The sequence below is a fragment of the Mercenaria mercenaria genome, chromosome 9 (genome assembly GCF_021730395.1).
Source record: "Mercenaria mercenaria strain notata chromosome 9, MADL_Memer_1, whole genome shotgun sequence".
Classification (NCBI taxonomy): domain Eukaryota; kingdom Metazoa; phylum Mollusca; class Bivalvia; order Venerida; family Veneridae; genus Mercenaria; species Mercenaria mercenaria.
Window position 1 is genome coordinate 1,188,442 of NC_069369.1, and position 72,089 is coordinate 1,260,530.

The 72,089-nt window shown below is 33.8% G+C and overlaps 1 protein-coding gene across 1 annotated transcript; it reads left to right on the plus strand.

Moving 5' to 3' along the window:
* The first annotated feature begins 9,167 nt into the window (after positions 1–9,167).
* On the plus strand, positions 9,168–37,533 carry LOC123539194 (uncharacterized). The gene is made up of 2 exons (XM_045323708.2): positions 9,168–9,463; positions 35,861–37,533. The coding sequence occupies exons 1-2, from the start codon at positions 9,269–9,271 to the stop codon at positions 36,623–36,625; spliced, it is 960 nt and encodes a 319-aa protein (XP_045179643.2). The 5' UTR covers positions 9,168–9,268; the 3' UTR covers positions 36,626–37,533.
* The last annotated feature ends 34,556 nt before the right edge of the window (positions 37,534–72,089 follow it).

Sequence of the window (72,089 nt, forward strand, 5' to 3'; positions counted from 1 at the left end):
CATATTACCATTAAATGTTAACTCTGCACAGCAAGAAACGTAACTCCATCCTTCTTTTTGCAAGAATTATGGTCCCTTTTGGACTTAGAAAATCAGATTTCTTGACAAAGTTTTGTGCTTAAATATCAGCTTTTCTCCTTTGAAACTTGCAACACTTTTGAATTTGTACGGCATGAAACATAACTCCATCCTGTTTTTGCAAGGATTATGGGCTCTTTTGGATTTCTTGGTAAAGTTTTGCTTGTTGGTCAACTTTTCTCCTTAACGGTCAAAACCATTGCTTTAGAACTTGGAGCAGTTATCGCCATTAAAAGCTAACTCTGCAAAGAAATTACCATAACTCTACATTGCTTTTGCAGAATTATGACGCCTTTTCGAGTAAAAAAATAATGGGACGGACAATATTTCTATTATACATATACAAAATATCAGATGAGCGTCTGCACCTGCAGGGCATTGCCCTTGTTAGATATGCTATCATTCAGAAATACGAGTACGATTGAGCGCCAATTGCAGCAGTGTTTGAATGAAGTTCAAACTTGAGCCATGAAAAATGGTTTTAAACTTTTTAAACCGACAACTCAGTGTGTCCATTTTTGTCCATTACAGAAACAACACTGTAAACCTGAGCTTTTCCTAAATGGTACAAAATACCCGCTGTTGACGAAGCAAAATGTCTTGATGTTATATTTGATAAAAAGCTTTTTTATACCACATATCAAATACCTGAAAGCAAAATATTTCAAGTAATTTAATATGTTAAAGATAATTTCAAATACTGATTGCAGAGCCAATTACAATGATTTATTAAGACGTTGCATAGCTTTGATTAGATCCAAGCTTGACTACGGTTGTGTTGCTTTTGCTTCAGCAAGAAAATCATATTTAAAATTGTTAGATACTATTCATAATCAAGGTCTTGTATTGCTCTTGACGCATTTAGAACTTCGCCTGTTGAAAGCTTGTATGTTGGAGCAAACGAACCCTCTCTTTACATCTGCCGGGAAAAGCTCTCAGGATAGCTGAATAAATCTAGTCATGCTCATAAAACCATTTTAAAACCCAAGAACTTTGAGTCATAAAAGAGAAAACCAAACCAAATCAAACAAATTGGATCTCGCAGAAACTCTTCTATGAAGGAAACTGACTTTGAATTCGATTATATAAAAGATAATTCAATTCCGGATACACCATCATGGACCAGTACAATCTTTATAATATGAAAACCCTCTTTAAAAAGTCCAAAGCAAACCCTGAAGTATTAAAGTCCAAATATAATGAAACGAAGTCGACTTACAAGAATCATTTCCCAATTTGCACAGACAGTTCGAACAGACCTTTATCAATCAAAATTACGTTTGCTACATAACATCAAAATATGTTCAGCTGAGGCAATAGCAATTGATCTGAACCTAAACATTTTAGGCAACAATTTTTTACGTGTCTAAAACAGATTATATAGCATTATCATAAAATCTGAATCTTATGTATGTTTTTTCTCTTTTTCAAATCTTTTTTAATGTTGTTATGTTAGTAACTGATATTCTAGATATTCAATAGTTGTGTATATGATTTCACTATATTGCTTTTAAATATGCTTTACAATTAACGATATAGATATATCAAACATTGCCTTTCCGTGTCGGTTCACCGTAAAAACCAACTCATTCTTTCACTCTACATCATGCAAAAGTAAGAAACGCTACCAGAAGAAAACAGGCAAGGATTTGAGACAAATTACTAATAGTGTGTCATCCGCGGATGTCACAATGCAATATTCAGTGAGTGAGGCATCCAGAAATGACTAACAAAGAATACTTGATAAGTAATATCTTCCCTATTGTACTGTTGCTAAATGTACAAGACTAATCTCCATTTTTATCATTTATTGACCATACAAAGAATACATACACAACATCAAATGAATATTTCAAATTCATAAATAACGTTTTCATACTTTAATAAAATATTCATAAAACTCTGTGTTTCAACAGCATTCTTCTCTCATATAATATTACGTAAAATAAATAATGCAATATTTTAGTTATCCCAAATATTAATTATACTAAATAGCTATACGATTAAGTCGAGGCCAAATTTTTTCGATTGCTGTTTAAATTTTATCTCATCCATGTTATAAATCATATTGCATTCTTCCACATTTATCGAAAAACCTTTATCCCATTTCGATGGAGGGAAGACGTATGCATTATCGTTATTAGATGGGGTTTTACAAAAAGAATTTATTTCATTTAAAAACGTGTTCGAAATAACGAACTTCTCCTTTGAAGTGTTTTCCTGTTTTTGTTATCTTCCTGTTAAGCTCATTGGAAAAATATTCATAAATTATATATTCAAACTTGTTTGTAAATCTAAGGTGACGTATCTGGCTTTCGTTGAGAAACACTTTATCGTGATAATTCCGTTTTTTCGGTGCGTAAAGTATATCAGCAAATGACCAGTTAAGAAGTCGTTTCAAAAGAATAAGAGATTCTTTGAACCTTTCAAGAACAAGTACTAGTAAAAATTCTGAGTTTAATGTCAATAATTTTTGTATATGACGTGAATTCATTGCCTCGCTCTTCATCCCAAAGTATCTGGATATTACATTGGGAAGCTGATACTTTGACGTATTGCTTACTATTTCATCGACGAATCTCTGTGCAGAAAGCCCGAATTCCTTTTTTTATTGCCGTGTACCTAGAAGCAAAGAACGCATTGATGATAATCCTCTGGCCAGGTTCTCGAATGCTTCCGATTATTGAAGGATTTCTGACGATATGAGTAAAAAATGTATAATTATACAGTGTGTGTGTAGCAAAAATATCAAACTGATTTCTTTGTTTTAATAAAAGTTTTTGTTTAGATTCACTAACAATACTTTTCTTTGAGAGAAACACTGAAAGATTATTACGAATTCCAAACCTGATAAAGATACATGCAAGTGTGGTTGAACCAGTCTTAGGCACTTTTAAGTAAGCAATTCTTTTCATTTTTTCTCCCTGATTAATCCCTTTATTTCCAAGTCCATTGTCGTTGAATGCAATATTTGCCGATATCAGTGTCGAAATTGTAGTTAAATATGTCAGTAAATAACATGTTGATAAAGCAAGTAGCAGACTAATTCCAATACATTCAATGTTCCTGGAAGTGAACGATACGTGATTACGTTTTCTGATAAGAACATGATAAATGACATAAATAACCTGATCATTAGAATCTAAGTTATTTGAAACAATTGTGATCGTTATGTATAAAACCCTTCTGAACAAAGCCAGTGAACTTGATCTTCGTGGAAAAATTGCTTTGATAACCTCTCAAAATTTATTGCAAAATTATATAAATAATCTGCTTCAAGTTTTAGGCAAAATCAACAAATGATCAATAGGTATACAAAATCTATCTTTTCATTTTTCATGACCTTTTTCACGATTTCCCATTTTATTTTGCTTTATTAACCCTGAATGTTATTTATTTTAAAATTTCCTGTTTAGTCAAAATATATACTAATAAAGGTACGTCTTAATACGTGCCCAACATGTATTTAGACATAGATGCCAAACATGTATTTAGACAGATTTATTTGTAAAATTGTCTTTACGCTGACCCATGCATTTAAATTAAATTTTCATTGGGTTTGTTTTACACAATTTCAAAGGTAGTCAATTACATTTATGTGACACTTTATAACTTGTTTTACTGTTTTCACATACTAGTATTCTGTTTATAGAACAAAGCCTCCAATCATACAGGGTAAGAATCCAGACAGAAATGTCTGTTTCTTTTGATATTTCTTAAGCACTCTCTTACTAACTCGTGCGTAACTACCCCTTCTATATAAAAGTATTTTCGGAGCTCCAGACGTTTAAGAAAAAAAAAACGCTGAAACAAATGCAAATCAAAGAACTTTGCACTTTATATAAATTAAAGACTTCATTTGCGGAAAACAAAGATTTTTGTTTCATAATTCCCGTCTTTACCCTAAATGCACCACCTACATTGTTTCAACGGACGGTTACAAAATGTTCACAAATTAGAGTCAACTATTTCCAACATACATATATTTTCTTCAGTTCTCTATTGTTCTCCATTTCGCTGCTGTAACTCTACTAATGTCTTTTTTACAGCAGAACGCAAAATGACATACTTCACAAGGTTTTTAAGAAGCGTTTAAATGCACAACAAAAGCATTGCCAAAAAAAACTTTATTTTCATGTTTGTGAAAATCTTTAATGATATAAAATTCTATGATAGAGTATATGATCGGAGGCAAACTATATATGAATGTAAATCTGACCTCGAGTCAGCAGAAGCAATTAATGGATGTTGAAGCATAAAAATATTGATTTTTATCAAAGACGAACTTGAAAATGAACTTTTTTATATACCTATATAAACTCTGTCAAAACTACGGCTTGTATTTTACAATAAATACGAATTGGCAGAAATACAATCCATATTGTAACTTTTGTATTACATTTTGCGGGTAACTTTCATTTAATATGCAAGACAATGTTTAATCAAAAGTGCACTTTGATCAACTGTTAAAACAATGAAATTTCATTTGATAACAACACGACAAACAAAATGGTGAATGTATATTATACAATGGTCATCATAACAGTAGCTAGAAATGGCTAGCGGTGGATTTTTCAAGGTCGGATAACACTCCCGTCTTGCAAAGTTTAATCCGAAATTTTGCATCAGACGCTTATATACTTTTTGTAAAAGCGTACAAAATTTTAATCGCTATCGATTCCTTAAAAGAATAACGGAGGTCATCGTTAAAGTTCGGTCTGTATACCATGGTGCTTCCCCTACCCCAGATAGAAAGGAATTACGTTTTTAGTCTTATTTCGTAAATCTTAATTAATTCAAAAATTTAGGATGTATGAAACAATATCAGAAAAATGATAAAATGAAAATGATATTTCATGATATTCTTTCAACTAATGAATGTTTTTACGTGTTCTCCTACAAGTGACAAGCAAATTCAAACAGGCCTTATTATAGACAATACTTTTACCAAAGTATTTGTGCAAAGTGTTAGAAATGGGTAAAGGTTTTGCGTTGTTTTCCGAAATACATAATATCAGTTTCTTATTGTTTGCTTATTTTTTCGTGTCAATATGCGATGTACTTGTAAATAAAATTTTATGGAGCACTAGATTAACTCGTGAATACTAAACTACATTACTTAAACAGAATTGGTAATGTGTTCGATCTCCAGAATTGTGAAGAATCCGCAGTTTACTGATTTCAAACTTAAATAGAGAGGAATGGATTTGTCACAAGATTTAGGTACTTAAAGTATCTGTATGAATAGTGCACGTATTTATCGAAATAACTGCATTTTTATTGAGAATATACCTTTACTACATTCGAAAAAAAAACAGAAAAGGTAGCGATACACTGACATGGGAATATCCAGCAACGGCATTAATAATTCCTGGTGAACATAAATGTAACAACACAAAAATTTAACTTGAATGCATTTTATTATTCACCTACTATTACTCACTAAACTTGATCCACTACTGTGGTTTATTTAGAGATCCTTCAAGCGTAGCCATGTCACCTGTGCATGTGGAACTCGCAAATATGAAAAGTCAGAAAATGTTGAGGACAAATTCTGCTTTATAAACAACCATTGTTTTCTCAAGATTTCCACACAGTTTATTTAATTAAACGTTGTTTATCAAATAATAATCGACTTGTCAAGAGCGTCTGTTTCTCAAAACCTTTTAATGAAACGCTTTAATAAAGTGACAAAATCAAACACAATCAAATGCAGGAATGGAAAAGTTAAGAAAAAAGCTTGCAGAGGTCTATGGTCCCACTTTTGATATCAAAACGTCCAACATAATTTATGTTAGTAATTTATCCATTCAAAATGTAACGTCTTGAATGGACATTCGAGATATTCTATTCCGACGAATGAATATCCGCATAACAAATAAAGGTAATCCAAATGTTATCAGTCAATCTTCGTATAGCTCAGGAAAAGACCCATCTTAACATTATATCCTTTAGCATTATCTTATAAATGTAGACATTGGGAACATTTTCTTAGATCATTCGTTTTAATATGTATAGCTGGAGTGTTTGAAAGGCAATATTGTTACATATATGTCATTTTTACCTGAGGCAAATTATTGTTCACCGACCTAGCTTAAAGACTTCATGTAAATTTTAATCCAGAATATTATATGATGTTGTGTAACAATACTGATAAACTGTGTATGACAGTTATCTTTAGAAAAAAATGTCCTTGATTTTCCAGAATTCTCTTTTTATTCTTTCAAATTGTATTAATCGAAAGCTTTGGAACCTTCTCTGATAATTTATATAAATAATTGTGTGATGTAAAATCGGAACTTAGATTGTAGATATTGATGAAACATTCTTGTTTTTCTTAATAACAAAATATTACCAGTTTGGTTATTTAAAATTTTGAAGGATTTACAAAAAATTGTGGATATAAACAGTTATCTTTGAAGAGAAGAATTATATTTTTTGGATATACTAAAGAAGTGAAACAGTGTGGAATTTATTCTGATTGGATTTAAATTTGACCTGGACAGGATTTGGACTACTTTTACAGATGAGATCGGATTTTACGGCTCTTCGACATTTTTGAAGGTAATTGTATTATTACTTAAATTCATTAATATTTTTTTGTTATTGCTAATAGTTGCTGGTTTGTCTTTCTGTTACTTTTCTTTACTGCAACAAGAAATTGTTACCCTCTGACGTAATAGAAATTGGAGGGCTCGTCCGGGATAACTGCTATGCTTATGAATTTGATATTTTTCTTAGACTTTTCAGCTTATTTTTAATGTTTGGTACAGTATGCATACCAGCAACTATCAAAATGTCGTTTGATTTTGATAAGTTTGTGGCTGAGCCATCCCAGAAGATGTTCCAGTTAGGTAACAAATACGATTTACTTCTGCTTACGAAGCATTATAATATTTCTGAAGTAAAGTCATCCATGCTCAAACAAGAAATAAATAATATTATTGTTCAGCATTTCATGAAGGAAGACATTTTTGATTCATCAGCTGGATCGCTCATTGTTGAAACTCAGTCTGATGTAAGATTTCAAGAAAAATGTAATTACAGCTGGAATACCTTGAAAGAACAGCAAGAATGCGGTGAACAGAGAAAAAGTAAGAGGTAGAGGGAGAAGAAAGAGAGGACTTACCCTTAATGTATGTTTACCTCCAAGAGTGACCTTGACTTATAAGCAAAGTATCTACAAATGACACAATATCTCATCATGGGAAACAACTGTGTCAGGTAATATTAAAATCCCTTGACTGAGGACAATGTTATGAACCGGAGATGAAAATGCAGTATTAGCCTTCCGCCTCTGCCTATGGACTTGACCTTTCGCTAAGGGCATGGAATTTACAAATATATATATATATATATTAGCCTATAATTAAGGAAATTTAGTGCTAAGTAATATTTAAATACCTACATGGATTTTGAAGTTACAGACTAGCAGGAAAACAAGCCCCATTGTCATTCGACCTCAAAGTGTGGCCGTAAGCTTTGGGCTAGGGGTCTGGGTTTTGACGTTGCAGGTTATCTTAATTTGGAGAACATTTGTGCCGAGAAATATTGAAATTCATTGATGAATGACCGAGTTATGGGACCGAACAAGAAATGTCGGACAGATCAAATGACAGAGTAATCTATGGACAGAAAAGCAAAATCAAATGGCCCCCGAAACTAGTTTTCAACCAGCAGGAAAACTAATGTAATGCCTATACTATATTTCCAGCGCACACGAAACCTTTGTTGTCAAACAGTAAATATAGCCTACTCTGACAGAAGAAATCATTTATAAAACCTTCTTGAAGCTTGCGGTTGCTTTAGCATTTACTGTTTTATACTGTGTAATGGAGATAATAAAAACTCCAATGTCATATCCTGTGTTTTGCAATGGAGCTTTGAATATTCATCAGGTGATCCTGTCGATTCACTTTAATATCCAAGTAACTAGACTATATGCCATCCATATACAATCCACTCTGATATCCCAGAAATAAGTGAAGGCGAAAACTGTTATTGTATATGGTTATATTAACCTTGATAAGTTATTAATCTATATATTTGATGTGAATTTAAATACTATCCAAACAATTACATATACAATATCTAAATCGTTTACTGTTTTTTTTTTGTTTTTTTTTTTTTTTTTTTTGTTGTTGTTGTTTTTTTGATTACTTGTATCCAAATCGTTATATACTTTATACCTGTGGTTAACATTAGATTGAATTTTGTAGCGAAATACTAAATGTTCAGATAAGAGACAAACAGCTTAATATGCAAAACCCTTCCTCATTTTTCTTATGGATAAAATCATTTAAAATTTCGTTTTTGTCTCTTGGTTGCCATGATCTGCACGTATTTATCATTGAATGTCTTAAACTGGAACGCTTTGACCATATTTATATTACATAGTTTGGAGCTAAGAAGAAGGAGACAAAACGGGATACATTGTTTCTTAATTTTTGAAATCAGTACATTTTACGCAATGTTCCCTATAAAGGCCATATTGGACAGATCCGAGCACACGGCTACAGTGTAGTTACCATTCAGTAGAATCAGTAACTTCTAAAATACAGCGTATTTTTTGTGTAAACGTAACGGCTTGACATTGTACAGTTTAATCCATTTATGATGCGTTCTCTTAGCTCAAGTCATTTGGCGTAATTTTATAGATTTGACCTTTATTCTCTGTCAAAACTTAAGAAAAATCAGTCCTTTCAGTAAGTGCGCAGTAAAGTGTTTCCTCTTTTTCTTTTTTTTTTTTTTTTTTTTTTTGCCTGATTTCATTTTTTAAAGAACTAGGAAATGGAGTTTTAAATATACCCAGTAGGCCGTACTGAACGGAAAGCTGGTGGTTTTGAAAAATACGCCACCCCCCCCCCCCCACACACACACACCCCCTCACCCCACTTACGATGACTGCCCGACCGTCCTATTAAACGCCGACAAATACAGGATACAGTGCATTTTTAAACCACCCTTTCCTTAACCTTTAATTTAATATCCTGACTTTACCATTCGTAGTATACCTGTTAACATTGACTTATCGGCTTTTTAATCATCGGTTTTAAGATACCGGATAATGAACAATGAAAATACTTAAAAGGAATAAAAACTGCATAATTCCTCATGTTTGTTATTTAGATGTTTAATCTATTTATATAACATGTGTTTAGACGATAATATTTGGATAGGTTGTTAAATCATGAAACTATTTTTTAAAGGACTTTTTTTGTTTATCTTTTCCCTGTTATTAAGTTTAAACATGTATATTGAATTGAAGAAAAATTCATACAGCAGGTGTCTCATTTTTGACGACTCCGATCAACTTGAGGCAGATAATAATATTACTATATTAATGGGTTCAAAGCGTGAGGATAATGGAGAAACTGTTCGCCAGGTAAATGCATGATTTTATCAAAGTAGATGATATTTTTGAGATGCCACAACTACATTGTTATTTTCGTTCGAAACGAACTGAGTGGAGGGCAGCCCAATAATCCCTACTTTAAATCAGCTCGAAATAAGTAATTCTATCTAATCCATATGGGTACTTTTGACGACTACAAACACTAAATAGAAAATATTTAATTGTCCGTTAACAATTGTGTCACTTATACAAAGTAAAGTCTGTAATAATAACAGAACTGTTTTGGTGGTACTAAGACAAATGAAGCAACTGGAGAAAATAATTATTGTCAAATATATATTTTATTTATATTATATCTGATTTATTTGTTTTTGACTGATATTTAATTGTTGTTGTATCTTATTGGTCCTCTGGAATCATGGAGAATTAGCAGTTCTCTTAAGCCGGTGCTAGGGGACCTGAGTGCTGCACATTCATACATGTGACCTGTCATGAACATATTTTATTATACCGAGTCGCCTTAACGCTGCTTTCTTGCGTTCTATGCTTCCTAATGCTCTTTTAACAGATTTTAATATGTATAGTTGTGAATGAGATCTGACATGTGTTTATTCCACTAGCTGATATAATATACTTTTTACAAAATTTCTTCAATTTCATGTAAACAAACTTAATATCGCCAGAATTTGATCTTTTCTTCCTTTCAGACAAGAAACTAGAACATTAATGTCTTTAAATAGATATAATCAGCGGTTAGTTCAATGGTCAGAAAATGATTGCATGTCTTAAAGAAGGCATAACTATAGAATGCTTAAGTATATTGTCCCAAGTGTTTAATCTTTCCAACAAGATTATAAATGTTAACATTGTGTTGTCATGATGTACATTACAAAATGACATTATGAAGTACTTTTGTCTTTTCGATAAAAAATAGAAGCAGGCAAAGTTATAGAAATAGAGTTGAGATTAAAGAATATGTTTGGACGAAGTCGAATAATTGACGTGATATCAGACAAGAAATTTGATTCAGTTCAATTCAAGAGTTTATTGTTCATTAAGACCACTGGCCCATACACATGTAATATATCATATTTGACAAAATAACACAGTGTGCAAGTGCATATAGGTCAGTAAATAAGCAGTTAGATCATACACTTTTTTATACAATTAGTAACATGTATAGCTGCATGAACATATAACTTACTTAATACTGACAAAAACATTCCCTTTGTTCTAAAGCATAGTATATATACATGGCCACATTGCGTACAACATGCTCTTTATCTGATGACATTAAACTGTAAAATTTATATACAGATGTATTTTCAACATATAATTGTGGATTATAAGAGGAGCGAATATCTTTATATATCGGACACAAGAGGACAAAGTGATATTCATCTTCAATATAACATTCACAGTAAGGACAATTCCAAAGCTCTATTGCAATACCAAAGTGTCTACCCCTTTCAATCATAAGAGAATGACTAGAACCTCTAAATGCTGCAAGACAATTTCTAAATTTATCAATATCAACCCCATTTACAAATTTTTCAACGACATATGCAGTTTATACCTTGTATAATAACTCAGTGTTGCATTGTGTTCACACCTATATTTCCATTCCTGGGTATATTGGTCTTTCAATGGTTGTACATAATGTGGTATGAACAAACTAGGGTTTCCAACCTTTTGGACTTCCCACACATACCCGTTACAAATATCATACAAATGAGTTCTTATATCAGAAACCCAGTCACTGTTACCAATATTGTCATAAAACATAAGCATATCATAACACATTTTAATCTTTCTTCTGGCAAGTTTAATAAACGTATCCAGTATTTGACAGTACGCTTAGTATATAATATTATATATTAGCAGCATATATATTTAAAGGGTATCCACCCAAATCGCCTAATATTGCATCATTACAAGCACTTTGACCCATTTTCATACACTTTTTACAAGAAAAATTCTGAACATTTTCCAGACACTTGGGTTTTTAAGACCCCATATTCCAGAGCCGTACAGAGCGAAAGATGCATGTTTTTAATTAAATATTTTAAAAAATATTAAGTATGGTATACACGGAATGTTATGCAACGTACTTAGTAAATATAGAAGTACAATTTTTCTTTAACTGGTATAGCCTCTGTCATTTTGTACACAGAAAGAAGTGTGTTCCAATATAAGTGAAACCATTAACAACGCCAATGAACATTCCCCATATTTCGACCGCTCTCTTGTACCCATTCTACCACCTCTTTTAAATGCAAGAACCTTTGTTTTATCTATATTAAAAACAATTTTACTGTCAGTACAAAATTGTTTCAATATATTGAGTTGCTATTGCAGACCTGCAACTGTGTTTGAAATAAGGGCAATGTCATCTGCAAACATAAGCAAAATACCTCTACGATATGAGGAAATAACTGTATACCTCTGACTCCATTTCTATGTTACAACGTGTAAAGTTCATCTATAAACAATGCAAATATGATCGGACTTAAAGTACAGCCCTGAATTAATCCAATTGGACATTCAAAACTGTTTGTTATACCTTTGTTTGTTCTGACACTTCTTCTTCTTCTTCCAATAAAATGCTGGGCCCTCTCTGGAGCAACATCGCATATGTGACTGTACAATGCCGTTGTGAGGCGCGGCGTGCAAGTAAAATGGTTAAAATCTGATAAAAACCCCTAGTTTGGGTGTCTAGTGGAGTCTGGCTACCCCAGCCTTGAAGGACTCCAAGGTCTGGGCGGTCGCGATGGACTCTGAGAGCTGGTTCCACAACCGGATGCCAGCAGGGAGGAACGAGTGGCGGTACACGTCAGTTCTACAGAAGGGTAGCATGTACTTCTGGTTATGGCCACGGGTGGACAGTGCTGCTGGGTGTAGATATGTATTCCGGGGAATGGCAACTAGGTCGTTGGTAATCCGGTACATCATAACCAGCATTGCATCGGTCCGCCGCTGCTGTAGCGTGTCCCAGTCGAGTTTCTAGATCATTGCACTGGTGCTACTGGTGGTTCTGTAGTCGCCCATAACAAAGCGAGCTGCTCTACGCTGTACCCCTTCCAGCTAGGTGATGTTCTTGCTGGTATGCGGGTCCCAGGCTGGCGAAGCATATTCCAGTATGGGCTTGACTAGGCTGGTGTAGCACTGGGCCTTGATGTTTCTAGGGCACCTGATCAGGTTTCTGCGGAGAAAGCCTAGGGTGTTGTTGGCCTTTCTTGTCTTGTCTTCTATGTGGGCATTCCAGGTCAGGTTGTCTGCTATGGTCACTCCAAGGTATTTTCCGGTTTTGGTGAAGTTCAGGTTATGGCCATGGATGGAATAGGAGGCTTTGATGAGATTTCTTTTCCTTGAGATGCGTATGACTTTGCATTTGGCAGGGTTAAATGCCATCTGCCAATCAGATTCCCATTGCTGTAGCCGATCAAGGTCTTTTTGTAGTAACAGGGTGTCCTGGACAGTGCGGATCTTCCGATAGAGGAGGCTGTCGTCGGCAAACAGGCGTGATGTGGATGAGACTTTCTGCGGTAGGTCGTTAATGTACACGAGGAACAACAGGGGCCCCAGTACAGTTCCCTGGGGGACACCAGAGGAGACATCGGCTGAACTTGACTGTTGTCCTTCTACGATGACCTTCTGGGTTATGTTGGACAGAAAGCTCTGTATCCATTTCAGGGTGTTGCCGTGGATACCATAGTGGCGCAGTTTAAGGGATAGGCACTGATGCGGGACCTTGTCAAAGGCCTTGCTGAAGTCCAGCAAGATGGCGTCTATCTGTTCCCCTTCCTCGATTCCTGATGCTAGGTCTTGAAGGGTAACTATCAGTTGGCTATCGCAGGATCGTCTTTTCCGATATTCGTGCTGGGCATCTGATATTATGTTGTGGGCATCAAGATGTTGCATGACCTGACTGTGGATAATATGTTCCATTACTTTGAAACAAACGGATGTAAGGGAGATCGGCCGGTAGTTCACTGGGTTGCTTTTGTCTCCTTTCTTGAAGATTGGCGTGACAAGGGCCTTTTTCCAGTCATCTGGTACTTCTCCCTGGTGTAGGGAGGCTTGGAAGATTAGAGTGAGTGCTGGAGTGATCTCAGCTGCACATTCCTTGATGAAACGGGATGGGATGGCATCTGGACCCTGGGCCTTGTGTGGGTTGAGATTCTCTAGTAACTTAAATACTCCTCCCCCATGTATGGTGAACGATTTCATTTGAGGACTCGGGCTGCCAGCCATAGACGGCATGTTGGACAGGTCTTCTTTGGTGAATACGTCACAAAATTGATCATTCAAGATGGTGGATTTGGTTTGGGCATCACTGTATGCAATCCCATCTTTTTTCAGTAGGGGGACCCCACTGCTATCACATTTTTGGCTGTTAATATATGTGTAGAGTTTTTTGGGGTTGGCTTTACCAGACTCAAGTGAAACCATGTCATTGACGTAGCTGCTACGGGCTTGTCTGCTCTCATACTGGACTTCCTTCTGGAGTTGTTTATAGCGTTGTATGTCCTCTATGTTTCCGCTCTTCTTGGCTCTCCGGTGGGCTCTCTTCTTCTTACGCGAGAAACGCTTTATCTTCTGGGTGATCCAGGACTGGTGGAAACGAGCAGATGACGAGCAGATGATGGAACATCGCTATCAATTATGTCGGTACAAAAGGTTGAAAATTTGTTCCAGAGTTGGTTATAGTCAGTATCAATGTTGTGTGAAGTTGTGAATGAATCCGAAAATGATTTGGTATTTGATTTCATTTCCGGTAGGTTGGCACGTGTCCAGAGAAGTATCTTCCTCTTTGTTGGCTTCTTCCTTGGAGCAAGGACTTTTGCCTCGGTGAATACTATGTCGTGGTCACTAAGGCCTGGCGTCGGTTTGGTCTTGCTTACAAGAGAGGGTCTGTTCGTTAGAAAAACGTCCAGTGTGTTGTATCCTCGCTTTGGGAAACTGACAGTTTGTTCTGAGCTGGTGTCATACATGGTGTCCAGGAATAATTCGCTAAGGGCGTGGTTGTAGTTGGACCCTGTGGCTGTGTTGTTGCTCCAGTCATTGTCTGGTAGATTTGCATCTCCTGCAACCCAGATGGTGGATCTTGGATACTGCTGGTGTAGTCCTCTGATATTCTTGCAGAGCTCTTCCATGTAAGTCTGGTCACTACTTGGTGGTCTGTATGGTGCACCAATTATGAGCGGTTCTTTGTCGGAGCAGGTGAATGATGCTGCTGTGAATTCAACTGAGGTCTGTATGGGAAGCTGACATCCGGATATATTCTCCTTGGCAGCTATTATAACGCCTCCATGGGGATCAGTTGAACGGTCTTGTCTAGAGATGATGTTGTATCCAGGCGGAACAACCTCCCTTTCATGAATGCCGGGATGTAGCCATGTCTCAAAGCCGATGATAATGTGTGGGTTTGACTCACTCAGTAGTAACCAGAACGCCGACTTCTTCGCTCGAATGCTTTGGAAGTTCACGGTCAATACTCGGAGTGTGTTAGGCTTGCGTCCAGATTTCTTCACTGGTCCTCTTGGGGATGAAGTGAGCTGTGGTGAGCCTATAGAGCTGTCAAGGGAGCTAATGCTCGATGTCCTGGTAGATCTCGGGCTGACCATTCCGGTTGATGGAGGCTGTCCGTCCGAGTAGTTGGATAGGATGCTGTAGGAGTTTTTGGTCATGATTGATGTGGCTTGTGTGTCTGAAACATATGTTTCAAATAAGGAAGTAGAGAAATTTGGGATGCCGCATGTAAAACATATCCAAGTGACGTTGGATGTGATACCTTGGTATACAGCTTCTGGCATGTTCATACATCTGGTGTGGTATCAAGTGTCGCAGGAATCACATGCGGTAGCTCTCTGGTTGGACTTACATGGTTTACTGCAAACACCACAGGGAAGCTTGTAGTTAGGGCCTGGGTTAGGGTGGCAATCACCAGCGAGTGTTATCCGAATATTTTGTATGTCCGAATACTGTTCATTTTTGGATGGCAATGTACATGTAACTTAAAGTGTGAACAAGGCTAGTACTAGACGTAAGATACGATGGAGATACCCCACCATTGTTGTTAATGTAAAAAGAACCAAAGCTAGGTCACTGATAGTTCGTAGAGATGGTCATTCAGGTTCATTTTCAGATGTAAACAATGAAATTTGACAACCGGAAGTAGTATTGTTTACAATAAAATTGAGGAAAAATTCCTAAAAATACGATGTTTTGGGCAAAATGGTCCAGAAATTTCAGTGGTTCTGTTGCATAAACTAGTTCTCTAGTAAATCTGATGCTTTCCTGTCAGTTGCTGCTGCTTATCTTGGGGGAAAAATCAACTTTTATCTCTCCGCTCTGCGAATTGCGTGCACGCCTCACAACGACCTTGACCTTCTAGTAACGTGTTATCGGACTATTTTCATAGTAATTGCGTGATAAAAGAAATGATTAGAAGTTCATTTGCAGAAATTCTTTAAAATCATTAGACACATACTTCAACAGAAGCATATATAGACTGTTATGCTTTATATAAGTTACCCTTTATACCCCATTTGTCTTAAACCATCATGATTTATTTTGGACACTTGCAAATATAATTTTATTGGCAAATGACAACTTTCAGTATTTCCTTAAATTTCAAAATTACTAATAACATCAAATACATTTTTTGACACTATGTAATAGTCAATAGTACTACTACAGTTTTGATTTAAAAAATGTACATCCGCCACTGAGAGGTCCGAACCGTTCATTCACAACAAATGAAGCATATGTTTGACAGATATCTAATAAGAAACAGTAACGTGTTATCGGACTATTTTCATAGTAATTGCATGATAAAAGAAATGATAAGAAGTTCATTTGCAGAAATTCTTTAAAATCATTAGACATTCCTACTAATCGTGACACCATCAGATTTAACAGCGTGTTACAATCTTGTTGCATGTATCAGTGTAACCACAACACTGTTACAAATTTAAAGTTACTTTTATTAATTTACCACTTTACATCATTTCATCCGCTTCTTATAAAAACGTAGATTTGTGAACCTATACAGTTGACAAATAAGTAATTCCGTAAACACGTAGTCCAGTAAACTTGTAAAACGTACAATCTCGTAAACATGAGATCTCGACCTGAAACATTTAAATAAACTACTGGCTAGAAATGAGCCAGAACAATACCTATCAATATCAATATCATTAATACATGTATTATGTCTTTGTCGGCCAGAACAGACAATATTGAATCCGGCTCTTTTTATAATGTTCAACAACTCATTTCAAACAAAGTTCATGATGCGTACATGTACAGCATACATTTACTGTGTAGTATGGACAGTGTAATGGTTCACTGAATAATAATATCACAACTATTTACATAATAAAGTATTCTAGGCAATCATTATACAATGAATAAAAGAAAAAGTTCCGCCTTACGTTCCGGGTTCACCAGTGCTGCTCAAATGCCTTTTTACATGAATGACTAATCAAAAGTACAATAGTTATTACAATAACAACTTCTCTATAGATATAATACTAAGAGATGAATGTCTCCATTTTACCACACTGACTCACTCATTCGTGGCGGAACTGTGCTGGTTAGTAAGACCTGAAACACAGAGGGCCAACCATCATTATAGACATGCAAATTAGAGTAATTAGATGTAGAGAGAGCGGCATTGCAAACCGAGTGACAGAATATGGACTCCAAACCCGAACGCAGAAATCAATGACAACTCGAATACTGAACAACATAAAAACCGTAAAAAAGCAATAATTACAGGAAACTGACAAAGCAATACATTCTAAAATAACAGATATATATTCGTACTTCTAAATGCTGCATAACATCTCTAAGTTTGTCTAAGGCCCCAGGATGGAACAACAGGGCTCCCTACAGAAAACAGTCCTGCCCCTTTCACTATCAATCGTACAGTCAGCTGATCAATTAAACTCCTGCTACACTAGCGAAAATTACTACGCTGAACCCTAAACAACCAATCATTACTTGTTTTGTAAATAATTTTAATCATTAACCTCTCGAGTACTACTAAATATTGTATGCTTACGCTGTAAAAAAAAGAACACGGTCAAATCCGGTGTAGCGTGAAATCTGTAAATCATGTTTTAGACATTTTATGTTACAAGCTACTAAATTTCAACCCTGCTACATTCTCCCCCTCTCTGGAAAATGATGTCTCATCATTTTGAAAAAAGAATAAAAAATTACAGGTTATGACAGTTAACTGGGCAGCAAAGGTCTATCTTTATCCTGCAATGACAAATGACAATTAAAACATACTTTTACTGTACATGAAGTTCTCGGGACTTGAACATAATGTGAAATATATTAAAAAATGGTATAGTTTAGTACGCTTTTCAACGTATAGTTTAAAGAACAACCTTAAATCAGTATAACTATATATACAACTTCCATTCTTGCAGTTACAGTATACCATCTACCTTCCTTTCTCTCCATGTTAAAAAAATGGTTCTCACAATTTAACCTCACAAGAGAATATAAGTACAAACTGGATATGTATACTTCTGTTCCTTTAATATTATCTGAAACTAGAAGTGAATTAATTATTTATTTATTTATTTATTTGGGTTTTACGGCGCACCAACACAATATAGATTATATGTCGCCAAACAGGACTACAAATTTTGGTTCCACATCTAATTTACATCGATATAAATGCATGAGGTATGGAATCAAAATTTGTATACCTGCTGGAATCACAGAGTTACTGCAAAACCAAGTGTTAAGACCCTATTAGTCGCCTCTTACGATCATGCAAGGGTAAGGCAGTGGTTCCAATTCTTTTCATACACAGATCGTCCCTGAACCACATGGGGCAGAAGTGAATTAACAACTATGGTAAAAACAAATATTCATTATTTAAAATTTATTTCATAATTGCCTCAACAATTAAGTGTGCTACATCTGAAGTTACAGTATTAAGTAGTCCTGACTCCAGAAACTTTGTAAGAGCATCAAGCTTTAAACCCAATGGCCTATTGTCTATACTGGTATATTTGCAAACATAGTCTTGCAAATAACTTGGCATTTTGCTGATGTTTTTTTCTTTCAGATTTTCTCGGTTTGACTGGTGGTTTGTGTTTTCTTACTTTGTGTGCACGACTTGTATCTGCGCCTGTAATTTCAACTTCTTGATTCTTGTTTGGTACTTATTTATGCATTTCTTTTATTGCTGTATCTTCTACTTCATCCTCTGATCTTTTGTTTTCTTCACCACTATGATTATCATATTGAGTTTCTACCTCTTTTCTTTCATCTAATACATTTATAACTTCTGTGTCTACTTCTACTTCTGCATTTTCTGCTTCTGTATCAATTTCTCGCACTGTCACATCTTTATGTTCAGTGTCTTTATCTTTACTATGTGACCCTAATTGTCTTACACTTGTTTCTTTGTCATGTGTTTCAGAGATATGGGCATTTCTATGTTTCACTGTCAGTGTGACAATTTCTGATCTTTTGAATCACTAGACTCTGTAGTGAGCTCACATTCTCTCCTATTGTTTTCCTCAGTTTTATCTACTCTGCTTCTTGGTTCTGGTACTGATTTTTCTAGACTGGAATCTTTTTGATCATTGAATGATCCTACAGGTAGTAAATGATTTCTTTGACAGGTTTTTTTTGTAATACCATCATCTGACATAATTTTAAATACTGGTTTAGTTGATCAACTACTGTGTAAATGTTTTCTTTATATTCATCTGCAATATTATGTCCTTTAAATGCTAGTAACCGTAGAAAGACTCAGTCCCCAATTTGAAGTTGAGATGCTCTTGCTTTTCTATCATATGTGGTAAGGTGTTGTACGACGTTTCTGAATTCCCATGATGTTGCAAAGTTCTTTGATTAAATCACTTTCAAAATTTCCACCTTGATCAGAATGAATTTTTGCTGGTATGCCAAAGATTAAATGGTTGTACAAAGTTTCTGCTGTGGCTTTGGCAGACTGATATTTTGTTGGTACAGCTGTTGCATATTTAGTAAAATGGTCAGCTATGACAAGGATATTTAAATAGCCACATTGAGACTGATCCACAGAGAGAAAGTCCATACAGACCATTTCAAGAGGATATGTTGTAACAATGTTTATCAAAGGAGCTCTGTCATTGTTACCTTTCCTCATGGTACAACGTTTACACCCATTTACCGAGTGTTCAATGTCTGATGTCATACCAGGCCAGTAAAATTTATCCCTGATGAGTGAAGATGTCCTGTCTTTCCCAGAATAAACCATATCATCACGAAGTCCTTTCAAGACCTTTTTTCTATAGATGTTTGGAAGTACCAGTTAATATATTTCCTGATCATTGTCATACAATACTTTATATAAAACACCTCTATTAATTTGAAAATTTTCAAAGTTTCTTTTCATCTGATAATCTAGTTTGTTATACTTATCTTTTTGTTTGGGGAGTTTATTATCTAATTTCCCAATAAGAAAATCTAGGCTTTCCGGATCTCCCTTATCTCAATTTGGGCCATTGTCTGCATTCCTGATTCAGTAGCTTCAATAATATTTATCGAGGCTGATGGAGGATATTGACCAAACCTTCCAAATAAACTGACATGCAGATTGCTTTGATTGTAGCACAGTATATTCTTCATTCTCTTTTGTCTTTCGTTTTGCATTATCTTGACATAGCATCAGCAGGGGGTATCTGGACATAGCATCAGCATCTGTGTTTTCTCTTCCTGGTTTGTATAAAATGTCAAAGTTGTAATTTGCTAAAGCAGATGCCCAACGTTGTCCTGTGGCATCAAGTTTTGCTGATGTTAAAACATGTGTAAGTGGACTGCTGTCAGTATAAACTGTAATATGATGTCCTGTGAGATAATCACTGTACTTTTCTGTAATGGCCCACTTTAAACACAGGAATTCTAATTTAAATGCAGGGTAGTGTTTGACTTTGACAAACTCCTGCTTACATAAGATACCACTCTTTCTTGTTATTTGTATCTACAATACAGCACCTAATCCTGTTGAACTAGCCTCAACATGCAGTTCAAATGGTCTAGAGAAGAAATCAAGATAGACAAGAATAGGTTGTGATGATAATGTTTTGTTTTTTTTACTTTCTCAATGGTGTTTTGTTCAAGTTCAGTCCAGAGCCAAGGTTTTGGTTTTGTATTCTTTTTCTTTGCTGTAGGTGGCAGGAGGTCACTGAGAGGTTTTGTAATCTTGCTGAAATCTTTGACGAACCGCCTGTAGTACCCTGCAAAAGCTAGGAATGATCTAAGTTCATCTGCATTGTTCGGTGTTGGCCAGTTTCTGACTTTTTCAATCTTGTCTGGGTCCGTCTCTACACCATCATCGCTCACAACATGTCCCAAGAACTTGACCCTCTTTTGTAGAAAGTAACAATTATCTGCGGACAATTTTAATCCACATTCATATAGTTTTGTCAAAATTAATTCCAATCTTTCAAGATGTTGTTCAAAGCTTTCTGAAAAAAATGATCAAGTCATCCAAATATATGACACATATTGTCATATTAAAGTCTCCTAAACACTCCCCCATTTACCGTTGTTAAGTTGCAGGGAAGTTTGATAATCCAAATGGCATTTTTCGGTACTCATAAAAGCCTAGAGGTCCTACTTTGTGTTCTTCTTCAATTTCCACTTGATGGTATCCGTGTTTCCTGTCAATTGTTGAAAAAAATAGCTCCTTTAAGGCAGTCAAAAACTTCTTCAATCCTAGGCAGTGCATAGGCATCGCGAATCCTTCTCGAATTAAGGGCCCTGTAATCTTTGCATTTTCTCAATTTTCCGTTTTTCTTCCTTACTAGGACAACATTTGAGGCCAATGGTGACTTAAACTTTTGTATGACACCTGATGCAATAATTGTTCTAAGTGTTGACGAACTTCTTCAATCATGGCAGGAGGTATTCTTCTATGTCGTTGTTTGAAAGAGGCACATCATTTGTTAAATCTATCCTATGTTTGAATTTATCACATTTTCCTATATTTGTTTCATTAGTTGAGAAGCTTTGTTTGTGTTCTTGTAAAAGATGTTGAAGCTGAATGTCTTGTTCTGGTGTTATGGATGAATTGATGTGAACATCATCTAAAATATCTTTCTGCGGGTTATTTTCTTCTAGTTTCTCTAGAACAGACTGATCTATCTGTATAGGTTGTAGTTCTGTGATGATTGTCCGTGGTGATATACAGACTGTCTTTGTTGACAAGTTGGAAATATTAACTGTAATCTCACCATTTCTGTGAAAACTATAGTTTATTACTGAAGGTGTAATCTCTATCAAATTGCTGAATATGCATTCCTCTGTTTATTGTATAAATGCACTGTTGTAACATGATCTATCTCATTATCAGTGAAAGCTCTAATTTTCACTGTAGAGTTTTGCTCAAAAATGACATTTGCTGTTTCTGCACTTCTAATGAAAGCCAATCTATCTTTATTCCTTCTAAGTTCTCTGTCTCTAAGATCCAGACACCTAAATGCTGGATACCAAGGTGTAAATAATCATGCTTTCTGCAAGTATGTATCTCTCAAATCCTTTTAACAATCTTGTAAGAGTTTGTTAAGGATATTTGTTCAAATCCGAACTGGAATGTTTTTGCTGTAAGTTGTTTCTGGTGTTATCAAAAACAAGTATGTGCTTTCGTTGCAATTAGGTATACCCTCTGTTGTCAACGAGGTTTCTTAAGCAAATGTATGGAAGTTTGTTACCATCTGCACATTCTACATGTAAAATATCTTGCAGTTGTTTAATGCCAATGTCTTTTAAATGATCTTTATAGAATGTTTCTGTGATGTAAATTATGCAGCTTCCAGTATCTGTAAGTGTTTTTGCTTCTATTGTATTAATTTTGACAGCTGTTGACAGCTGTTTCATTTGACTGTCCAACAAGTTGTGGACCATTGTTTTCCGTGCCCAAGTCTGGTCCCGTGACAGAGGCACTAGTTAGTTTTCCGACTGCTGACAAGATCTAGCAATGTGGCCCTCTTTCCAAAAATTAAAAACACTTTCTTTGTGGCAAAGTGTCTCGCCCTCCATAAGCGCCTCTTTGATTGTTGTTTCTTTGATCTGGTTTGAAATTATTTCCTGGAGTGGGTCTTGCAGACATGTAATTACCTCTGCCTCTATCTTCTTGATGTTGATATCCTCTGCTTCTTTGTCCTCTTCCTCCACCTCTAAAGATGTTTTGTTGACTTTTCCGCTTCCAATGACTGTACTCTTGCATCTATTTTCATCAATAGTTCTTTTACTTCCTTCAGTTCTGATTTGTCTTCCATTGTATTTGTCGCTTTACATGTTGTGTTCTTTTCTATTGTAGCGTCATTTTTATCTTGCGGACTTCTATTTTAAATTTGTGTAAGCCACTGATAATGTCAAACTTGTAATTGGCCAAATGTTTAATCTGTGGTTTGAATCCCTGATAAAAAAAGCCTTTTTTAAAATTTCTTCACCATGTCCTACTATTGCTCCAAGTTGTAGTCCTTCTGCATATAAATCTTCTAATCTAATTGCATACGAGCGTACAGTCTCTGTTTTCTCTTTTTTGCAATTGTAGAATTTCCTAACAAGTGATTCTTTTGTCTCAATAATAAGTACTCTCAAATTTCCTAAGTACTTCTTCAAGTCCAGCTGTAACCCCAAATCTGCGAAGTATATCAGCTGCCTCCCCTCTCACGGAGCGCCTTAATGCTGTCATTACCTTTTCTTCTTTATGCTTTCCCAATAAGCATTTTACTTCATATATCCAAGTCTTGAAGTTTACTTCCCCCTTTCCTATCTCTCCATGAAAATATTGATATCTTTGGCAAAGGACGGGATATGATAAGGACCAAAAAATGGCCCCCACTAAATATGCATGTAAAACAACACCATTCCATTGGTAATTAACTATATTTTTCAAAATCCACCAAGATATATTGACCAGACGTCGGTAATGAACCAAAACTAATTGATTATTACATCTATCTAAGATTTACGCCTTAAAGATATTTGATAATTTAGAATGGGGGTATAGAAAACTATTTTGCAATATATTTTAGTTTATATTGCTGAACCCTATAAATTGTATGTCGTCACAGTACACAGTGATCAAACTTCTTAAAACAAACTTATATTTTGAATTATAAGATAAAATGATCGTGCAAAAACAAGGGAGATAACTCTTTCATGTAAGGACGACCGAAAACTCTTTTAAGAAATAAGATTTTTTTTTATTTTATACATCTACTCTGGCTTATTCTCTAACTATTATGTCTTTTCGTTTTATTTCTTATCAAGAAAATTTCAAAAACTAAAATTCAAAATTTTCATTTCATATGCGTTACCATAGAAACAGTTTAGATTTTTCTTTTTTTTTTATTTATAGTAATTTAACGAGTTATTTCAAATACTTGATGAAATATTAACTTTTTTTAAAAAAAATTGCTTCTATATCTCCTTACATATTTAGTGGGGTTTTTTTGTTGTTGTTTTTGTTTCGTATACGGAATATACTTCTTGTTGTGTGACATTCTTATAAAACAAAACCTTCGTCGAATAAATCAGGAGGCAGGACTTTGTCTTACAAGTTTCCATTTTTTTTCATAGTTTCGGTGATTTTTAATTTAAATATGTAATGAAGCATTTTCATCAAGTAAGTTGAAAAAACGACAGTGTTCATTTTACTTGAATAAATGATATACGGGTTGAATATTATTAAATCCTTACCTCATAATTAAAACTCTTACCCGCAGAAACGTCGCCGGAACCGGGTTAGATCGGTATTACAACTATGGAAGCATATGTAGTTTATTCAACTTAATTTCTTGGATTAAATCAAAAACGTTTCCTTTGACGCGGAACTATAATATTGATATGAGAAGCACGAAATATACATTAGCGTATGTAAGATCATTACGGAAGGAGTGACATGAAAGGTACGTGCAGTTTCCCGCCAAAATGCCCTTATATATTTAATGTAAAATGCTTCCAATTTCCTGCAAAACATTTTGGGTTATAGATGAAAGAAAAATATCTGATTTTACTCCATTGTGTTATATTCCAATTACAATTGTTGTATTTATATTATATATTGCGTTTATATTAAAATCAGTTTACAGGATGACCTGGGATATACCCAAGTATTAACATTTGTATGCGCGCATGAAGACATTTAATTTTACTATAATGGTTTAAAACACTGAATTCATTCGAGCGGTAAGTATAAATTGTTTACAAAATAACAATAGGTCATGGCTGCACAGTGAGAAGCAGATGACTCGACTTTCCTCTGGATTACCGCTTTTCCTTTCCTCAGATAGATAGACAGACAGATTAGAGACGAAACGGCTACAGCGAAAAGAACCGGCATAGTTGCTCAGTACGCACGTGTTAGTCTAAAAAACATCTATGCACGTGTCCAAGTAATAGCTAATAATTGATCTCTATAGTAGGTTTTCTATCATGCCGGGTGATATGTGCGCAGAGGTATTTTTATAGTATTACGTGCGCAGATGTTTAATACTATTACGTGCGCACGTAACACGTAACGTTATTATTATTACGTGCGCAAGTAACAGATATTACGTGAGCACGAAGTAACTAATACGTGCGCACGTTTTAGTATGACAAAAACATCCATGTCCCCCTCTGTGATACCTTAAATACATGTATATACATTCCTCTGTTTTTTAAATGTCATTACAGTTATTCTAGAAGAGAGAGAGAGAGAAAACGTAACACCTGTATATGTGCCTTCATTTCAAAAGCGTATTCATTAACAGTGCAGAGAGCCTAGCTAGTCCGGGCCCGCTTCGACTTCGGGGTTGGGGGGGGTGGTATTGGGTTTGATCTCCGGCCCCGTCATACCAAAGACGTGAGAAATATTACCAGTAGCTCCCTTGCTTGGATGCTTGTCATTATAAGAGAAACTGGTTTTTCTGCTCCTACCCTGATGATGGATTCATCAAGAATGAAATATCGAAATTGATATATATAAGTTGTAGAACTTGCTTCACAAGCTCAATAAGGAACCGCAGATTTGCGGATCGCAGGATCGCGAGTGCGATCCCCGGGTGAGGTTTTTCTTCTCCACGATGATTTGATAAGGGGTATTGTGACTATAATCATTCGTCCTCTATCTCATATTCATGTGGGGAAGTTGACAATTACTTGCGGAGAACAGGTTTTTTACTGGTACGGAATCCAGGAACTCTGGTTAATTTAATTGTCCGTTACTGTTGAAAAACGACGGTAAATCGCAAAACAAAACAAATCACAATCAACCTACAATAATTATTAAAAACAATAATAAGATGACGCGTCTTTCGATATTTTAGATATTTTTTAAACACAAATATAGCTTAGCTATTTTGTTTTAAAAATGGTTATAGAATCTATAGGGATTTTATCTTTAATTCATAAGACAAAATATTTCATACCGGAAATGACATGCCAGTGACATTTATTGACTCAACATACATTTATTTATGAAACTTCGTACGGCGATGAAACGGAGTATTTTAAAATTGATGAAACAATTCTGAGTTGTTGACTTACTATTTTTCATACGTCATAAAAATGAAGTATAAAAGCACATGCTTATAACTTTATCACAGATATACAGTAAAAGAATAATAGACTAATTATAGAAATAACGCGGTTAAATGGTTTAAAATATTTTAACTCGCGGCTAAAAATATAAAATCTAAATATGGTTTGCAACCATCAAAGAATAGTAGTTTCTGTCGTTTTTGCCCGAAAAAAAGTTTTACAGGATTTGTTGGGAATCGCATACCACTGACACCAACCATAATGTTTTATTTTAGCAGTCGTGCGTACCGATTACGTCACAGAAACTTATATACAAACTACGTCATAATTTTTACATAAAAGAACTATCTACATGTGTCTACTAGTTGCGATGTGCATGAGTTATCTTTCTTGTCTCTATAACATTTATATAAACAATAACAATTTTCTTTTTAAACAACTGTAACTACACTTTATTCCTTCTTTTAAAATACCGCTTAAACAAAATCAACTTGAATATAATCCCGAAATACAGTTCACATAGATCTAAAACACGTAACTGATCATTGAAATGACTAGATCTACTTTCATTTTCTTTTTTGTATTAAACTCGGCTCTAAACATTTAATTTTCTTATAAAACCAACTTTTGGTTATCAGTTTCATAATTAGAACAAAACTCCCGCGTATCTGTTAGATGCTTAGTTGCTTAGAGATGAGCACGTTATCCCGTTTCCTTCAAAGAAAAATGAGGCTAAAAATTGCAGAAATAAAGGAAATTCAATATGAGCCGGACCGGGTGTCAAGTTGATTTTTTCTGAAAATGCATATTTTAGTAACCTTATTTTCTCAGCAAAACTTCAGCTTGACACCAGGTCCGGCTCACAATGAAAATCGAGCATGTAGTGTGTAAATCGCGTTTAAAAACGGTAAAAGTCACAGACCTCGAGTATTTTAAAGGTCTTAGTCGTACAAATAACTTGGGTTTGAAGTTTTTAAAAGTCATAGTTTTAACGATTATGATCTTCTTTTTTGTTTTAGACAGTTAAAATTTCAATTATGGAGTTTTATATTCTAATAATTTAGGGGGCCATTTCGCATATCTTATCATATCCCGTCCTTGTCCTTTGTTTCTATCAAAGCAGTTGCTGTAGGTGGACCAAGTGGGTGCATAGTGTCTCTTGCATGAACACATTCTTCTAGCTCCTCTGCATTTTTTATTTTTAGCTTCCTTGCTGCCATGATTAACCTAACCTCATCTGGGGTTACCTCCTTTGTTGATTTTTCTCCTGACGCCATTTTGATAGGTGTTTTCTTTGAATCCTTGTTTTTTCAAGTGTCCATATATAACTAATATAATTCAAAGCAAATGCACTATCAGTCACTAATTATGCACAAGTGTCACTATCATTCAATTTTATTTGCAATATGATAAATTCATTTATATGTGACTGAAACACTTCAATAACACATGTAATTTTATCACAACAAGTTTCAATAGTACAAATACAATTGCAGATTTTTTCAACACCTCACAACTTTTCCCAACACAGGCACACAACTGTCTCACTATGAATACTTCACAACTTTTCACAACACAGGCTAACAACTGTCTCACTTTGAATAGCCTTTCACAAGTGTACGCAATTTTATCTAAGTGGGCACCGTACGATATTTTGAAAAAGGTTCACAACAAGTGAACAACACGTATGCGTTTGTACAACACAATCTGTAATAATATTATTTACTTAAGTTCCCTTCAAGATCCAAGTGCAATTATGTTTGTTTATATTTTTTACCCAAGTACCTAAGACTTAATAATACAAAGTATTATTAAAGAAAATTGAAATATTCTAATTTTATTATTTTCTTTTCTTTCCAATAAATATTCAATAATGTAAACAAAACTACTACACCTGGCTTTATGAATGAAATTCCAATGGGATTATACCTGCCTAAAAGTACATGTAAACAATTAAACCCCAACCTTTGCTATAAAAAGAAGTGGGAGGAGCCAAATTTCAAATGGTGGCTGTTTTTTGCAACAATTTTCATCAGAGAAAGATTTTTCAGGAATTTACCAGAAATAAGTTGTATTTATTTTTTTTTTAAATATGCAGTTGTGGGGACATGTTTTCTGCTCACAAAAATGCATTCCTTCCACAAATAACCCATTGAATAAATTAGATACAGCAGTTACAAAATTGAAATATCAAGGTATTTTATTGAAAATTTGAATCTGAAAGGACCTTTGACCCAAGTCATGTGATGTAAACAACCACAAGATGTATATAACCCACTTGTGTGTATGGATATTTTGTTCCTAGCAGAGTTTCATGTACAAGATATAAAGTTGACATTATAAAAAATGTGTTTACTTTAGATTATGGTTAGTTTTGAATGCATGCACATCTGCATGCTTTTTTATTATGCTTCTTTGATTTAGATATTATGATAATTGAGTTAATAATTCCACTAACCTGAGTCCTAGGTCCATCATACTTATAATTCCAAATGAGATGTTATCCATTTGTAATAATTCTTAGGTGAATATTTCTTTTTATGATACATATAAGTCACTGTTTTGAAATGATTGTAACTTTTTAGTATACATACATTATTACATAATACAGAATTTTAGTTTCTTTTGTCATTTTATTTTTAAAATATAGATGAATTTTGGGTATCTAGTTCCATTTATGGCCCATGTATGGCTGACCTAGAAGGTTTGGGTACAAGCCCCGTACTTGTTTAATTACACATGCTGGCATAATCTTCCTTAATGTCCACACATCAGTCTCCGTTCTTGTCCTGTTTAATGCCTTTTGCTTTTTTCTGAATATACTGAGGGAAGTACCAAGCCCCTGCATTGGATAGCATATTCCAGTATTTTTGGTACCTTTTTTTTTTCGTAACCCACTATTTCTTTCATGTGGATTTGCACCATTACCAAGCCAGGACTGTCATTGTAGAGTAACGCATGGATTCAGGAAACAATGTTGACACGCTTGTCCATGTCAGTATCCACAATGTTAGCCTGTCTGTCATCCATATTATCATCACGGTCATCATCATCATTGTCCCTACCGCCTGTTGCTCCCTCAGTTACTGGACATGGCATTTCCACATTTTCAACAACAAGCAAGTTTTCACTATTACTAGAATCATTAAAATCATTTTCCTTATCATCCTGTGTCCACTCTGATTTTACTAATGAATTCTCAAAATCCCAGTCATTAAATTCAAAAAAATGAACCAATGTATCAAACTGTTCCCTTGAAACTTTCAAAGTAATTTCTCGTTTTTCAGCCATTTTGTCTAAAATCTCACACAAAAATTTTGCCGGGAAATTTCACAATGTCAACATATCTGAAACGGATGATTCCATTATTTCTGTGTACAGTTTCTGTTTGCTTATATATGATATATTTTGTACTAAAATAATGCTATGTGCTCAGAACTGTATAATTAAATTATAGTAATGCTATGTACTTTAATGGGGCAGAATAGTTTACTCCTTAATTTTTGAAATAATAAAGTCAACATAACGGATAATCCTGCAACCCTCAATAATTGTTTCTAGTGTCTATGGAACTTGACCAAATTAGTTTATGATCCACTGACCATTACAGTTATCTGTTTCATCAAGATCAGGGATTTATTTTATGACCCAGCATGAAGCATTCTCATTGATTATCTATATATCCACATGTAGATTGCATTTTGTGAAGACTGCACATGTATTTAGTCTAATAAATGTAATTTGCATTCGTGAAAATTCCCATTAAGTAAATTAATATTCATTAAGAACACAATTAAAATCTGTAAAAATGATTTCTAAAAGATGCCTCTTTACCAATTATGCCAGGTAAATAAAGAATTTGGAAAATTTACAATAAACAGAATATTTAAGGGCTGGTAAAAGCTGATAGCCTTGGTAAACTAAGAAATAACATTAATAAAATTTATATTTAAAGTACATAATATATTATTTCAACATCAAACTCATTTTTTCACTGTTTATAACAAGTTTAAAAGGGTATATATATAAGGTTTAGTATGGTAATAAAGTGTTTATATTCACCATTGATTACCATGTGGGATGATGTAAGAAAATACTTATTAACTGATACCAATTATAACACATTGCACTACAGATGTCCAATTGTCCATATACCATATCAATGGTAATTTTTTATTTGACTTGCATAAATACAGATAGTTTAGAAGCATTATAATATATATAATGATGAATATACAAGCAGCATATCAGTTTATGAATATGATTTATTATTATTTATTATAATCAAGTCCTCTAAATTTATAAATTTATTCAAGATTTTACTGATTTAAAAAGTTATATTGCAATGTATACAGATGTTACAATAATGTGTTATGATTTAAGTTTATGAATAACAACATTGTTCTTTGCATTTGTTATCAATTGTTGATTAATATGACTAATATAAAGTTTACATTTTAACTAAAAATGTAAATACACAATTATTTATGAAATACTTGAAATACTAGTACTTGGTGTTCTCTATGCTGGGGACCATTAGTTGTTACTGGAAGCAAACATTATCAGATACCTGTTGGAATCTTATCGTCTGCTACAGATAAACCACACCTACAAATTGTGTGTGTAGCAGCTACCGGCGATTCCCCTTTAAGAGGACTATCCATTATTCTGTCACTCTTTTTGCACCACCGAATGAAGATGGAGTAGGAAAATATAGAATTCAGAGATTAACCAATGTTAGTAAACATGCAGAGTTATCAGTGCAGTGACCACGTGATTACCTTACTACAAAATAACTCACCAATATTTCAATAAGAATAACCCTGGGATTCACTACTTAATAAAGCTTTTCTACCACACTAAAATATATGTATGGAACGCCTGTTCTGTCAAACTTATTGAAATTGCTTATGTTTTCAGAAAAAAATTAATTACTTTGAAGAACTTGAAACAATTTCCTTAAAAAAGAACTGAAAGGTTCAGATCTTTCTATACAACTTTGCCTTTTTTTCAGAATAACATATACAGCAGGCTATTACTATATAACAAATTTGATGTCCTTGTATGATAAAGGTCCTAGAGTATGATCAAACTAATTTCTAGCTTATCAACTTCTTTGTCTACCAATGTTTTATTAACTTAACAAGTTTTCCAAGAATCTCTTTAGAAATACTATGATAACTGTAGATATATTTGAAAATGAAAAATATTAAATGTAAAAATCCCAGTATAAAATGAAATCCTAAGTACTAAGCTATATTGACTCACTAACTTGTTGAACACCACTGGACTTGAACACTATGTACCAATACAGTAGTGATGGGCAAATCGGTAAGATTTGCCAATCGATTAATTGGCATAATCGGACAAACCAACAAATTCGATTAATCGGGTATACTCGCTTAATGGGATACTCTAGTTGCATATCTGTAAGTTCACCTCACAGTATATATTTTCGTCATTACTTAAGAAATGAACCGCACAAACATCAAATATCCTATTTCTATTGCATCCTTTCCTAAACACAAGTAAGTTAACAGCATAAAAGTAAAATATTTGTGAAGAAAGTAAACTTCAAATCAGGAACTCGATATTGTATAATTAAAATTATTTGACGCAAAAATGTATTAATGATTTATTAATTCTTAGTTAACGACTGGAAATTATGTTTTCAATCCCACAAAAATCAAAAATTGAAAATACATTTGCTTGTATGCTTGCGTAAGTCTTACGGCATGCTATGCATACTGTCATGCCATGAGTTTAGGTTGATGGTTTTCGCGTCCCGGCTTAATCTTGTAAAAGCCATATATCTTCGAAAATCTGGGTAATCATAGATGACTTCAATTTCTTTCGAGACTTTGGAGGACACCATTTTTACGTAGAGTAGTTTCCCTTGACGTAAATGCCCCAAACACCGTAAATACCAGAAAGAAAAAGGTCAGAATCAACTAAATCATCCATGTAGTGCGCCAAGTAATTAATCGGTCAAGGACAAGTGAAGTCGGCGATCGCGCTCACGAATGCAACGCCGACGATTATTCGATTGACGCCTTTTGTCAGCCCATCACTACAATACAGAAACCTTAAAAATTGTCTTGACCAACTGTTTGCTAGAGTTTTAATCGTTTCTAAGTGCACACTGTAGTGTCTTGTTATCTTCACTGTTGAAAAGATTTCGTCGCCCTGGAACGTTCCGGAAGTGTATTCGTCTGGATTCTTCGTGAATCGACGATCAGGTCCTTGACTGTCTCTCTAAAGTTATCTATATAAAACTAGATATCTTTCAAATATGTGTCGTTCAAAAGTCTGCTATCATTGTACCAAGTTGTCTATAGATTACAGCACACTATCTATCGTTTTCTTCTAAATTTGTCCAGTCACAGTAATTCAAGTGTTTCTATCACAGAAGTGTTGTGATCACAGTTATTATCTTACTGGAGTGTTTCTATCACAAAAACTGTTGACTTTATAGTGTTTCTGTCACAAGAACTGTTTACTTTATAGTGTTTCTATCACAGCACCCATTCTAAATTGTCTTATAGTCTTTATAGTTTTTCTATCACAGCACCCATTATACTTGTATATACTTGTACATTATTTAGCTTCGTACACAATCCAGCAACTTATTGTCCCAATGTTTTTAAAAAGTTCTGTTACAAAAGTTTTTAAAGTAAAAAGTAAAATTGTATTGACTATACTGTACAGCATTCAATGTTTCTAAAGCACCATTCTGTCCTACCAGAAGTTACCGCCAACAGGTAGACCTTTCAGTTGTGAGCTTTTTTTAAGTTGGGCACCAATTTGTAACCACAACACTGTTACAAATTTAAAGTTACTTTTATTTATTCTTCATACAATTTCATCAGTCTCTATAGTAACGTACATTAGTGTAGATGGATTTGTAAACCAATACTTTCAGTTTACAAATAAGTAATTCTGCGAATGTGAAATCCAGTTTTGTAAACGTACAATTTCGTAAACATGAGATCTCGACCTGAAACATGTAAATAAACTACTGGCTAGAAATGAGTCAGAACAATACCTATTATTATCAATATCATTAATGCATGTATTATGTCTTTGTCAGCCAGAACAGACAATATTGAATCCGGTTCTTTTTATATTGTTCAACAACTCATTTCAAACAAAGTTCATGATGCGTACATGTACAACATACATTTACTGTGTAGTATGCACAGTGTAATGGTTCACTTAATAATAATATCACAACTATTTACATAATAAAGTATTCAATCAATCATTATACAATGAATAAAAGAAAAAGTTCCATCTAACGTTTCGGGTTCACCAGTGCTGTTCAAATGCCTTTGTTTACATGAATGACTAATCATAAATACAATAGTTATTACCATAACCACTTCTCAATAGATATAATATAATTGTTTACCTTCATCCAAGAGATGAATGGTACCTTTTTGTTTACAAATATTTAGCGTCACCTTTTGTCTGTCTCTCAATTTTGTATACTTTAAAAGTTATGAAAAAAAAACAAAAAAAAACGAAACAGTTGAACCATCTTGTCCCTAGGTAAACACAATGTAGTTTGTCAAGGTGGGTAGATGTAGAAAATGTTATTTATACATGAATTATTTAAGGAAATTGTTACTATTAGAATGTTAAAAAGATATATCCGAATATGAATTGCTTCTTTTTTATTTATTATTCTATGCCATATGGCTGTTGCGAAATCGATGATAGAGTCCTTACATTTTATCAACATTTAAACGTACATATACCTGTAAGCAACTGTGACATTTTTCACAAAAAGTACGTTTTGTTGCAGTTCACGCAATAAGTCATTTTTGTACAGCCTTCATTTTCACTAATACTCTGGTGTTTTACTTCACAAATCATAGAAACAAGTGTCAAACACTTCCAAAAGTAAATAGAGGGTAAAAGTGAGTTGTCTTAGTCTCAGGTAAACACACGGTACTTTGTCGAATGGGGCGAAAGTGGGTAGACGCAGAATCTGTCATTTATTGAAGTATGAAATATGCCTTGCACTGGCTTTCTTGTCCTGGTTTTCTTTTGTCAGTAATTTTGCTATATATGAAGTAAAATGAAGAACTTCAAGTATAAAACGATTGTATTGTGTCATCTTATATGAAAAACTACAAATTTAAGGTAAAAGCCAATTGACTTTTCTGATGTAAGGAAGCATATCACTTTATAATACGCCCGAAGGGACGTATTATGTTATGGTCTCGGTGTCCGTCTGTCCGTCCGTCTGTCCGTGCCTGCGAAATGATGGTTAAGTGACTGCATAACGGTTCTTTCTCTTTGATTTCATTCATTCCGTTCTGTTAATGGGACCCTTTTCTTTTTATGTGACTGTTAGAACAATAGAGAGAACAATGGGGGTGTCACATAAATACCGTTTCGTTAGAACGTCCGTCCGTCCGTCCGTTAGCAATTTCGTGTCCGCTCTGTAACTCTTGAACCCCTTGTAGGATTTCAAGGAAACTTGACACAAATGTTCACCACACTGAGATGACGTGCAGAGCGCATGTTTTGGATGTCTCATTTCAAGGTCAAGGTTACACTTATCGGTCAAAGGTCATATGAGTGTGTTTCGTGTCCGCTCTGTAACTCTTGAACTGCTTGAAGGATTTCAAAGAAACTTGGCACATATGTTCACCACACTGAGACGACGTGCAGACCGCTTATTTCGGATGACTAGCTTCAAGGTCAAGGTCACACTTAGGAGTGAAAAGTCTTATATGACTTTGCTGTGTCCGCTCTGTATCTTTTGAACTGCTTGAAGGATTTCAAAGAAACTTGGCACAAATGTTCACCACACTGAGGCGACGTGCAGAGCGCCTGTTTTGGATGATCGCTTCAAGGTCAAGGTCACACTTAGGGGTCAAAGGTCATATATGACTTTGCTTTGTGTATATTGCTATGCATTGCAGTGCTCTTATTTTTATTTGGCAGATCCCTTTTTGTTCTCTCATGATATTGTTTTTGAATTACTTCCCTTTTTATAACTATAAATAGCTGATTTTGAAACTTTTTTATTATTGGCAGTAGGGAAAAACCGAGACCACTTTTATGTGGTACAACATGGATGGTACAACCAATTTTTAGATGAATTTTGACATAACTTTACCTGGTAAGAATTTTTTTTTTGGACTTAGAATTTTTCTTTTTGGAATTTTTTCTTTTTGTTATTCCTATCCTTTGGGCTTCAACAGTCAAATTCTTGAAATTTTACTCCCATCCTCTGATGTAACCCTTCGGGCGTATATTGCCCCGCTTGGCGGCACTCTTGTTAAACCATTAACAGATATGCATTTTTGCACCTGTATAGGCTTTGAAATTATGTACTTTAATAAAAAAAAACAAACGTATCGAAATATATCCAAACTTTTTAGCAACACGTGTCAGGTTTCAATTCTTCCGAGAAAGGGCCCGAGATAATGTTGGAATAACTTTTGTCCAAACCGATTTGCACATTTTTTGCATAAATGATGTTGTCGTAGAAAGTGCAGTACATGAAATATGTTACATCATACTGATTCAACACGGTTGTCATTCTTCAACATTATCTAATACAAATTCTCTGTCAAATCTTGTGCCTATTTTAATTAAAAGTTCTCAACAGGTTTACAGTAAAATTATTTTCTCAAGAAAGCGGAAATAAAAGATATGCATATGTTAAATATATTTATTAAGAACGTTTTAAATATAGCATTTGTGAGTTGCTAAAAGTTTTATTTTGACGTCAACAGCCATCTGAACGACCTTTGATTGAAACACAACGTAAAGCATAAAAGCGCTCAACTGTGATTAAGTATAGCTCAATATGATAATTATTGTATTTTTTTCTGTCTTTTACGTATATTTCAGTCTGGTATCAGTCTTCACGACCGTGTTCCAAACATTATCATACAATATGGAGTAGGAGGAACTGCCACAACATTACAGTTTCAGATTTTATGTGTGCTTATGGCAATGCTTCATGAATCTGAAATTAACTCCGTAGGCTGTTTCTATGGAAGAAAACAATTTTATAAGTATACTGTTATTAAGACACATGAAATTAAATACAATGAACTGAGACTTTTGCCATATGATACTTGGATTTTCATGACTTCAAGTAGTAATCTGTCTGCCGAAAAGCAACGGAAGTTTGATTATAATAAGCGTAAAGTTCAAATGATGAAGATGAATTGTCCATACATTGCAGACATAGAAACTGTTTCAAAACGTGGCCATTTCATTGTCCATGAATACCGCTCAATGTTTAGAGTTGATGAGGAACAGATACAGCAGGCAGTGGAATACTTACGCTATTGGGACATACTTCGTTTGTGTTGTGGGAAACAAATGTCGGCAGATTGGCGTAATTATTTATCGCCGACCAAAAACTATAAGCCACATCACAGTCTGCATAGTTCAACGTACCCTGCATGTGAAATATACAATATAAGCAAAGTTGAACAGCTTCTGATAAAAACGTATGTATTTCAGCGTTTTGCAGATATACCGTCCCTTCGTGACGTAATAGGGAAGCCATCAAATGTTGACGGTAACATCGATGGTCAGTACTGTGAGCGATGTAATAGAAATATATCGAAAAACCATTTACGTTTTAATGATAAATGTGTATGATACTTAGATGTTTTTGTTTTGATACGAGTTTCCGTGAAATCTCGCCGCGCAGAAAGATTCTAAAACTGGCATGATTGTATATTAATAAATGCAAACAATGTGTCAAATAACAATATACATTGTATGAGATATCATTTTTATAAGGTACCAAAAATGGGAATTAAAACATTTTTTGTTTGGTTTTTGTTAAATGGACATTATTTCACTTAAAACCCCCAAATTTTACGCTCATATTTTTATCAATTTTGTAAAATCTAAAAACAGAAAATAAATAGGCATACATTTAGGGCGAACATTTATGAACAAGTTGAAAAAAAAAAAAATATCAAATGATATGAAATACAAATCAGACACAGTACGTAATTTTACGAAGTTGTTACTTGTTCGTTAATTTATAAACTAGCTCAAAATGTTAAACATTGTACATTATTGCAAACATTTGAAGACAATCACAGGCTCAAATTCGTAAATTTACGAACAGAACTATATCTAAAACAAATCCTTTTTACATGAAAAGACTTTTTTCCTAACTTAATAAATTTACAAACTGGCCCAAACTGATAAATTTGTCTATTATTGCAAAAATCTGAAAAATAACTCAAGAGGATGACATCGTAAATTTACTTTTATAATACAATACAAATTGCACTTATATAGCGCAAAATATGCCTAGAATAAGCTGTTAATGCGCTTTACAAAGTCTGATCATATGTACATCAATCTAAGTGATAATTTAGGTGTAATAAGTCTTTGAGAATAAATGTGTCTTAAGACAATTTATTAACAAAATTGTATACATTCAAAAACAAACAAACAAAAAAGAACAACAAAACAAAACAACAGACAACATGGCCAACATTCCAATACAGTGACCAGTAGTTTTGGCAAAAGTAGTCTCCCTTGAATATACACGGTTTATCGATAAACAGTTTCACTATAGATTTGTATAGGAAAATATATTTCAAACATTATAAACGTATTTTTATCGTTACTTAATGAAATTTTATAACCTCGTAAAGTAATCTTCATTTTTTGCCCTTTATTACAATGTATTTTTATCGATGTGATACAAAAACTTATTGCTTCCATTTTTGTTTGAAGTTAAAAACTATGGTTTCTGTGTATTTCTATATAGAAATATGGAAAAGATCGGTTATGTCAGGTTTTAAAAGGCTATAAAATATTTTCTGTCAAAATGACATTATTTTATAACCTCGTTAAGTATTCTCCGTTGTCTGAATATTGTCTGGGTATTTTTTATTTTAAAATTGAATAATGACATATTGCTTCCATTTTAATTTGAAAATGAAGTAATCACAATCTTGAGCACGCTTTTCACAAACATTTACTTGACGGTAAGGCGGTACAAGGCTAGGTGTATCAATGTGTTGCATATCTGTTCGAGTCTTTTATTTATTTGTTTATTTATTTGTCCTTGACTAGTGCGAGTTATATATTTTGTTTGATATTATGATTAAAGGCAAAAATTTGTTTGAATTGGCAAACTTTGAGTCACATCTTTTTTAATTGAAAAATTGGTCTTAAATATCCGAATAAAATTAAAAAGGCACTTAGAATTAATTCTATGTAATTGCTTTCCAAACTGTGTGCCGGTATAATTTTTGACGATATTACAATAAAACATGCCTGAAACAAAATGTTTGTTAATTGAAACATTTCGCGAAAAATTTGTTTATATGAGCCTAAAATGGTACATACAACCATGGCTTTTTTACGTTCACTAATCATTTCGTGAACGTAAAGAAGATTTTACAAGTTAATGAATGACATTGATTTTAATTGTGATGATAATGTGATTAATTTACCCGTGAGTGCATTTCAGTGTTATAAAGTAGAAGATGAAAAAAGGTACACTTTATGCAACTTATAATTTAGATTGAAAAAAAATCGCAAGTATAAAAATCTATTAAATACAGAAATCACTTTCACCGGTATATGACCCTTTTCATTATCATGATATTGGCAGATATCTTTTATCAAAACAAAGACATTTCTATAAATATTATTATTCTACATTCAATAAAGGAAAATTAATTCCTTCTCCCAAAATGTTCATGGTCCAACGGGGACCCCTGTTGTTCAAAATTGCCCATCAGTTAGCGGCTCTTACATAATCGCTGATAAGCAGCAGATAAGAGGGCGGTTGTACATTGGATTATAGTGGTGGACACTTCTCTACCCATATGCTTGACAAATGTTTTATGGTCTTACTGCGAATATTGTGAAGCAGTGAAGTCTTATTGTAATACAATAATTTTTAATAGCAAATATATATTTTAGATGTAAGATAGTATGTGTTTTAGACAATTTTAAATTTTGTTGTTTTTATTCTAACAAATGCACATTATAGCCTCTTGCAAATCTTTATAAATGTGCACAAAGATGAGACTCAAATGAAATGCTGAACTTATATAGTAGTGGATCTAGGCATTTAATACACACACATGACACTAGAAATTCCCAAAACTGTATATGCATGTTTAATTTTGTCTAGTTTGTATTGTTCAGCTGTTCAAAACTATTCTGAAACAAACTGCTTAACTGTCACCTAAATTTCTTTTATAATTTTCTGCATGAATTTACATTGAACCTACTTAAAATTTTATGCCAAAAAATATAATAAGTAAAAAAGTACATTAAAAACTATCATTAATTTGTCGATAAATAATTTAATATATAAATATTTATTTTATCGTTTAAGCCATAAGAAGATGTACTATATATATGGCAGAACATCTCTATTTTATGTCTCAGTTGATGATTTTTATTACAGACATATTTTGGTGGTAATTAGCATAGCCTGAAATGTTTATCTCGTCTCCATCCGGTGTTTGCAAAGGTCCATAAAACATCACGCGTAAAACACTTACAGTCAATATGAAATTATCAGGACGATAAATTAAAAAAAAACACACTTGAGAACATAATTTTACAACATTACGCTTCGAAGCAAAAAAGGGAAGAAAGCTTTCAAAAGGGAATTGAAAAAAAGGAGTTGTTTTGTGTGATGTTTATCCTTTACCACTAAAAGATGGCATTTTTGATTTTCATATTTTCGGCCCATACATTCAACGAAACATATAACTTCACCCAGCATATGCATGACAGAAAATACACATTACATAAGCATAATGCTTCGGTCATGCTGAACAAGTATTTGTACTGTAAAATCCATGCAGTTTCATTCGAAACTCATTGTGCATTACGGCAGAATCTTTTATACATTTTACTTGTTGTTAAATATATAATTATTTAAATCATGGAACAATGTCGGTATCTAGCAAAGTCCACATTTTTCCCCTATTAAAATACAATTAATTACAGTAGCTTAAAGATGTGTTATATTCTGCTTTAATTTGTATATGTGCTAAGTTGTCTAAGAATAAAGGAAGTAGAGAATAAACCCGACTGCGTAAACATCAGAATAAGTTGTTTTTTTCTAACATGAAAAAACCTATATTCGAAATTTCGTAAATTTACGAATTAGCTCCAATTGACAAAAGCTGTCACACACTTGACTTCGTAAATTTACGAACAAATATATCCATGTACATTAAAACACACATAATTCAGAAATTCGTAAATTTACGAAGATGTCTAAGAATAAAGAAAATATAAAAAAAAAACTTGATTTCAGGAATCTATTTACACACAAAATATAAAAACCAGTGCTTTCTTAACATGGAAATCTAATGTTCCCGCTTCGTAAATTAACCAACCAGCTCATATTGATAAAACCATCTGTTAATTCGAACAAATAAACATTTTCAAATGCTTAAAAAGACACATTTTCGGAATTTTGTAAATTTACAAAAATGTCTAAGAGTATAGAAAAAAGGAGAAAAAGCTGAATTTCGTAATTTCCGGACACAAAAGAAAATTAATTAAGTCCTTTTTTAACATGAAAAACAGCTAGTAAATTAATGAACTTACTCCAATTGATAAATATTATCTTTCATTTAAAACGTTTGAAAACCTTTAAAACTTGACTCCATACATCTAGAAGCATAACTCAGCTGAACCATAATCATACAACCATAATCATAAAAGCAACCCGCCTGCTTAGCTCAGTAGAGCGTTGGTCTACGGATCGCTGGGTCGCGAGTTCGATCCATGGGTATGTTCTCCGTGACTATTTGATAAACGACATTGTGTCTGATTCATGTGGAGAAGTTGGCAGTTACTTGCGGAGAAAATGTTTGTACTGGTACAGAATCCAGGGAAACTGGTAACTGCCCGCCGTTTCATGACTGAAATACTGTTGAAACGGCGTTAAACCCTAAGCAAGCAATCATAATCATAAAAGCATATTCAGCTTTCGAAAGTTTACGAACTAGCTGAAATTGATAAAAATTGTCAAAGAGTTGAGTAAATTTACGAACAAAATTTTATTTCTTTAGAACACACATGTTTTTCTGAATTTATCTAAGAAAATAAAAAAGTATCGATAAACTGAGCTTTGTAAATTTAAGAAAGATATGAATTTGAAGATCATTCCTTTTTTAAACTAAGTTCTAGACTTTGTAACAAATCGGGATAAATTTTCTAGGATATGTTACATTCGAAAATCTTCACTTGAAATCGTAAATTTATTAACACAATTTTATGTATTTAGAAAACACAATTTTTGATGATGTCTTAGAACATAGAAAGTAGAGAAAAACCTGGAATTCGTGAGTTTACGAACATACCTAAATTTAAATTAGAATGTTGAAGCCCACAGGACAACAATGTCAAGACCATTATTTGTTGATATACAACATGAATGACTCAAAAATTTCAGCCAATTTAAACGGGTCTCATTTCGAAATTTTGACCTAAACTAAAGTTATTCTACAGACAGTATCATCACAAACAAAAATTTTAAGTCCACAAAATGCATTTTTTCACAGGTAGAGATAGGTAACAAACATCTAAAGATCTGATGTTGTACCAAAGAAAAATGGTTTTGTTTTTCTGTATAGCCAATCTAAAAGTGTTACAAAATAAGCTATTTATAGTAACAACAAAGGGAAGTTATTGTATAAACACGAGCTGTCCGTAAGACAGGCAATGCTTGAACGTTTTAATTGTCGTCCTAGAAGCAGGAATATCACCCTAAATGTTAAAATATCTGTAGAGTTTCAATCCAGAAGCTGCTTAGTTTTGAAGTTAGAAACTTGCAGGCTAAACTTAAGCCAGAAGTTTTATAAGTTAAAAAGGGGACATAGTTTTGATAAGATAATATCAGAGTTATTGGATTTTTGATGCTATCTTCCTGTTTTACAAACCTGAAGAAACGTGTGAAGATTCAATTCAATATTAATTTTACATTAGCTAAAAATACATAATAGATAAACTTGCATTTAAACTTTAACCAGGATTTTCGAAGAAGTCCTAAAGCCTTGAAAGGGTCATGATTTGGCAAAAATAATGTCAAATTCGTGGGAATATATACTTACCACCTAGTTTCTAACCTCAAAGAAACATTTGAAGCTTCAATGCAATAGCTTCATTAGGTTTGAAGGTATTAACTTCCATGTTAAGCTTTAACCTGGAGGGTGCAAAAAGGGTGCATAATTTGGTCAAAATCCATGTAAGGGTTATTGTATTTGGCCCAGTAAGGCTTATATGGCATAGAAAAACAAACAAAAATAAGTTTAAAGTGATATGCCTTTGAATAATAGTTATAAATACTTGCATGCAAAACTAACTTAGGTGACACCGACGCCGACGACAGGGCGGGTTTAATAGCTCAGAAGATTCTTTGAATGATATAGCTAAAAATTGTATGTTCACGAAAAAGGGATCTACGATATATATATATATATATATGAAAGATTGATCAATGCATGTCAAAGATATGACTAAAATCTTATATGAGTTTTGACCACTAAGAGTGACCTTGATCTTGAGATAGAGGCCTTGAGTTTGTGCGTGGCACTATCTCATTGAGGCAAACATTTGCCCTTCTGAACATTAAAACTACTACGTCGTTCGCCTGGAGGTGACCTTGACAACCTAAGCTGATTAAAGTTGATGGCCACCTTCAAGAAGGTCATTAAAATTAACATTATTTAAAGTTTTCTTCATTATTGTGTTGCGATGGCTAAACAATGCATTACCATCACAACAGATTTCAAGATATAAGAAATTGCTTTTTTTATGATTATTATTTTAAACTCTAGTTTCTCTACAATGAACCAAGCAGAACCATTAAAAAAATGAAAAAAGATCTTACAACGATACTGCAGACCAGGTTTATTGAAGGTCAGAGTCCAGCAATTCAAAAAAGTACAGGGAACTTACTGGGAATGAGGTAAGTGTATACCTGGGAATAAGGTAACGTCTGTGCGTTCTGATTGGTCAGTCATGTAAACAAACCCAGGAAGTGATTATTTTTTCAAGATTGATATTTTTCCACTGCATTTACAGGAATTTATTATACATTTTGACAAAATTTGCTACATTTTATGTGTATTGAAAAAAGTTTTATCAAACGAATTTCTCCCGCCATGTCAATGATGTAAACAGGGGGTCATCTGATTCACACGAAAATTACTCAAATAAAGTATCACTATTCAAATGTTTTTCGTCCGATATTTTGGTAGAACTAAGATAGTTCTTGAGAAACTTGTAATTAGATATACATGTTTCGATGTATGGAAGGCCGTAGACGCCATAATGTTACAATGTAAGTCTATGGGAAAACAATTGGTGGTCTCTAACCTATAATAGAGCTAAAACATGACTTTCGTCGGAAGCCATCCCAGGTAATGTAAATGGCCACAAATCTGTCGTAAATGATGTAGAAATACGTTTTCGTGCAAAAATAAGCGTGAAATTTGATCTTTTTTTAAATTGTGGCCTCTTTTTTTTTAACAGGTGTGCCCATTTTTATCTGAGCTTTTGGGCCAAAAAAGGATCATTTTTATCTCTGTAATGTTAGAGAATGATCCAAATTATTAGACCTTATTTCTATTTTTTACGGAATGAATCGTATTTCAACTTCCAAGTCAAATCAAATGCAGATGGCTGAAATTTTCACGAAAAAAATGCAATCTGACGACGACAGGGGCTGAGTCTGGACAAGTAAATCGACAGGGGGTGACCTCAGTAAACTGTCCATATCTTTCTTAAAACTGAACATTTCTTGATGAAACTTTGTAAGACATTTGGTATTGGATCATGTTTCACAATATCACTGTTAAATTGGAAAACTTGATACGAAACATCCATCTATAGGTCAGAGACCACCAATTCAAAAAGTACAGGGAACTTACTGGGAATGAGGTAAGTGTATACCTGGGAATAAGGTAACGTCTGTGCGTTCTGATTGGTCAGTCATGTAAACAAACCCAGGAAGTGATTATTTTTTCAAAATTGATATTTTTCCACTGCATTTACAGTATTTTATTATACATTTTGACAAAATTTGCTACATTTTATGTGTATTGAAAAAAAGTTTTATCAAACGAATTTCTCCCGCCATGTCAATGATGTAAACAGGGGGTCATCTCATTCACATGAAAATTACTCAAATAAAGTATCACTATTCGTATGTTTTTCGTCTGAGAAACTTGTAATTAGATATACATGTTTCGATGTATGGAAGGCCGTAGACGCCATAATGTTACAATGTAAGTCTATAGGAAAACAATTGGTGGTCTTTAACCTGAAGGTCCATCAGGCGATGAGAAGCAGTTGTTTAAATCTTGTTCTGTATTAGTTCTAGAAGACCCTAAAATGAAGCAACAATTGATAGTCAACGGCCCATCCATATTTACTAATAGCTCACCCTGAAGAATGTTCAGATTAGCTAAAAAGCCATATTCAGACTTTGTAATGTTACGATTTAGATATCTAAAATTGATAAAGATTGCCGACTACAGCAAAGATGTAAAAACCTTTTTAGGCTAGACCTTTTACATACAAAATTTCATGCATTTAAAAAGTAAGTATATTAATAAATTTGTCTCAGAATATACATTTTTGTAATATGAAATAGATGAAAAACTGCACTTTTTAAACTTTACATCTTAATTTTGAAAACCTACTTTTTTGATATAAAAGAAGTCATTTTAGAATTTGTATATTTACGAACTAGATCAAATTGATGAACAGCATTCATGCGACAAAATGAAAAAAAAATAAATCAATATTCCTACACTTCGAAGGTGCTTGGAATTTTTGTTTTATTTATAAAACAATATATCTGTTTAGATACTATCTATAGCATTGATTGATTGAATGTTCATTCAATGTTTCCATTTTTACTGTGTTGTCTCTGTATCGAGAAACAGGTCTATTACATATCCAGACTAATGTTTGGTTATACAGTGAATTTCATCAATTTCACCCTCTGAGTTAATGTCATCTCTTAATAATGAATAATGCATCGCAGTGGCCATCTGACCACATTATATATCCACGATATATAATCTCACGTTTAACATTGTTTTTAAAGATAAAATTGTGAAAGAAATTGATAATCTAAGTCTATTCAAACGTCCTAATGTCTGTACCTTTAAAAATTTACATGTCAAATCTCTAAATGTGGTGCAGAAAAAATCATATGATTTGCATAGTCTTTTAAAGTCTCTTTTGAGAACAAATGTGATGAAAATATATTTGAGAGAATTTACAATTGTCTTTGCTCAGATTTCAGCATCTTGTGAGCAGTCCATCGTCTAGTTCACGTTGTTCAGTCTCTTATCTCTTTCTGTTGTTGGAATTTGAAAACTCCTTTATATCCGCAGAACATATATGGCTTGTAGACTTGTACGCAGCTGACAGCTATATTTGATCATGACTTTTGTGCCCGAGTCGTGTATGTTACACATCCTCTTATATTGTTCATTAACATGTATCCTTATAATAGACATACAGATCAGCTCACGCGTAAAACCCACCATTTTCCGTTTATTTTTCTCGAAGGAAATATTTTGTATAGGGAGGAATTCCTTCGTTTACTGCCTTATTCTGACTCGGGGTGCATACTGTTATAGTTTAATTAATTTGACGAAATTTCTTCGAGTCACTCCGAGAAATTACTTGACGAGCCTCCGAGTTGTTACTTTTTTACTGATAACACTATAATATATACCTGTATTTATGGCTTCTCCGCGCGTCTCCCAGTCCAGACTAATTTATTATCAGATAACCTTTAAAATAACTCCCGTTAAAAGGTATTGTTTAGTATGATATTGAAATATTTTTGACTATGCTTTTAAACTAGACATCGATTTATGTAAAATGAAAACTACATAGCTAAAGCAAACTTTAAAATAACTGCCTTTAAAGAAAAATGATTTGTTAAATATTATGTTTAAATAGTTTTTGAAAGTGCAAATCAAATTCAGGAATAAATTTATGTAAAATGATCTAGATTAAAAACTATATAAAACTAAATAAACTTTAAAATAACGGTCGTTAGAGAATAGTAATCTTCAAAGGAGAAATGATTAATTTTTATTACGAAAATGGTCTTTCTTTTATTTATTTGGAAAGAATTATAAAAGGGAAAAAGAAATTACTGCCGTATCCGCTCAAAAAGTCATAAACAATTATAAGTGAAAACAATATGGTTTGTTTTAATGTAAAATAAAAGATACTACTATTGTTATTATTCGGAAATGCTGTGAAAAATGATCGAATTGAAAATATTTTTTTCTCTAGCGAACGGTAGCTGGTTACTGAAAATGCTTAATAGAATCAGAGCCCAGACTGTTTCCTTTCTCAATTTAACTGAAAATCGAGTAGCAGAGGATGTATATATTCATTTTATGCATATGTATTAAAATGAATGTTGAATGTGGACAAGGACGTATCATATAATGCCTCCTGTACAATATGATATTTGAGATGAGTTATTTATTTATTTATCTGTTTATTTGTTTATCACCATATCTATTCTTCTTTCATTTGCACAGCAGAACTGTTTGCCGGAATGTGTTTATAAATACACATTTACGTTATACTTTATTCAAAGTACTCAACTTCCTCAAAATTTATTTACATAAACTATATCATACCATCAACGAAAATTCTTAAATGATCCCGACTCTGCCTTTTGAAGGTGCGAAAGCAAAACAGGATTCTCGACATCTGAATGACATTTTATCCCTAAAAAAAGGGCGTGCTGTTTCTCCATTATGCAGCCGATGATTTTTTGCTACGAAAGTGTACGCTACGGCCATAATGAACAACCGATAAAAACTGCCGTGTCCCTTCGACTATATTGACAGGACTGTAGTATTCGTAAGAAATTATAAGCATTATTACCATGTAAACAGTCACTCTGGCATGTGAGTGTTTGTGTAGGTGTAATGACACAATTATATGTGCGTGCATCTGTCAGATTTTGTCTCGTGAGATGGTAGAGCATTTTTTATCCGACAGAAATGTTATTTACAGTCAAACCTGTCTATAGACCGATACCCGTTTTCGCTCTCCGTGTCATAAACGTCCGTCACGGTAAGTTGGTAACCATATATTTATAATAGAAATGATGCTGAGACGACGCGTCCATTTCACAATGCGCTAAGATTAGGGGTCTCAGCTTAGTTAATGTACCATTATTTATTTACGATCCAATCAAAGTTCAAAGTTCAAAGGTGTTTATATTAACAAACATTTCGTAAGCTAAGCTATAGACTAATGTTAAAAAGTTTAGGAAACCCATTCAGTTTAATAGTCGATACAATCTAAATAAGTGACTGACCATCCGACCCCGATAAAAATAATTAAAGCGTCAAATTCAAAACGCTTTGAGATTTATGTGTAGACATTTGTACACAAATATAGACTTGGGTTGACTTAAAGGATTGTTTAACATGATAATTGGTCCAATTTAGAGGCAGCTTGGTAAGTAAAAGCTTTTTGAAGTTTCTTTTCGTGATATTTAGGCTTTACGCAAATCATGAAATATATAACAAAATCCAAAATAGTTAAAACAAGTGAATGAAGTATTGCCATGCAATACAAAGTCCCCTACTGGAGGCACCTAATTTTCTCTACTACAGTATAACATAATGAACTGTTATCTGTCAATGTATAAACAATATTATACTATATATACAATATAATATAACAAAGCACTTGGATTAAAATTTGCATATATAAAAAAACGTACAGTTGTTTTCATTTGGATTTCTTTTGGCCGATTATACAAAGAGTTATCATAAAAGTTATTTATAGTAAAAACAAAGTGAAATTAACCCTAAAAAATATATCTGTATAATGTAAGTCCACGAGAAACTTTTTACCAGGTAGAGGTAGATCAAAATACACCTAAAAATTGGATGTAACATGCATGTTGTACCACAGAAAAGTGGTCTCGACTTTTCACTACGGCCAGTTATAAAAATGTTACAGTATAATCTATTTATAGTAACAACAATGGGACTTAATTCTAAAAAAGTGTACCTCATAGTGGTGAACATTCGTGCCAAGTTACATCAAAATCCCTCCATGCATGAAGAAGAAATGCTCCGGACAAAGTCATTCTTGAATTTTACTTTCGACCTCTAAGTATGACCTTGACCTTAGACCTAGGAACCTGCTTCTGGTGCATGACAATTCGTCTTATGGTGGTGAACATTTGTGCCAAGTTACATTAAAATACCTCCATGCGTAAAGAAGAAATGCTCCAGACAAAGTCATTCTTGAATTTGACCTCTATGTATGACCTTGACATTAGACCTAGGGCCCGAGCTCTGCGCACATGTTGTCTCATCCAGAGGAATGTTTGTGCCAACCTATATTTAAATCCTGTTTTGCATGACAAAGTTATAGACTGGACAGGAAAATAATCATATTGACATTTAATCTCAAAGTGTGACCTTGACCTTTAAGCTAGGGTTCTATGTGTTGAGCATGACACGTCGTCTCATCATAGGAAACTTTTATGCCATATAATATTGTAATCCCTTGATGAATGACAGACTTCTGGCCCGGACAGAAAAAAAATCCTATTGACCTTTGGCCTCCTATTGTGACCTTGACCTTTAAGCTAGGGGTCCGGGTTTTGCGCAGGACATGTTGCCTCATCATGGGGAACATTTGTGCTAAGTAATATCAAACCCCTTCATAGATGGCAGAGTTATTGATCGGACAGAGAAAAAGCCCTATTAACCTTTGACCCCCAATTGTGACCTTGACCTTTGAGCAAGGGCTACGGGACTTGCGCATGACACGCTGTCTCATGAAGAACATCTGTGCCAAATAATATTAAAATCCCTTAATGAATAACAGAGTTATGGACCGGACACGAAACAGACATGGATGAGAGAGTTATGGACCGGGCAGGAAAAAAGCCCTGTTGACCTTTGACCTCCAAATGTGACCTTGACCTTTAAGTTAGGGGTCCGGGTTGTGCGCATGACACGTCGTCTCATCATGGGGAACATTTGTTTCAAGTAATGTTAAAATCCCTTCATGGATATAAGAGTTATAGACCGGACACGAAACAGACCCTGTTCATGCCATGTTAATATTTGACTGCTAAGTGGTGACCTTGACCTTTGACTATCTGGAAAGTTATGACAGGACACATCGCTCTTATCATGTTAATATTGTGCAAGTGTATTAGACCTTCATATGGGGAGTTATGGACCGGACAGGAAACAGCCCTCTTGACTTTTGACCTCCAACTGTGACTTTGGCCTTTAAGCTAGGGGTCCGGGTTTTGTGCATTGCATGTCGTCTCATCATGGGGAACATTTGTGCTAAGTAATATTTAGAGTTATGGACCGGACACGAAATTGCTGACGGACGGAATGGCGGAATGACAGAATGACGGAATGACGGAAAATCGCATTCCTATAGTCCCAGAAACTGGTTTCCAACCAGTAGGGGACTAATAATATAACGTTCAGATTGTTTTATACTTGTGACGGGGCAATCTAAACGTCAACATTTCGAGGTCCAAAATAATGGAGGATAAATCACAGTACTGTCTAAGAAATATTGCCAAGCTATTCAGAAATTTTTGTTCCTCTGCTCACATCATGTTTTCTTTTTTAGGTAATTAATGTAATTGATAATGCCACGGCCCCTACTCTTGTCAGAAATTCATAGCACATATCAATTACAGACTTGTTGCAAGGATTCACAGTATTCATTTATGACATGTCCAGATTCCATACAGTATTATATAATACCTTGATGTGATTTGTCTTCTGATTGTTTGCATTGTTTGAAACGTTTGAAAGAAAGAATGTTCCTTCCTCATCTTGCGGTGAAGGTAATTAGTTGGTATATAGCGATACATTTTACTACATTCATTTCATAAAAAGAATGTGCTTCTTGAAAAAAGAAAATTATGCATGGAATGTTTTACTTATAAACCTTGGCGTTCTACCTGTAACATTTTAATATTCATCATGTGTAATATTTAAAAATTTAAGAAAAATGTAAGATTGATCTATTGGTTTTATTTTCATGGTTATTATTCGTGACATACTTGGTATTTAAACTATAGCACGTAAAGCGTAGACAGGGGTGAAAATTTAATCGGAACTTTCCTCCACTATTTTGGTCTTTCGAGTTTGATCCGAGTGGAGATATTACCCATATAAAAATATCAATATTTCCAAGGATCGCGTCAAATCACTACAGGCTTGGCACAGATTGTTCCAGAAAATATCCATCTCACTCATGTGGAAGATGTTTTTGGGGGGCAAGGGCAGAGGTAATTTACATATATATATTTAAGGGGAAGATGGGGGTGTCTAGGAGGAAGGAGGGGTGGGTATTTTGTTTGTATAATGGGAAAGCAGTTTTATAAGCAAGTATGAGCGTTACTTGGAGAGACTAAATGGAAAGAGGGTATAACTTGGTATTCAAAGTGTGAAAGGTGGACGCTATGGGGAACTCATGAAACCAGAGTGCAAGGTACGGAGCCCAATTTTTGAAAAAAAGTCGGTTTAGGTAACATTTTTGTTCGTAACTTTGTTAATACTCAACTGAACTTTATGAAATAAAGACGAACACCTTCCTCTCTTGAGGGCAAACTGTCGATGCTGGTGAGAAGCCAGGTTTTTTCGGTACCTTTTGAAAAAGGTACTGAGCATTTCACTTAAAATGTGTCTAAATGAGTTGCATTTTTTTCAGTCTAAAATTCGCTACTTTGAAAACTGTCCCTCTCAATGCTATACTGATTGTTGTTTTGGATAACATCAGTGCTTCTCGCACAGACATGCTGAAAACAAAATGTGGAAACATCTGGAAAATGCTCTGGCGTGGACCAGTTTTCAACATTTCACCTTCCTTGAAGATTTGTCTTGTTTTTTTTCTAGTAATACGACTTGACAAAATATAAAAAGTATTGTCTGTTGTTTTCATTTTCAGGTTTATTTCCCGATTGGAGTCTGAAAATCGTCAAAATGTCATTTTCCGTAAGGCCGCCAACAGATGACTCAAAACTTCATAAACCAAACTTGTTGCAACTCTATACATAATAAAATTTTAAGACTTTTTGAACATATTGCCAGAGCATCTGTAACAGAAAGTTTAAGAGTCGCACTCAAACAATTTCTTATGAATTACGACAATGTCATTAAAAAGTGCTAAGAAAATGTATTGAAACTCAACAAAAAAAAATTAGTAATCACAGTCTGACAGTCCTGTAAAAGGGACACAGTGCGAACTTAGCTCAAAGAAAATAGAATTTTGTCACATTCTAGTTACTTCCTGTTATTCCAACAAACATTTATCATGTTCAACAGATGAATCCTCTCGAAAAAGAAGGGACTTTCTTTTCAGTGTTTCTTCTGAAATAGCTCAAAAGATTTTTTACATGGAATATCAACCTTCAACAAAATGTGTTGCTTTAAAAGGGGAAAAATCGACACAAAATGACATTTGTTTGAATTTTTCTCTTATAAATACATTGCATTGACTCTTATTCAGACTGAGACCATTAAACATTACCCGCAATTTGTTACAGCCTACACTGATTCGTTGCTTAATTCTTAAAAAGGTAATTTGGACATTTTTCGATAAAATTTTGCCAAAATGGCTTGGCCAGGTGGGTGGGATTAATCGACCCTCTTTCATGTACCTAAATTCTCTGTAATTCTATGTATATTTTAAATATTTTTATTGAAATATTATGAACATATGTTGAAAGTAAGTGTCTGATAACTAATATAGTTTGGCAAACACAAGATTAAGCCTAAGTCAACTGCTTAAAGTATAGATTTATGTTATATCGAGGGGTGAATGCGACAAAGTGCTAAGTGCATTTCATGAAATTTTACAGGAGAAGGAAAAAACATTCCTGTTGCTTTATAATTCTGACAGCTGTTGTAATATTTTTAAATCTGATTAAAAACAACTTTATTTTTTTAAATCTAGTGGAATTTTTAAAGAAATGTCTGACAGAAAAGAAATTTTAATCAAAATGTCACTTAGAACTTTTTCGAACTCCAAATAGATACAAATTTGCAAAAATTTAAGTGCGACAAAATTCTAAGTGATTTTATATTTTATTATTAAAGGGACATAAAATTCATCTTTTGTACCCAGTTTTTTGTAGTGTTTGAAATCATTGAATAAAGGAACTTTACTAAAACCATGTCACTTGTAACTTTTTCGCAGTCATTTTTGTTTACTATTATAAAACTTTGTGACTTCGAAAAGAGTCTAAGTGACATTATAAGTAAGCCTTTACAATGTATAGGTCATCCAAAGTTTTTGCTTTTGAGCTTATTTTTCTTTAGAAGGAAATAGTTTTCATGTATCTATTAAAACAACATGGTGTTTGAAGGCTGGACACAAGAAGTGGGCCCTTTAATTTCTTTCACAGTAATCAAAAGTAGTGTTCACTGTACAGAGCATAGCATAATGAATGAAACTGCTTTATCTGCTGATTATCTTTTCAATAATACATGAAAATATTTATCACACTAAGAAACAACACATAATTGTTTTCCATTTTATTTATTTAAAGCTTTTCAACTTCAGTAATTTCTCAGACTTACAATTACACTGAATAAAAATGGCTAGCCAATCACAATGTATCTTTATAAATTATATTCTTTGGCTTAGTTAGTGTATCAGTTTTATGAGAATTATAAAAACTGTATTTCAGACATGATATTTTCCTCAGAGTTAAAAATTCATGCATTATTCATCACAACGTTATTATGTTAACATCATGTCAACATGATATTTAGCACCATTTAGTGCTTTCAAATTTGATTCAGTATTTTACCTAATAGCATTTTTAAAATGAAATGTAACACTGCACAACTGTCTAGATTAATTTACGCACATACTAATCTGGTATATTCGCTTTACAGAATAATTTGCCATCATTTTCGCCCAAATTGAATTCTTCCCCAAGACATATTACCATTTCCAGTCCTGGTGTGTATAAACAAAGGAGCATGATGACACGCCATCCATACACTGTGTATGTAACACAAGAAACAGTTCCATAATATTGATCTAAATTTTACGACAAAGACATATTAAAAAGGAAATTTTCTATAGCAAATTATTTATACAATCTGGCAGTAATAATCGTTCAAAATAATTTCACTCGAGCTGCGCCCTTGTGAAATTGTTACACCTGATGTATAACCACCTATCATGCATAAATAATGTTAAAACACTGCTTTGGTGTAAATTATTTCTTAATTACTGTATCACTAGAATTAAATATTTCTAGAAATATTTACAAATGTTAAACAGCTGGTATTGTTCAGTATAATGCTTTGATTCAGTAAAACAGTTCTCTTTCAATAGCAAAATGTTTTTTTCCTGTAAAAAAAAAAATGTTTACAATAAATAAAGTTGAAATCATCATGCATTTTCCTATTCTGTACTTAGATTAATGTTGAGTACAGAAAACAGTGTTTCAATTTATTTTTTGCCCAATGAAGCTTCAATACTTTAATTATTGAGAAATATACATATAAGTTGGAAAGCTTGTTTCAAGATCTAGCCTCTCAAAACAGTATAATTAACCCTGACTTAATAATCTATTATAAGAGTTAGTCTCAGTTACACTACACCGTATAGCGTTAACGGATGTTTAACGTATAACACAACTTCCAATCCATTCGTTCCATTCGCATGCGTTTCTTTTCCGTTTCTCATGCGGCATCTGCACTCCTTGTTCTGCGAAATTCGTTCAATCCAGTGGAAGGTTTTGAGCATGTTAAAAATTTAGAACGTTCACCACCGGACAAAGTTGTCCGTTAGATGTACGGTAGCAATGCGCTGATATGTGTTTTGTTCGTTACTCGTGCGTTCCCTATTCTGATCTTGACCGGTTCGCATCCGTTCTTGTCAGGTTCACATTCGTTCTTGTCCGGTGGACCTGATTCATGGCTGGACTACTACCGAATGATGCAACGGATGTAACCTATGTTCAACGGACGGTAACTGACAAGAACTTTTTGTCAGTTTCTCATGCGTTGCGCCTTTGTTTTACACGGTACAAGTCTGTTATTAGTACGGTGATATCCGTTAATTGAACATTGTTCGTCCTGTATATATGCGTAAATCTTGTGGTCATTGTGTGTTTTATGTGCCCAATACACCGATCGCGAGAGCATCGAGCAGCAGCGGAGAATGCCTTTCGTCATCGGATAACTTTCTGTCACAGTTTTTATATACATTTGGCGTCTGTTAACGCTATATGGTGTAGTGTGACTTACACATGAGGAGTTAATGTCAATCTACTCCACATTGTCATTTCTGTGCAGTGCAGGACATGCATACTAATAACATACACTACAAATCAGACTGTCATTGTGTAACATAGATTCCACTTTAATATTAAGTTTAGATGTTTCTTCAAGATATATTAATGATTTTGAGTTTTTATTTGGTTACAAATATGAAACAGTTTCCAGAGATATGGCTTTATTTTCAGTGTGGAATTGTCAATCAAATTCTCTGTGGCATGCTGGCATTAATCAATAGTCACTTTAGGTGACACTGAACCTTTTCAAGATCATTAAACTTTGATTCCAAAGATTTCATTCCATGTTCTATGAAATTCTCCAGATATCACTATAATTATACACAGCAGTTAACCTACAATAAGATAAGATACATGTGTTCCTAATAATTTTCTGAAAGCCATGGTCATGCAGTCATTTCAGTTTCATCATTATAGCAGTTACTGTAATGGCTGTGTTAAATGTCATTGAACGCTACTGATGTAAAAGTTGCATTATACTGTACTGTTTGTAATCTAAAAACTCATAACAATATATGAGTAAATTTATGAATACTTAAAAATGACACAGATTTTCCTAAAAAACCTATGTTTTTCCTATCCAGAGCAGTAATCACCAGAAGCTCCGATTTATGCATTTATTCACTATTCACTGTTACTGGAGACATAGAAAATGTGGTTAAGAAATTTCAAAAGACACCTGACAAGGTTTAAGTTAACTGTGAAATGACAAAAAGATGAGCAATCAATCTAAATTCCAGGCCAAGATGAACTTATTCGTATATTCTTGTGATTCAATCAAATACTATGAAAATGCTACAGTACAACTGTATACTGTGATTCACATTAAACAAGAACTGTACAACTGTACAAACAGTCATAACTTGCCGATCGGTCACACATGTGTTAAACCGGAATCCACCTAAAAACCGGAATACACTTTCCATAACTGGAATACACCTGTATCTTTTTAGTAAGAGGTATTTCTGAAGGTTTTTATTATAATTCAATCATATATATCATAAATAATTAACATATGAAAGTAAAAAAAAATACGTCCACTCAAAACGATAACCGTGCGGGAAATTAACATAACCGAAATACACCTGTATTTTATGAATAAATGGTACTTTTGTAGGGTTTATTGCAGATCTTATTTGTATATAATATAAATAATTAACAAAAGGAAAATAAAATATGATGATTTGTCAGTTTCCGCATATTAGTTGTGTGCTAAATTACACGATTGCTTTTAGTATTCATATATTACTATGTAGTTAAGTACTTTTTGTTTTGTGTGGTAGCAGCACATAAAACACATGACATGCTGCTGAAATAAGAATAAGGTCATTGTATTTGGCAGGCATCGTGGGATCAGATTCTCCCTTAGCTGTTGCAACAGAGTATACTGCTTGGATCAGGGGGTGTTTCATTTGTAAACCTGACCCAAGAGTCAAGATTTACAACACGTTAGTCAGAACTAGTGCAGTTGTACATATAGAAATACTTTTTGAGTTCAAATAGGTATATTTCACTAATGTATACTTTTCCCTGTCCTCATTTAGATCAAAAATCTTGAGACAAATGTTTGAAATAAAAAATAAATCAGACAATTTCATCTGAAGAACTTTAAATGCATTCTGTCACTTAGCACTTTTCACAGTAAACAATACTTGGTTTACAGCCACATGTTTACTGTGAAAAGTACCAAGTGAAACAAAAGAAGAATAAAAATCTACTGTTTGTCAAAAAAAAATAATAATCCTTTATACCAGATACTGATAATAATATCATACTTAAAGAAAAAGCAACTAAATGGCACAATTATTGAAAAATATTTGTCACTTGGTACATATACTGAGTGCAAACTTGATATAGTTCGGTGCGAAAAAGCGCCAAGTGACGTAAGGCACTTAGTACTGTGTCGCATTCAAATGGTATATCATTTTCACTTAGCACTTCTTGACCATTTTGTTATAAATTCATTTAATGACTTGCTATAATCTTGATATTTTTACAGGACATGGGCAAGGTCATAAACACTTGATATATGAAAAAAAAGTGATTTTTTCAAAAAATGTCACTTAGCACTGTGTCGCATTCACCCCTCGATATGTAATATATTGGAAAGACTTCACATAAAACATGAATTATGAAATGTCCATTATTGGAAGTTTAGTATGGTATGAAACATTCTGTTTGTGTACATTTAAGACCAGCATAAGAAAATGCACTGAAGAGTTTACACATGATCTTAGATCAAATCATAAAATTAACTCCCTTTAATTAATAGTGTCATTAAAAGTTTAGCTTGAAGGCAAAATCTGAAAATCAAAGAAATGAGCAAAAGTCATATCATAAATCAGTTTGGTATGTAAGTATCGATAATTGGCCAAATCTTCTAACATAATCATATCTTAAATATTTTTAATGATCTGCAACAAGACTATTTAAATTTATATGAATGCAATCAAATTTGAATAGTACCTGGATGCAGCAATATTCGGACGTTTATTGTTAGCAAAGAGATATTGACTTTTAACTAAAAGGTATTTATTGATTTTACAAACAGAAGGTAGGTAGCATCGTGTTGGTGTGTTTTAGTGTACTTTACTGACACAATTTGAAATATAGACTTGAATTGACAATAATACTATTGTCATCATTTGAAATAACTGTGAAACAGCCAGAATGTACTTTTACTCCTATAAAGCCAGGCAACAAACATACTTATTGTTGGTGTAGACAGAGTTTCTGTTTGATTTAGCTGAACCTATTTCTCTTAGGCAGTTGTTGTCTGAAGATGTACGAACTAAATCCCTAACGCAATACACCAAACCAATTACGGTAAAAGCGCCAAGCAGTTCAAACGAACATGCCACAGCAAGCCGACTAACCCAATAAGATTTCGGCTTTATATTCACGCCCAAATTGTACTACACATTCGTACTGGTTCAACATTTGCATATATACTCAAATCTCTGTTTTCATGTCTCACAAATCAGTAGTGACATTTAAGTATTTTTGACTGATTGGGACCAGAGAACCTATATTTTCTCTCGCTGAAAGTTTACTTGATCTCGAGGATACATTGAATAGCTTTAACGTAAACCACCTAGCCATCTAATGTGAAAATATAGTGTCCCATAACCTATCCGCCATTATTATGCTTAATAAGTGTTCTAAATCTGTCCGCCTGTGGTACTTTTATATTGTTAGGACTTCTTAAAAATGCACAATACTTCTCTTAGGTACAGTTTTAATAAAATATATTAAAGTGACATAACAGTTGCCACGGTTGCTAAGCTTTTTTATTTCATTTTAAACATCTTTGTTAACCTTGCGTCTAAACAAGTTAAATGACTGGAGAATATAATTTTACCACATATATTGATTGCATGGATTTATCAATAGTTTTTCTTTAGTATCGACATGAAAAGAAAAATGATAGCTTGTTGTATTGAAAAATCAACAAAAATTAACATTGAATCAACCTTTTAAATATTATATTATCAAACAATAACAAGCATCACAACCGCTTACATTTTAGTCTAGAAAAAGCGTTATTCTGTCAGTTGAATTACCCATTTTCTAAAGATAAAAGAACGTAAATATTAACTTCATGAATGCTTTCCTGAGATTCCAGTTTTGATCGATAAATAAAATGTAAGTGCCGCCTTATTTATGCGTAAAGAAGTTAGCCTTAGCTATCTTGCTTTTACGAAATTAAAACCTTTCATTAGTAGCTGTTTTTGTCCTTACAGCTTTATTTTCGTTTAACCTCAATGGCATTCATAAAATATTTTTGCACGATATTTTTCTTATTCTTATCCAAATATCGGGAATGGCTACTTTGCCTCGTATACACTAAATGTAGAAATTTTGAAAGCACGAAAGAGTATACATTTTACATTGTAAAAAGTTCAAAACTTCAAAACGTGAAAGAAAGGATTAATCATATCCATGTCTTTGATTTCTATACGTCCAAAAGGTGCGTAAAAAGTTCAAAACTTCAAAACGTGAAAGAAAGGATTAATTATATCCATGTCTTTTTTTTTCTTTACGTCCAAAGGGTGCGTATAATGTTATGACACCGGTGTCCGTCCGTCCGTTAGCAATTTTGTGACCTCTCTGTAACTCTTAAACCCCTTCAAGGATTTCAACGAAACTTGACACAAATGTTCAGCATATCGAGACAACGTTTTGGATGACTCGCTTCAATGTCAAGGTCACACTAAGAGGTCAAAATACATATGACTTTGTTTCATGTCCGCTCTGTAACTACTCTTGAACTACTTGAAAGATTTATTTAAGAAACTTGGCACAAATATTCATAACATCGAGGCGACCTACAGAGCGCATGTTTCGGATGCCTCGCTTCAAGATCAAGGTCACATTTTGCTATAATAAAGACAACCAACATATTCATTGCATTTCAAAGTATATACAGATTTTTCAAAAGCTTTATCATAATGTTTATAAAGACAACAATGTATCTTTATCCCGTGAATCTTTGCTGCAATGTTAACTTAAGAGTGGCATTTCCCTAGCAAATATTGGTGAACATACTTTCCTTTTAAGTATTGCTCTTACCTTTTAACAGCCAGATTAATATCACTCATATTTTTTGCCAAACATTTCTAGTTAATGAAACTGTCTCCTTCAATCTCAATCACTACTTATCATTTTTGTTTAAATGATAGAAATAGCGCTAACAGTATTTCAGTTATTGTAGATAGACAGTTTCTCTTACACTTTTCAGATATTGAGACATGCTCGGTTGCAAAGTTAGAACCCATAACACTCAACACTCAGAACATTTTATTGATTTCAAGTTGATTACTCTTCAAGTAACAAACTTAAGAATTCATGAAAACACAAGTAGACAATAAATTTACGAGTGTGAAACTTTTTTTGTCTACTAACAGACAAGTATAAAGCTTTAAACTTTCCATTATTGATTAAATATGGGATGTTTTAGACACAGCTACATTTCAAGCATTTATAATGTAGCATGAAAATTTGCCATCTAACTTATGTGTAGCACTGCAGACGAAAAAGAAAACAGATACTTTAATCTAATCTGTTTAAGGTTTAACTAAACAATTCTTGCGGCGTTGGTCGATTGGGAAACCTATACCAACGTAATAACTCTAAACAGGATAACAACAAAGATGACACCTGATAATTCTTCATGATTAACAAATACAAATGTACTATTAATTCCCAAAATGTCCCTTTTTCTTTCAATCAATACTTTTTTTCAAACTCAAATATGGTCAAATTAAGTAAACGATTGTTCACAAAATAAAACGCTTATTTTAACCAGAGCTACAATTCTATGTTTATATGAAAAACATTATTGTCATTATAATACCAGATTTTTATAGCGCCCTGATAAACACGTTCATAGGCGCATTACATATTGCAAACGCAGACACACAGGGCGCGAAATTCATCCTCTACTAGTACAGACACAGAGCGATCGGACCAGAGGGACATAGTGAGATAAAGCCCCCAGAACAGACAGAACGAACGTTTTAGATACAGACGTGTCCGGCTAACTTAGCCTAGCTCCATGCGAATAGACAGTCTGGTTTTTTAACGTGCTCGCTGTATAGCACCGATACACGCGAAGCCATCTTTCCTAGGAAGAACCAGTACAGGCCTCTAGTTAGGTGGGAGACACTCGAGCATCTCAGAAATTTCAAGTGCCTGGAGTAGAATTCGAACCCCGGACCGCAGGATTGACAGTCAAGCGTGTTACCACTAGACCATCGGCCCATCCGAATATATACAAGTAATACACTTCCTGCATATATAGGAAACAAACGTTGTACACGAAATATACACGGGAAATTTATTTCCCGTATTTTCGAAATATATAAAATATTTAAATCCTGTTATTCTGGAAAATACGGAAAATACGCGGAATTGTATACAAAGAATGTACGTGAAATATAAGCCCCGTATTTTCAAAATATACAAACTATTTAAATCCTGTACTCCGTTATATACGGAAAGTATACGGATTTTGTGATGTACGGAATATATTCCAATTACGAAATATCATAATTCAATATTTTCAAAAATATACAGGAATATACTGGTGCATATTCGCGTGTGATTTTTCAGAATTTTACAGGAATAAAACGGGAGTGTACGCAATATACAAACAGAATAACCCTTTTTAAAAATTCCCGTATTTCAATAATATATTGGGTATCGTTTATCAAGAATTCATAGTATACGAAAATTGTACTTTATTAGTATACAGGCTTTCAAAAACACGAGCCCCGTACACGCACGTAGTTTAGTTTTCCTGTATTTCTTCCCGTATATGGGCAATATACGTAATCCTGTACACTCCCGTACATTAAATCTTTTTTCGCAGTGACAGGAACATGCCAGAGCAAGGCCATTAACATAATAAGATTTGTTTCGATGCTGAGTTATATACACACCAAAATTGTACTTAACATTCGAACTGGTTCATCATGATATTAATATATATACACCACTAAGCAGGACAGTTTGACCAGCTTGATAGAGTACAACCCTAGGAACACCTAGATCAAGTATCGTTCCACCACACAGTTTCATAGATATCGTTTAAAGAAAAGTGCAGATATACGGTGAGTGATCAGAGTACTCTGTGCTCAGGTGAGTTAAAAAAACTAGAATGTATTGATGTACAAACCGAAAAGCCTCTTTCAGTCAAAATGAACTAAATACGTTGATACCCTCTGCTGACTTGACACTGCCTTTCCGGACTTTCTCGGTCTTCAGTCTTCATTTTGTTAGACTTCAAAGCTTTCAATGTTGCCTTTTTCACGAATAAGCTGTAAAATATAGGAGTCAATGTGTTTTGAAGCAATAAAATTATCAAAAGAATATAAATGAAATATTAATAATATTAATTAAGGATCATTCTTACAATTTTCATTATAGACCATATAGAGCACCACAATTTAAGGTAGTTCTGAATACGTGTAATATGTAAGTTATCGTCTATACTAAGATTAAACATTGACATTTATTTTGTTATTAAGCATATATTGACCTTTTACTTCAAAATACAGTCACAAAAAGTTGCTTTGGAAGTATAAAACTAACGTGTCCATTATTGTCACTACTGGATGCACATGCCATTAAAAGGGTCATGAAATTGGCCTTAAATAGTTCAAACGTTTTTAACAGAGTTTTAACAGGTCACCATTAAAATTCACCCATTACTTCTTACTATTTAATGGATTTTTCATGACCATAGTTTTAATGGCATACATTAAAAATGACTTTGATGGCCAGGAAAAGCTGTTTAAAATAAACCATTAAAATAAGTTAAAAAGTACCCCTTAATTTCACATTAATTAGTAAGAACTAACGGGGCCATTAATTTTTTTAATACTCTGTTAATGGCCGTTAATTACTAAAAAATTGATTAATGGTCTCATTAAATATGTCAGATTCAATTTTAATGGGTTCATCATATTTTAATTGTATATCAAATTAAGTGCCATGAAAATTTGCCATCAGAATTAGACATCTTAAGATAATCAACTTCATATTAATATTTGCCGTATTGATTTAAACTACGTATTACTACACATGTAATAGTATCTATACATAATGTACTGTTTTGCAAAATGCTAGAAGAATATTTATTTCTTCTTTTTTCTCTTATTATTTTGTAATGTAAACACATGTAACAGCCTCGTACAAACATTTGTTATATTGTATCCTTATTCTGTCATATGTTCATATGAAATGAGAAAATAAATGGATATTGTATTGTATTGAGTTGTACTGAGAAGGGTTTACAGGTACCGGTTTAATAAATCAAGTGACCATGTGGGTAGTTTTAACTATTCAACTTTATAATATTGACAAACATTCTGACCAAGTTTTTATTGGTACAGACATTAGGCATCAGGTGTAATCAAAAAGCAACTGTTGATGACAATGTCAGCGCACAATGGGCAATCACAATTTAGCTCTACTTCAGTACTTCGTGCTCACGTGCATGCACTTAAACAGCTAGGAGCAAATGTTTGAGGGATTGCATCACAAGTAGCTTCTCCCATCTCCAATCAAGCGTACCATACTCTTTGATTCATTGAAACGAAGAAGCGATTGATCTGCCCATGCCCCAAATGAATTTAAATTAGACTATAAATCTTCACAATTATGTGTACTGTTCACTTCTCTAAAAGTTTCTACTCAAGGATTGAAAAATTTGAAAATCTAAACTAGTCTGAACACATTTTATAATGTAAATTCCTTACCCCACCAATTTTCTTATACAAATGCTGAAAAAAACAGAAAAAGTGGCATGCATCAATACGTATTTACCCTTACCAAAATATTATAGATTGATGTTATCAAATAAATTAATACGTTTTTATCTGACTTTCATTTGAAAAAAATGGCGTAACTGCATCAAGGGGAAATAACTTCAATGCAACTAAATATAACATCATGATATATTATAGACGATATGTGCGTAGTATGTATTTATTGTGATTAAAGGCCATTTTAGAACAATATGAGACTGAAATTATCAATAGGAGAGCAAGCCAAAAACCAAAAAGAGAATATATACGAATCACAAGTTACAAAATGTCGGATTTAATGGGCATTACATTGCTGTTAAGGGCCATTAAATTTACTCTTAATGAAATCGTACACAACCTGAACACTTAATGGCCATTAAATCAAATTTAAGGGCCATGAATAATCCTGTTAAATTCAAAATGTACAGGATTTCACTATTTTTTCAAAGCCATTAACTGTTTTAGCTACCAAACTAAATTTTTAATGGCATGATTCATGGTCAAAAAAGGGTGTTTTAATGGTATTTTAACATGTAACCCATTAATATTGTGAAACCTGTTAAATAAAGTGATGCAAGAATTAATGGGGTTAATTAACGATTTTTCTTATTTAAGTGGATATTTTACAGGGTTTTAAACCATGTTTAATGTATGTGCATCCAGTAGTGTGTGTTTGGTAATAGATTCAAAGAAAATATACAGTACATCCAAATTTTTCTATCTTTGTTCATATTTCTTCACACGTTTCTTGATCAAGCGGAGACAGAGAACTTTTCGCGAATTCTAAGGAATAAGAGGCCGCTTTTGAAAGACATCTGTCTATTCTCGTTTGGGTGTTTTCACATTTGGGATGAAGTCAGCCCACCAATTAAACTTTTGTTTTCCCTGGAAAAGTCCCTCTACTGAAGATACTAGCTTTTGTATATATATATATATATATATATATATATATATATATATATATATATTTATATTCTACATTGATCTCAAACTTAAATAGTCGGGCTTCAGAAGTTTGGGGCTCCCACTAGGCAGTTTTCGTAAAAATGTTCCTCTCCCATTTATTTTTTTCCAAAATGTATTATAGAGACCTTTATGAAAAAACTTGAAATTATCTTTGGTTCCTTTTACATCACAAATGATTTCTCCAAGCCAACTTTTAACATCATATCCTTTACCAACTCCCTCTACATTTGGTATACACTGAAGTAAATCTGGTAATGTAGCTGCTAATTTGATGTTCAGAGAGATTGGAATTTGGCTGAAAGCGGCGTCTATGTCCTTGTGAATTTTGCCAGTAATGCGAAAAGAAAACTACACCTTTAATCAGATATACAATAACAATACATCAAATTAAAGCAACAGCATTAACGACAAATATTATTGTCCTAACTGATATTAATATTCCTGTTCAAAAACAGAATGGGCCAGAACAGTGTAAAGGGTATTAAACACAAGCATGAATGTCAAGTTTGCTCACCTGAACTAGTTCTTATCCCAGATAATGCAGCTAATTTAATATAGATTTGATAGAGACAATCATTTTGACCATAATTTATGTAAATCAGGTAGATCATTAACATAGCTTTTCAATGATTTGACCCAATTACATAGTTTCTTGAGCTCAGGAACATTCTGACCCAAATTTATGATGCCAAAGTAAAAGGAGGCCTTTTATGTAAAAGGAGGCCTTTTAAGTATTAACAGCATTTTTCTATTATTCGACCTGATGCTGAGGTCATTGTGACGTTGATGTTTGACCTTCTTGTTACGATTGATTGTACTAACACCAGGTATTCTCTAGTACTTGATCAGAAACCAAATGGTCTACTGAACAACACATCAACAACGAGCAAAATAATATACCGCCTCTTCTTTGAAGGGGTCCAGTTATTAATGACAAGAAATCTACCATTTAGTTATCAAAAGTCTTCTCGTTGTTTATGGCCTCATCTCAATTTTAGTCCAATCTTGTGTCTATACTGAGTTGCTGTGCAGTAAATCCCAATCAAAATATTCTTCTAACCGCTCAAAGTTGTGACAGTATAGAGCAACATATTTTGACACTAGCTCGAGATTTCTCCATCTGAGAACCCTTGCCACATTCCTCCAAAGTGAAGATAGAGCCTTTAACCCGTATGAGAACATTTTGCTGATTTTAAGTCACATCAGCACAATCATAGATTGTATGTCAACTTTATTTTTATGGCAGCTGCCATGGATGTCACCAGCTGCAGCTCTGGGCATCATTTTAAACACCTGGGTACAACTACCAACCTTCTTTACGCCAACTGAATCTCCCTATATCAAAGAATTTGACTTCTAAGTAAGGTTTCAAATCGGTAGAAGAGTGTGGCAAATTATTCGAAGTCACCTTCCCTAACCATTCAGCTATGGTGGTCCCGGCTGGTATGAAGAGTAAGCAATCTCTTACATCCCTAAACCTTCTGACGGACCAACACTTCTTAGAATGCAAACACATACTTGTTTTATTTTTGCTCTGCAGCAATCGTCAGCTTGTAAAAAACAAGAATGGCGGTAGGTACCCTCAAAGCAAAAGTAAATATGTATTTAAATATGGTTAATTTATCAATGCTCATTTATAAAGGCCAAAGAAGATTTTGTTAGTGTTTGTCCTTTGTGGTTGATGGCCACAGATACTGTTTGAGTATTGCAGGAGCAGATGTAGACGGATGAAAAGACATATTGACGGAGGTTATTCCTGTATTCTGCTCCAGTGCTCCTTCGGTAGGAGACTAAACTGTTTGTCAGAATAATTTGTATATTTGATATATTGATAACGTATCACATAAGCAAAGATAGTGTTTGACTCCCTTTTTATGCTACCATTGCTTTTATTATTGTTGAATTGTTGTTTATAATGCGTTTTGGGTCATTTGTGGCTAATATTGGTTCATTATGTCAATAACTGGATCCCAGCATCACACATTGAGAAAGTTCACATGGAAGCTCTAGGGTAGAGAAGAGACCGACTCTATACTCGATAACCCACTCCACTTGAAAGGTATGAATTAGTACACCAATCGTACCTTCCCTGTTGAAGAGCTGAACTCTGCAAACACCACGTCGAGGCAGGGTTTACTGGTTCCTTGCTTTTCATCACAGCGCTCAATGTGCCAAGGAAAAACAGTTTTACATATTTCCAGGGGCAATTTTTGATTGGTCGGTTACTTTACTGGTGGGAATAAGTATCATTTACACAACAGCCTACCCTTCCCTAGAGCTTTCCTGTGAACTTACCCATTATGTCATATAAGATAGTTAAAGGGAACCAGATATTTGACAGAGCAAGTACTCGTTGTAAAATATTATGTATAAATTTGGATCAATCAGAGCACCAGTCAAAGCAAGCTTACGTCTGCTAAGGTATAAATAGGTAGCTGGATGATTGAGAGATCATTCGGTATCCAGCGATCGAAGAAGACAAATCGAACTTATATTTTATTCCAGCAACTTGATGAGGAAGTTATTGCAACTACACTGTCAGGGCGGATAAATCATTAAAAAGAAGACGTTTGAAGTTCATAGACTGAAGAAGAGTTGCAGAATTTAAACAAGGTTTCCAGCTATATGGCCAGCGCATAGGAGTTTTACCTTAACGGTAGTTGAATGCTAAAGACGAAATCAAATGCAGGCTGAGCATCGGAAAGCTGAGACAGAGACCCAGAGTTCAGGAATCTACTGAGACAGTAGGAGAGTTCCAGCTTATAGACGGTTAAGCGTTATTATCGAAGTATAGCCAAAGCATCGGGAATATTAGTCTGCCAATATCTTAGGAAAATGTGACTTCTGATGGCTTTTTTGTTGATGCTCGGATATTAGTATAAAATGTTACTTAGGATCATACATGCAATTTAAAAGGGGCTGTCGTCCTCTAGGGTTCCTCATTACAGTATAATGGGGTCAAAGGTCAAATGAGTGCATTTACAAATAAACTATGCCGCTATGCACTCGTTTTATTGTCATATAAACATTGTAATTGGTTAAAATATTGTGTCTCATTGCCCTTTAGTATTTTGATAAAACTGATGATAATATAAAAATTAAATATATTATATTATAAAAAATAATACATGTATATATCTGGGAAAAGTGGCGTACGATGGCAAAGTGTGTTAAACTTGACATGTTTTACTATCTTTATATGTGGATCAACTGCAGAAATATTTTGGTACTATCGTATCCACGGGTTATTGCAATGTAATTTCAAGGTCACAGACATGTCAAGGTCACGACTGAACTTTTGAAAATGACCTCTAAGGTATTAAAGATAGCAAAATGGTGCATATATTGATAATATACTCAACAAAGTTCTAACTCCACACCTGTGTTTTCCATTTATCGCCAAATTTTGACCGATTTGAATGAATATCTTACACAATATTTAATAATTATTTTATTATAATAAAACATAAAAACGATCATAGCTTGATGTAAATTCATTAAACCGTAAGGGTAACAATAAGGTAACCCTTAAATCAAAAGTCACATAATTAGTAAATTCCAAATCACAGCAGTGCACTTTGATCCTATGACTTTAATGAAATTCAAATTATTATATTCTGAATGTCCAGCTATGTTTAGTTGAAATGGAACATCCGTCAATATTTTAATACGAACTAGTTAGTTTGATACCAGGTTTATGACGTCATATTAATGACACCACACTAATGACAAACTTGTTTTATCCCACAGATGGATAGAGACCAGCACCAAGTTGCATTCATTCTGTAACTTTTTATTTTTGGGTCATCATATTTGACTGTCATAGCTCAACGAATGTACACACAATTGATATCGCTGTTTACGTTTATTCAATTGAACTGGTCATTAAACAATGTGTTAGATCTTCATTCAAATCTGTCAACAATTGGCAGAGATAAAAACAAACGGCATGTGTGGTGTTGTTGAGTAAATGAATATAATATGATATTGCAAATGCATTTCTTACACTTCAAGTAGCAAACAGAGAATGAATTTAAGCTTTGAACTGACTATAAAATGAATAGTTACATATTGTACACCTTTTGAGAAACGTGTGTGAAATTAAAGAGAAACTTTAGTAGTTATGAGGAAGAAAACTACAACGGAAAATGAATTACATATAAAGATATATAAAAAAAAAATCTCACATAAACAATTAAAATCACTTTAGTGTTATGTATACAACCAAGTATTTTTAGCTCAATAAGGAGAGAACAGATCTAAGGATCGCGGGGTTGTGAGTTCGATCCCCGAGAGAAGTGTATGCTTTCCATGATGATCTAATAATAGGCTTTGCCAGAGGTAATTTCGTCGTTCACTTATGAATCATATGGAGAAGTTGGCAGTTACTTGCGGGGAAAATGCTAGTACTTGTACAGACTCCAGAAACACTGATTAGGTTAATCGACCGCCGTTACATGACTGAAATACTGTTGAAAGTAACATTTACATAATATTATATGAAATACTTCTCCAGCTCCTAAAGAAATGATTTCAATACTGGTGATGATTCATTATATGATACATATTTATGTTAATTTGTCCAAGCGGTGATGGTAAAAAAGGACCATTTTATAGGAATAGCTGAAATATTGGTCACATTGTAGGTGTACACAGTGCATGTACGGTAATAAACAAAACAGAACAGATCCGTATGATTTCAACTAAATAATCTATACTATATTTCTTTAATTTGCTGTTATTTCTTTCTTTTCATTTACTATTGGTCAGACATTTATCATCATACTTCATGTATTTGTAATTAAGTACCACATTTCAAGAACTACACCTGAAGCTCTTTATGTGGTATCTGCATTATTTTATTCTGAAAATTCAGCACGCTACTTCTGTTTCAATCGTAACAATTTACACATCTGACACTTGGTTTCAGACAGAATGTCCTTGATGACATTTTGAAAACAAAGCTAGTATCTTGATACTGAAACATTTATCATTCAGATGTTTTACAAATAAATATGCAAAAAAAAGATATAAAAACATCAGACAGGTTGCTTTAGATTTTTTTTTATAATAGTAACATTAAATCAGCATGCCTCCAGATCGTTCGACAACAAGAACATATATATTTTTAGATAACTCAATATAGATGCTATATGTCTTAAGAAGGCATTAGAATTTTACTGACAAACTTTATGTTACGAAAACACATGATAATTTGTTGTTTTTACTACTTTTTACGATTATAAATATATACAGTTTGGAGTAAATGTTTACTACTTCAGCTATAACGCTATTAGTTACGACGACGGGAAAATGTCTTTACTGCGCGGCGGTCCGGGGTACGATTCCCGGCGCGGTCATATTTTTTTCTTGATATGGAACTTTTAAAATATTTTAGAAAAAAAATCATATTCTAATGTTCATAATATGACCAAACTTCAATTTGAAAGAAAGATCATGTTTTAGTCTAATCTGGAAGCATGCTGCTTTAAGGCACATTCAGTAAAATATTCAAGTTATATTGCCCGGTATTTTCATGATTACTGACAGATGATTGTTCAGCTAATCAAAATGATGAAATATGGTGGTTCGATAGTAACTAAGAGTGTACGATGCGAACAAATAACTTCCTACAGGATTAGAAGAGCATGAAGAAGATAATTAATTAATTTAATAAACATATACTGCCGACTGAATATGTCAGGCTACGACGTCTATAGCTTATGAAATGGGACTATTATGTGGTTTATTCATTTTTATATAAACGTAAGAAATTATTTTAATATAAGTGTAGTTTATTCTAGCATTACGCACTGGCCTTCATGATACATTGATACTGACCATTATTTAGCCTTTTTGAAGTTATGCCATCTATAGAACCAACATAAACAAATGGTTTCAAAATGATTAATATTGAAAATACTAGAGTGGTCACCAGGTCTTATAATAACCTAATGTTAATGTGCAAAGAAATATTCTTTTAGCTGATTCAAAGAGTACAAATCTTAACATTTGCGGTTATCTAATATCTATATTTAAACCTTGATATCGTTTTATTTTAGTACAAAGATAGTATTTCCAAACGCCTACACCTTCCTAAAATTACTGCAGCACATGCGTAAACCACTGGAATAGAGACAGCATAGACTTTTTTAGATAATGCTTGGGAGAATTTGCACACTTGATACTATCTAACAAACAGACTTAATCAAACCGAGTTTGCTATCTTTTCGTTCCTGAGCTCTATACTTCCGAAGGAATCTTTAGATCTGTCAACAGTTAGTACAGTCAAATCATGTTATCTAGATCTCGACGGGTCAAGTAAAATGTATTCGCGATATCAGTTGTACAAGCCAACGTGAAGTATACATTATATAGACCTGACAATGGGTTCGAGCAAAGAGTAGTCCGAACAGTCCGAATTTTAACAAACGAAGTTCGACGGTACTAGTCTTTATAAAGTAGGCGCAATAGATTTTTTACCTTTACTGTTAATACTGACAATCATACAGGCAATCAACCAGCCTTTTTGGAAATCGTTAACCTGGAACCGGTAGTTTTAGAAACATGACAAAGATAGCTTTCATAAATGAACAAAGAGCGTGCGGATTTTGGGGAAGCTGCGATTTTGGTACGTGACATTCCCTGTTTGATGTTTGTCTTTTTTGGGGGGAAAATTTCCTTACACCAACTGAGGAATACTTTTGAACCATTACCTGCAGAGTTCAGCCTCAGTCACATAGAGGGATATTTTGACAGCGATTATGATATTAATATACATAAAGAAATTGCAATTATAAGCCTTATCAGGATTTATTGTCAAACTTCATCAAGAAAAAAAAAATTCGTAACAGAGTTACCAACATCCACCTTGGGATTTTTGTTTTACAAAAAAAACCATTAGTAGTAAGGGGTGCGATATGGGGACCTCCCGGGGGTGTAGGCGGGCGGTGCGAAAAGGGGAACTACCTATAGATTTCTATTAGGAATGTATAGTCCATTTGTTTAGCAATGAGCAGTCCTCAAAAATTTCTATTTATATTAGAAATTCATAGTCCATTTTTCAGCAACGAGTACTATATAAGAACATTTTGCCTTAGCAAAAATATCATTCACACGTTAGACTTCTAACCATTAACATGGAAAATAGCTAAGCAGTTTACGAAAATACGGTGAATTATTTCACAAATGAAATGAACGAAGAAAGTGGAGTGCATCATTTCGAGAATATGATGAATTTCTTCACTGCTGAACTCAAACAAGTGTGTCCAGTGCATCACAAAGTAAGGATGTATGAAGTGCATTACAGTAAAAATAAAGTATTGGATTTTCTGGAGACACTTGGGAAGATTAATTTGCCTCATTATCATTATTTGGTAGATATAGAGTATGCTTTACACGCTAAAAGAAAAAGGGTGTCTCTATGTTATATACAAGGACATAACTGAATAAAAATAAAGTTCGATATGTTTGTTTGTTTGTTTTAGGTTTAACGCCATTTTTCAACAGTATTTTAGCCATGTAACGGCGGGAAGTTATCCTAACCGGTGTTCCTGGATTCTATACCAGTACAAACCTGTTACCCGCATGTACCTGCATCTTCTGCACATGAATTATCAGAGGTGGAGGAAGAATGATTTTAGACACAATGCCTTTTACCCTTAATTTGTATTTACTGTAAATTGTTACTTGTTCTTTGTGTTTAACAAAAAACATGTACACACATATTGCTGTTCTTAATCTGTTTCCAGTAAAGTTAGTTGTACATTATGCCGTTTAATTAGTAACCCTGGTTTTCTTATCAAGGTGATATTGGTTCACTTAAGTAGATCTGTGAATTTATACAGTAGTAGTAGTTTTGTAGTAGTAGTAAAGTAGAAAAGTAGTACTATTATATACAACCTTAGACATACATGAATCAACCTTATCCCCTACAGAAATATGGGCCATAAATTCCTAATAGAAATTTATGGGGAGGTCCCCATATCGCCCAACCCCCTACCCCATCCCCCTCCCGAAGAATCCGCCCTTACTACTAATATTGCATGCCAATACAACATTTTTTAATTAATAGGGCAACATACTAGCAATGTATATAAATCATTACTCTATGACATGTAACTTATGAATATATTATGAAAATTGAAATGTGTGGAAATCTGTAACTGGTGAATAATTTTAAATGGCAATATCTATATTCTAAAGATTTTATGTGATTTTTCTTTTTAAACTGGTAAGGCCAAATAAATACAAATATCATGAAAAGTTGTCTCATATTAACAGAAGGTAATTACTAAGCAAATGAAATACCTGACGCTTAAATGGTACTACAAACTTGCTTTTAAATTAGACACCATAAAGAGTCAATTCTACTGCTGGTCAGTGCAGAAGAGCTGCACAATACATATCCACCTTATAAATTGCAACCATAGAAAAGCATTTACCTAATGTCTACAATAAATCAATT

What these genes read in the sequence shown, in the direction of transcription:
- LOC123539194 (XM_045323708.2), top strand. Translation starts at nt 9,269, where the DNA reads ATGAAACTATTTTTTAAAGGACTTTTTTTGTTTATCTTTTCCCTGTTA. An exon ending in ATGGAGAAACTGTTCGCCAG is followed by an intron (nt 9,464 to 35,860) that starts GTAAATGCATGA and finishes CGTATATTTCAG; the next exon opens with TCTGGTATCAGTCTTCACGA.